We start from the raw sequence: 69088 nt of genomic DNA, 5'->3' as shown, positions 1-69088 counted from the left end.
CCACTCTGTTTCCATGGTGTTCTTCATTTCTTTAGCCCTTTCCCCTCTCCTGGATCCTCCTCCCAGCTCCTGCCCTGGGTCCCATCAGGGTGTAGTCTCAGGCCATTCAAGAGCTGGAAATGGACCAACACAGAGGAAGTTTTTTAAAAGTCACTGAGTCGAAATCAGTAGGGATGTCAAGGCAGCCGTGCTGTGGAGAGTTCCGGAAATGCAGTGTGCTGTTCCTGGCACGCTGCTCCATGAATCAGGCCACAGCTCTGGACTCAGGAGAGCCTGGGGCATCTCCCTGTCCTGGGTCCCTTTCCAGGCTTGATGGGGGAGGCTGAGGCAAGTCGCCATCTCCCTGTGCCAATCCTTGTGGCCTCCTGTGGCCACCAGCACTGTGGACTCAAATAAATGAAGATCCAGGTTGGTCACTGCTTCAGCTCCAGGCTCACCTGGCTTCTCCCTGCTCACAGGAGGCCACCCATCCTGGCTTTACCAGCCAGGGCCCATGTACCCTTGGTCAGCCCAGGAAGCAGGACCAACACCTGGGAAGGAAGAGGAAGGAGTGTCATGTGATTTGATTCACCAGCCCGAGCTCTGGGGTCCAGACGCTCTTCCTTTTCCTCTCCCTGTGGTGCTGTGAGGGCACCCAGAACCTGGAGCCAGCTATCAAGCCCCATGCCAGAGCTGGCCTGGGCTCCTCCCCTCCTCCCCTGTCCTATTCCCTCTCCTCTTTCTCTTCCTCCTGCTCCTATTCCTCCTCCTCCTCCTTTTCTTCCTGCTCTCCTCCTCCTCCTCCTCCTCTCTTCCTCCTTCTCCTCCCTTTCCCTTCTTCCCCTCCTGTTCCTCTTCCTCCTCCTCCTCCTCTTCCTCCTCCTCCTCTACCTCCTCCTCTTCCTCCTCCTTCTCCTCCTCCTCCTTTTCTTCCTGCTCTTCTCCTCCTCCTCCTCTTCCTCCTCCTGCTCCTCTTCCTCCTCCTCCTCCTTTTCTTCCTGCTCTCTTTCTCCTCTTCCTCTTCCTCCTCCTCCCTCTCCTCTTCCTGCTCCTCCTCCTCTTCCTCCTCCTCCTCCTCTTCCTCCTCTTCTTCCTCCTCCTTCTCCTTTTCTTCCTCTTCTTCTTCTTCCTCCTCCTCCTTTTCTTCCTCCTCTTCTTCCTCCTCCTACTCCTTTTCTTCCTCCTCCTCCTCTTCGACCTCCTCCTCTTCTTCCTCCTCTGCCTTCTTTCTCCTCCTCCTTTTCTTCCTGCTCTTTTCTCCTCCTCCTCGTCCTCCTCCTCCTCCTCTTCCTCTTCCTCCTCCTCCTCCTCTTCCTCTTCCTCCTCTTCCTCCTCCTTCCTCCTCCTCTCTTCCTCCTCCTCTTCTTCCTCCTCCTCCCTTCTCCTCCTCCTCCTTTCCTCCTCCTCCTTCATCTCTTTTCCTCCTCCTCCTATTCTTCCTGCTCTTCTTCTCTTCTTCCTCTTCCCTCTCTTCCTCCTCCCTTTTCCTGCTCTCCTTTTCTCCTCCTCCTCTTCCTTCCTCCTCTTCCTCCTCCTCCTCCTTCCTCTCTCCTTTCCTCCTTCCTTCCTCCTCCTTCTCCTCTTCTTCCTCCTCCTCCTCCTCCTCTTCCTACTCCTCCTTCTCCTCCTCCTTTCTTCCTGCTCTTCTCCTCCTCCTTCCTCCCCTCTTCCTCCTTCTCATCTTTTTTCTTTTTGCCCTTTTTCTCCTCCTCCTCTCTCCTCCTCTCTTCTTTTCTCCTCCTCCTCCCTTCCTCTCCTCCTCTCTCCTTTTCTTCCTGTTCTTCTTCCTCCTCCCTTCCTTCCTCTTCTCCCCTTCTCCCTCCTCCTTCCTCTCTCCTCTCCCTCCTCCTTCTCCTCCTCCTTCCTACTTTCTTCTGTTCTCCTCCTCCCTCCTCCTTTTCTTTCTTCTCTCTTCCTCCTCCTCCTTCTTTCTTCTTCTCCCTCCTCCTCTTCTTCCTCCTCCTCCTTTTTTTTCTTCTTTCCCTCCTCCTCCTCCTCCTCCTTTCTTCTTCCTTCTCTTCTTTTTCTTCCTCCTCCTTTCCTTCCTGTTTTACTCCTCCTCTTCCTCTTCCTCCTCCTCCTTCTCCTCCTTTCTTACTCCTCCTCCTCCTTCTCTTCTTCCTTTTTTTCCTCCTCACCTTCCTCCTCCTCTTCTTTCTCCTCCTTCTCCTCCTCCTCCCCCTCCTCCCCCTCCTCCTCACCTTCTCCTCCCCCTCCTCCCCCCCTCCCCTCCTCCCCGTCCTCCTCCTTCTCTTCCTTCTCCTCCCCTTCCTCCTCCCTTCTTCTTTCTTCCCCCTCCTCCCCTTCTCCCCTCCCCCTCCCCCTCCTCCTTCTCCCCCTTTTCCTTCTCCCCCCTCCTTTGCCTCTTCTTCCTTCTTCCCCTCCTCCCCCTCCTTCTCCTCGTCACCCTCCTCCTTCTCCCCCCCTCCTCCATGGTGCTGGGATAGTACCCAGAGCCTCCCTTACACTAGGCAAGCACTCTATACTGTGCCATTCTCTGCCCAACATGTAATTTCTTGCTGTATACATCATGTTTGTATACCTGCTGTAATGGTTTACTAAAAATTGGGTGAAATTTTAAATAAGAGAAATTTATTCTCTCAAACTTGGGTTGCCAGAATCTAAACCCCAGGTGCAGGTGACTCTCTTTGGCGGCTCCAGGCAGGGTGGGTGGGGAGTTGGTGGTGTACCCTTTCCTCCTCCCCCTCCTGAGGTCAGTGCCCTGGCTGGGACTGCGCCACTCCATCTAAGCCTCCCCGGCCATGTCACCCCTCCTGCGATGCCCACTCTGCCTCTGGTAGACACTGGTGGGCTCGGGCCACTCAGTCCAGGTGAGCTCGTCTCAAACCCCACAACTTGATGAAACCTGCAGAGATTCCTTTTCAAAGTGAGTTCACGTCCACTGTTTTGATGAATAGTGTTTGCAGATCCAGGGGCTGGGACGGGCCTTGAGTTGTGGGACTCATCCTTCTTTGTCCTCTGTTCTGCAAGGAAGCACACCCACCCCCTCCCAGTGCCTTTCAAAGCACCAACTCTGAATACAAAACCTCATCTGAACACCAGATGCTAAGAAAGTCCAGTCTCACCATCTGGCTCTCCCCAAGGGCCACTGGCGAGACTCTGGACACCACCCCACTTCTGCTCAACTAAAGCAGAAGTGTCATTGCTTCCCAGGAGTTTGTGGCACAGACAGTCCAAGCAGGAGGGGCCACCGTCCTTCCGCATGTGTGTATGTGCCACGTGGCTGTGCTTGTGTCACAGCAGGCTCCAAACCCAGGTGCCAAGTTGGCGTGGTTGCCATGTAGTGAATGGTTTGAGCCGTTGGAAACTCCTCCTCTGCATCTGGAGACAGAACCCAGGTTGGGGTGTCTCGGGGCCTCTCCTTTGGAGCCTCTGGGGGGAAGTCTGCTCCTGGCTTCAGCATTTTATTGTGGAGTATGCTTGTAGCCAAGTGGTGCAGTCTCTGCCTGCCTGGCCATATGGCCATCTCCTGTCTCCATGCCCCTCTTTCCTCTCTCTTGCGCATGGGTGGGACCCATCCAGATGACCAGTGCCATGTCCCCATCTCCAGATCCTTAGCTTACATCAACAATGACTGGTGGAGGCGATCCCCCACTCACTGTCTTGACAGGGTCACAGTGAGAAAAAGTGTTGGCAAAGCCGCTCTCCCACTGTCTTGACAGGGTCACAGTGAGGATGAATGCTGGCAAAGCCACGCTGGTTGGTGGGTAACCGAAACCATGAGACCCTTTTTTATGTAATTGGGACTTTGCATTTTCATGCTTATGTTTCTCACAGGAGGCATGAGTATGTTAAATGCCAAACAAATTAAATTTCAGATGGCTAGAACAGAACAGGTAGTTCATGCCTTGGAGGCCGTTCTACCCACCCCTCAGCATATCAAGGACAAAGTAAAAGGCTATTCTTCTATCTTAGTACACTGTGGACAAACCTAATAATGGACAACAATCATCCTCTGAAAAACAAATTCTTTGAGAACTAGTGCACCTTGACTGAGAAACAAACTCTTTGAGAACTAGTGTACCTTGACTAAGAAACAAAGAAACTCTTCGAGAAAGCAGCTCAACCAGTTTTATGAGAATAAATTTAGGAATCAATTAAAATAGGTTTATAAGACACAGTTTTAGAATAATGTTAAAAATATTATTTTATTTAGATTCTTAAGTTTAGAAATTCTTAAGTCTTTAGTTGTATAGGTTTCTGATATGTTTTAAGGATGATTCATAAACTTTAAGATATTTTAAATATAAGATTTAAAGGGACTTTCTTAGATGGGAATTTTAGATTAAAAATAAAGTACAAGTGTACTTTAGGTTAATGATTGGCTAGGAGACTTAGAGTCTGGTTACGTAGTTTGGCATTAGTTAATAAGGAAATAACATATCTTGGGAAAAATAGTAAATCTTGGGAAAATCTGAAGGATGTAAATTGGTGACATGTTTTATTGATGATTCTGTACTTTGATGATTGTATGGCTGGGGGTCATATCCTGGAAAAATGTAGATGTGTGTAGATGTGTGCTCTCAATCATGGTTAAGGAAATGTCATGTCTTGGCAAAGTTTTAAATTATATAACCAATGACGTATTCTAAATCTATAATGATGAGAAAAATTGTAATAAAAAGGGGACCCAGAGAAAGCAGTTTTAGCTCTCTCTCTGGAGATTGCTCAAACGGAACAACTCCTGTCACATCATTTCGCCGACGCCACTCCTCCTTCAGGACTCCCTGGACCCCGCTGGGGCTGGACCCCGGCAAATGACCCTTTTCCAAATAAGGTAGTACCCCTCTGCAGATAAGGTGACATTCACAGCTTTGGGTGATGAGGATGTGGACAGAACTTTTTTGGATCACTAGCAGCTTGGTTCCATGCACCAAAGCAGAAGGGACCAACTGTCATTCACGGAGACCATTCTGCTAGTCTGTATCACATCACCCAGAGCCTCCTATCTCCCGAGTCTCACTGGAGGGTACCAGGAGGCATACCAGGAGGGTACCTGGAGGAGGCAGGGCAACAGTGGGTGCTGCAGGGGATGCAGCAGCCCCAGCAGCACACACCGTTACTGATGCACTGACCCACCTCTGCTGGTTTCAAACAGCAGCTGCAGGCTGGCCAGCTCTCCTCGCCGGGGCCAGGTGTGTGCATTCGGCTCATTCAGGAGGGCCCTGGCTTCTGCAGGACACCCTGGCCACCAAGGTTAGAGGCAACAGAAGTGGACACAGGCCCCAGCCATCCTCGGGCTCGGCCTCATGCTGGCACCTCCTGTGACCTCCTCCACTTGACCTGTCTGTGGACTTCAAGGTCCAGCAGCAGATAAGGAGTCAGCCTCAGAGGAACTGCTCAACCAATTCTCAAGTCTGTGTAGGTTGATTCTCTGCACCAACAGCTATGACTCTATGAGTGAGTTTGTGTGTATTGTGCATCTCTCTCTCCATGTGTAGTGAGCACATACAATGTGTTCATGTGTGTATACATACATGTGTGTATATAACAGGTTTATACATAGCATTCATACATACCTAGCATGTGCACAAACAGTGTCTGTGTGTGTGGCACATATGCAACATGTATAGAGTACTTTGTGTATGGGGTGCGTGCATATGTATAAATGTATACATGGTGTGTGTGTACCTATGTGTGTGTGTATATGTATCTGTGTGTACAGACACGGAATGTGTGACGTAGGTATGCTTATATGCATGTGTGAGTCTCCTGCTCGCTGTGCTCCTGCTAACCCTGTACTCCCTCTCTCAGTTCCTGCTTACCTGTGCTCAGCTCCTGCCCACCCCTCTGGGTCCTTCTACCTACTGGGTACTGCGGTTTGGGTCTGCACCATCCCAAAGCCTCCCATGTGCAGAGGTGGGGTTGGGGGAAGTGGCTGGATCATGAGGGTTCTGTCTTCACCAGTGGGTTGTCATTGGTGGCTAAATGGACAGCTGGGAGTGGACCAAGCTGGAGGAAGTACATCACTGGGATGTGCCTGGAGGGTCATCTTCTCTCTGACTCCTCCCCCCACCTCTCTCTCCGTTTCCTGGCTGCCATGACTTTTCTGTCTTGACGCCAGCCCACGAGGGACTGACTCCTCTAAAACCATGAGCCCCAAACAAAACCTTTTTTTCTCTAAGTTGTTTGTGTTGGGTATTTGGTCACAGCACTGAAAGCTGACTAACACAGAAACTTGATAGCAGGAATGGAGTCGTTCTGCCCACATGGTTCAGAAGTCTTTGGGACTATTTCACATGAGGAGTTTGGAAAAGTTTGGAAATATAGGCTAGACAAGCCCTAGAATGTTGTAGGCAGAGCTTAAGCGACAACCTTGGCATTGTTTGGAAGAATGCCAATAGAATGTAGACGTAAAGACTATCCTCATGAGGGGAATGAGAAATCTATTGGGAACTGAACGAGAGGCTCATGTATTAGATTTTGGCAAAAACTTGTCTACATTTTGCCCGTGTTCTCAGACATTGTGTGATACTGGATTTGAAGGTAATGAGCTAATTAATCTAGCAGAGGAAATCTCAGGCAGTGGTATGGATATTCCTGGCTGCTTTAAGCCAGGTTTACTGTGATGATCATGAGCAAAAAACAGAGCAGAAAGAATTTTAAACATTAGTTTGGTCTGAAAAGCATATGTAAAATTGGAGCTAAGGAAGTTGTGGTTGCTGAAGAGATCAGTGCTGTTAGAAATCAAGTTCTTTTCAGGGGGACAAGAGTAAAGGTGACTTAGGGCATCTTGAGGGTCAGCAAGACCCTTCCCATCTAGGCTCAAGAGTGCCCAATGGAAAACTCACTTGAAAGGCTGTGTTCAGAAGACAGCTCTGGGGTCACCTGCTCCCACAGGGTCACCTAGAACCTTGTTTCCCCAGGATTCGTTTCACCATGCTCAGCCATCCAGGCACACAAATGTCACCGCAGCCACGGCCCAAGTGGGCCTGCTTACCAGTCCTGGTGACAACAGGCCTTGGCATGGCTCACTGGGTGCTGACTCTGCAGGCATGGAGAATGCAGCAGCTGGGGTCATGGAGGCTTCCACCAAGATCACCAAGGAGACCTCGGAGGCCAGGAAATGTGTGCCAGGGTCGGAATCCCTCAGGCAAAACGGGAATCTGTGATGCTGTGTGTTGAGAGCCACAGCCGAAGGGGCCCCAGCAAACTTCCAGCTGCCAGCTGATGATTGGCTCACAGCGGCCCCAGCAACTTCTAGCTGCCAAATGATTGGCTCCTCTGCAGTGATGCTCATTGGGCTGTTTCCCCGCCCTTTCAGACCACGGAGATGCTCATTGGGGGACTTTTTTGGCTTCGCCCATGAGACCCAGCCAAACGGCCTCAAGAGCGGGAGGAGTGGGGGGGTTGAGAGGCTTGTGGGAAGCCGGTGGTGGCAGTTGGGCTCTGAGGGAATTCCTGAAGAGCTGTGTGGTGTGGTGCGTCCTGTGTGTTCTAAAAATAAAGTTCGTTCCTGCTTGATAAGTGGCTCCTGAATTGTGCCCAGCCAGACTGCGGCATTTGGTGGGCCACACGGGGAGCGACTGAGGGTAAGTGATAAGGTAAACTGCCCGCCCCTGAGGGCAGGGCGAGAGGATGGGGAGCCATTTTAGGATTCCTCTTTTGTTTTGCTTCACTTTTGTTTTAAGTTGCCTGTCCCTGGAGATGAGTGAGACGGAAGAAAAACCGCTCACATCTGAGGAACAGATAGGGAGAAAGGACGGATGCACATGTCAGGAGGATAGAAAGGCTGATATAATGATTTTTTTGTTGTTCCATTTTTGTTTCATTCTGTCTCGGTTTTGTTTGGCGTCATCTTGTTGGGTTGTATTATAGTAGAAATATGGGATCAGAAATTAGTAAAAAACAAACCGAAAGAGTGTTAAGTAAATTGTTAGAGGAAGAAGGCGTCTCAGTAAAATCAAGAGCAGTCAGGGCATACGTTGATACAATACAAAAATGTAGCCCATGGCTTTTTAAGGAGGAGTTATTAAATATATCACAATGGAACCATCATGGTGAAGATTTAAAAAGAATAGAAAAGAAAAGCCCAGGGACTCTGCCAGTTGGCACATTGCCATTGTGCACGTTCGTATCTTGTTTGCTTATTCCAAAGCCTTCAGTTCAGACAATGGTAGAGGAAGGAGAAGACATACTGATTCAAGTAAAAGAGAAGGTCTCTCAAGTCAGTCAGACAGAGGAAAAGATTCAAGTAAAACAGGAGGCCTCTCGAGATAGTCAGACAGAGGAAGAAAGTTTAGGAGAAAAAGCCATCAGGGGAAAAGTTACAACAGGAGACTGCTACTAACACCTTTCTATCACCAGAGGGTGTAATTGTCCAACCAACAGTGCCACCTCCATATGCTGGGAGGCCCCCAACCCTGGTAGTTGATAGATGGAATCCTGAGACAGAACCTCAAATATTAGCATGCCCTGTATTTGAGCAGGCAGGAGGGCAGAAAATTCACCATGCTTTAGATTTCAAAATAGTGAAGCAGCTAAAAGAGGCTGTAACAACCTATGGTCCTCAAGCACCCTTCACTGTAAGCTTGGTCGAATCCATTACCAACTTGGACATGACGCCAGCAGATTGGGCTAATATGTGTAAAGCTGTGCTAAATGGAGGACAATACCTGTTATGGAAGGTTGCCAATGAGGAATTTTGCAAGGAGACGGCTAGGCAAAATGCAGCATCTGGTTATCCTCAGAGAAATCTAGATATGTTGTTAGGAAAGGGACCTTATGAGGATCAGCAGCAACAAATTGCATATGATCCTGCTATATACTCACAAATTGCTGCAGATGCAGTTAGGGCATGGAAGACTTTACAAGGACATGGAGGTTTACAAGGTCAGTTATCTAAGGTAATACAAGGAGCTAATGAACCTTATGCTGAATTTGTAGATAGGCTTATTCAAACAGCTACCAGAGTTTTTGGGAATACAGAATAAGCAATGCCATTAATTAAATAGCTAGCCTTTGAACAAACAAATCATTGGTGCAGAGAAGTCATTAGACCATGGAAACATGAAGATTTAAACACATATATTAAATTATGTAGAGACATAATGAATGAACAAGGGCAAGTCTTGGCAGCTGCAGTACAACAGGCTTTAGATGCCAGGCCAAAAACATGCTACAATTGTGAACAAACAGGACATTTTAAAAGGAATTGCCCCATAGGAAGAGGGTTTAACAAAACTAGGTATCAAAGGAGTGGAATACCGGGTATTTGCCCACGATAACATAGAGGGAGACATTGGGCTAATGAATGCCATTCTCAAACCACCATAGAGGGTGCTCCATTATCAAAAAACAAACAAGGACCAGGTGTCTATCCACTATATCATGGAAAAAGGCATCGGGCTCCATTGTCAAAAAATGGATAGTGGGGCCCAATGCTCTGGGGCCCACAACCACAAATATACAGAGCACTGGAGGAACCCAGCAACCCCATCAGGGTAGTGCCCAGGACACATTGTCCATTAGATCCCTCATCAGACAAACCAGAGGAAGCGCAGGATTGGACATCTGCACCTCCGCCAGAACAGTACTAACTCCAGAGAAGGGAGTTCAAATCATTCCCACAGGGGTAAAAGGACCTCTCCCCAAGGAACAGACTCTTTTTTTTTAAAGAGAGGGAGAAAGAGAATTTTTTTAATTTTTTTTTTTTTTTTTTAGTTTTCGGCAGACATAACATCTTTGTATGTGGTGTTGAGGATCGAACCCAGGCCGCACACATGCCAGGCAAGCACGCTACTGCTTGAGCCACATCCCCAGCCCTTCCCCAAGGAACAGTAGGCTTATTATTGCGACGCAGCTCTTCTACTCTAAAAGGACTTATGATCAGTCCTGGGGTAATTGATCCCAATTACGAAGGTGAAATAAAAATTATAGCCAGTTCTCCAAAGGGTATATCAGTAATTTCACTGAGATAGAATAGCACAGTTACTAATAATACCCAGCCTACATGATAAATTTTCCAGTCATACTGTAGAAAGAGGCTCCAGGGCATTAGGCTCCACAGGTGTAGATTGGGCTATGCTTTCTTTAAATTTAGATTCTCGCCCCATGCTAAAACTAAATATTTAAGGACATGAATTTAATGGGCTACTGGACACAGGTGCAGACCTTAGCATCATCTCTCATCAAGAATGGCCAAAACATTGGCCATTATAACAAGTCACTCAAATGCTTCGAGGCCTAGGAGTGGCGACTAATCCCCACAGAAGTGCAATGGTATTAGATTGGAAGGATCCTGAAGGATGTGAAGGAACTATACAGCCATATGTATTGGATCATCTTCATATAAATTTATGGGGACGAGATGTCCTAGATCAAATAGGTTTGACATTAACAAATAACATCAATCCAAATGTGCCCACTATTATGGCTAGACAAGGTTTTAGGAAAGAAAAAAGATTAGGAGAACAAGAACAAGGTGTAGCAGCACCAATTCAAATAGATCAAGGAATAAATAGACATGGATTGGGTTTTCAGGAGGGGTCACTGAGACAATAAAAATTATTTGGAAATCAGAAAGACCAGTATGGGTTCCTCAGAAAAGATACAAGTAGCCCATGACCTGGTCAAACAACAATTAGCAGAGGGACATATATAACTTTCCATATCTCCCTATAATACTCCCACTTTTGTCATCAAAAAGAAATCTAGTAAATGGAGATTATTGCAAGATTTAAGAGCCATTAATAATGAGATGGTTATTATGGGACCTGCTCAATTGGGGATTCCTCAATTGTTGCTTTGCCAAAAATCTGGTATGTTTTAGTTATAGATATTAAAGATTGTTTTTTTCAATTCCAATTCATCCTGAGGATAGTCCACGTTTTGCATTTACTATCCCTGCACTGAATCATGAAGGTCCCGATCAGAGATATGAATGGAAAGTACTCCCTCAAGGGATGGCTAACAGCCCAACTATGTGGTCAAATTTATGTTAACAAAGTAATCCAGCCACTTAGAAATCAAAATCCTGAACTACAAATATTTCACTATATGGATGTTGTATTATTAGCACATAAAGATAAAAACACATTGCTAGAATGTTATGTCACACTTACAAATTTATTAAAAAATTATAATCTAGAGATAGCAATAGATTAAGTACAATTAAATTTTCCAATTAATTATTTAGGAGTTCTATTATAATCAACCATGGTCCATCCACCAAAAATTCAAATACGAGTAGATCAACTCAAATCACTTAATGACTTTCAACAGTTATTAGGAGACATAAATTGGATAAGGCCTTATCTACGTATAAGGAGACATAAATTGGATAAGGCCTTATCTAGGAGAGTTGGGGCCTTTATTTGATATACTCAAAGGTCCATCAGATCCAAATTCACCCCACCCCAAATGTTAATGCCTGAAGCAAGAAAGGCATTAAAAATCATTGAAACATATATGGAAAATATGCATTTGGATAGAATTGATATGTTTGCCTTTATTAATCATTGTACTACCAACAAAAAAATATTCCTACAGAAGTATTTTGGCAAGAAGGTCCATTATTATGGATACATTTATCTTATTCTCCTAACACAATTCTTACTAGGTATCCTGAGGCTGTAGGACAATTAATACTCAAAGGAATAAAAGCAGCAAAGGGAATGTTTGGAATTTCTCCCAATAAAATTATTACTCCATGTACTATGGATCAAATTGATGAGTTAGCTAATGAGTTAAACACTTGGGCAATAATCATGAGCAAATCTATTGTTTCATTTGATAACCACTTACCATCTAACCCTTTGTTGTCTTTTTGGTCATTGCATCCTGTAATTTTTTCAAAAATGACAAGAAAAACACCTATCATGAATGCTCCAAATATATTCACTGATGGGTCAAATAATGGTACAGCAGCAATAGTTACCCCTGATCAAACTTTTATATTTTTATTTATTTTTTCTTTTTTTTATTATTGGTTGTTTAAAACATTACGGAGCTCTTGACATATCATATTTCATACATTAGATTCAATACATTCTTAGTACCCAAACAATCAGCTCAAAAGGTAAAGCTTAATGCAGTATTACAAGCTTTTGTGATGTTTAAAGATTCTATATTTAATTTATTTTCCCATAGTCAGTATATAGTTAATGCTATTATCCCTTGAAGATTCTGGTAGGATTTCCCCTTCCTCTACTGTTTTCTCTTTGCTTTCCACTATACAAAGTCTAATCTGGGACACAAAAGATCCATTCTTTATAGGACATATCAGGGCACATACAGGATTGCCTGGAGACCTTAGGTTGGGCAATAATTTAGCAGATAAAACTACACATGACATACATATTTTCTCTACAATAGAAGAAGCTACAAATTTTCATAAAAAGTTCCATGTCAATGCTAATACTTTACAAAAGCATTTTAAAATAACTAAGGAACAAACTAGACAAATAATAAAACAATGTCAAAATTGTGTGACGTTTTTACCACAAGTTAATCTTGGAGTCAATCCTAGAGGACTGATACCTAACCATATTTGGCAGATGGACATCACACACTTGCCAGAATTTGGAAAATTAAAATATTTGCATGTTACAGTTGATACTTCTTCTGGATTTTTGATGGGCTCCCTTTATGCTGGAGAAAAAACTAAAGATATTATAGCTCATTGCTTACAAAATTTTGCCACTGTGGGTGTTCCAAAACAGTTAAAAACAGATAATGCCCCTGGTTATACTTCTACCTCTTTTAAACAATTTTGCTCATCATTTGGCATTACTCATATAACAGGAATCCCATACAATCCACAGGGACAAGGCATAGTTGAAAGAGCTCATCAAACTATTAAAATGTACTTATTAAAGCAAAAAGAAGAAATTAGGAAGGGGTATATATTCCCCAAAGATAAACTTAAAATAACCCTTTTTACTCTAAACTTTTTAAATTTGGATTCATCAGGGCTTAGTGCTGTGGAAAGGCATATGTGTCCAAAAAATGTACATAAGCCTAAGGTACTCTGGAAGGATATTCTAACAGGACAATGGAAAGGTCCTGACCCAGTAATTGTCTGGAGTCGGGGGTCTGTTTGTGTGTTTCCACAGGGAGAACAGCAGCCGATTTGGATTCCAGAGAGACTAACTAAAGCAATTTCTACAGACCAAAAAGAAGATGATTTGGGTCAAATCCATAACAGCTGATATCCAGAACTCCAGTTTGGCTATCCTTACATCTGCGACAGAACCAGGATGCTTTTTTCAATATCTATTTTATTATTGCCCTTTCCCACATCATGAAGTTCTATTTTGTTTTTTGAGCTCATGCAGAGGTTAATGTTTTGCTGATCAGTTCTATTTTTTGACTATAGAGTTTTTAAACATTGCAATGGAGATTTCACCTTTAAAAGTTATAAGGCCTTTACTATTATGTTATGTGTTGTATGTATTATATTATGTGTGCATATTTGTGTTTTGTGTTGTATGTTTGTATGTACGTATGTCCATATATCATATATGATGAGCGCTCATGAATAAATGGATCCAAATATGTTTAATTAAAATTGGGTAAACAACTGTTGAGGATTGTTTTAATATGTGAACAAAAAAGGAGGTTAACATATCTTTTTGTTTACTTTCACCTTTCCTTTTCATTATATTTAATAATCTGTTCAAGATAATGTAAATTTTTCAGAAAATTGTTTTCTTTTAGTGCCTCTGGAATGTTGCCGCAGTCCGGCTGCAGCAAAATAGCCGGGGGGTGATGAGCAACTTGTGTACATTGATACAGCAGGAGTGGGAGCCGTTTATTGTAGGACAACAGAGGTATTTATACATTACACACAGCTTATCTTAATTAGCATAAACTAGATACAGCAGTCAACCAATAAGGAATCTCCACACTTAATGGCTCTCTGGCATTACTTCACAAACCACTCCCTCTGGCAAAATGCCAGGAGCCATCCTGACTTGTTACAGACTCTAACAGAATGTTACATAATTTTTTCTTTAGCCATTATTTCCAGAATTCCTATCTTCATCCCAGTGCCAGTGAAGACAAAGACAAAACCAATCTATAGCTTCTGAAATAGCTATCGCTGAACTGCTTGCAGAACTTGCCTGGACTATGTATCACTTGTATGCATTGTGAACTCACTCGTATGCATTGTGAATTATCTGTTGGTGCAGCAACTTGTAGTGCCAGGGTGTTTTTGCTGATGGTGGTACAATTTTTCCAAAAGGAGCCGTCAATTGGTTTGGTGTATCTTCCTCCCTTCTGCTTGTGATGGTCGTTCAGCTAAAATTTGGAGGCCAACAGAGGTGAGGCAAAGAACCTCACCTCCCTCCGCTGGTACAAAGACCTATCTACAGGTGTGGCTGTATGCTGGACCGGTAGTCAATGACGGGTAAGATCCAATTGCAATGGTACCAATCTAAGACAGGAGGCTGATGCCTTGAGGTCAGCTCATCTGATGAAGGGTAAGAACCATATGTACTATTGGACAACCTAAGGCAGGCACGTTCCCTAAGCCACCTGCTTGTTGTTTAAACAGAGGGGGGAGATGTTGAGAGCCACAGCCGAAGGGGCCCCAGCAAACTTCTAGCTGCCAGCTGATTGGCTCCTCTGTGGTGATGCTCATTGGGCTGTTTCCCCCACCCTTTCAGACCACAGAGCTGCTCATTGGGGGACTTTTTTGGCTCCACCCACACAACCCAGCCAATCGGCCTCAAGAGCAGGAGGAGTGTGGGGGGTTGAGAGGGTGGCCGGGAGAGCCGGTGGTGGCATTTGGGCTCTGAGGGAATTCCTGAAGAGCTCGTGTGGTGTGGCGTGTGTTCTAAAAATAAAGTTTGTTTCTGCTTGATAAATGGTTCGTGAATTGTGCCCAGCCAGACTGCGGCAGCTGTGAGAGCAAAGCTGGAACCTCAATGGACATCCCGGGAACTTTCAGATGCCCGAACGTGGACTGTTGGCCGAGGGAGCTGCAGGCAGTGAGCCATACTGGCCCAGGAGAAGGCCGTGTGGGTGGCAGACAGCAGTCACGGGGCTGGGGCTGCCCGAGCCCTTCTTCTCCACACGTCACCACCACGGGCCGGTTGTGCAACTGCAGACCTGGTGGCCTCCCTGAGTTTCAGCCTGGCTTTGGCCCCAGCCCTTTTGGAAAAGGAGTGTTTGGGCTGTCATTTCCTGTTGAAAGCATGTCACTTGCTTTGAGATTTTTAAGTGGGCTTACAGCTAAGAGTTGCCTTGAGTCTTGGAGGAGACTTTGCTCTGGAACTTGAGCAACCCGGGGACTGCAAAGACTAGGGGACTCTTGGAGAGGGACTGAGTGAATCTTTCGTTGTGGGATGGGTGTGGGCCTTTGGGGCAGGGGTGGAAAGTTAGGCTCTGAATCTGGGATGTCCTGCAGGGTTTCATGGGTCCAGAGGTGGGACCTCTGGGAAGTCCTTAGATCCTAAGGGCTCTGGCCTCCTCGGTGGATTCATCCCTTCAGGTTGGTGGACTACTGGGGTCAGGACTAGCTGGAGGAAGTGCCGCTGGGGGGTGCTGGAAGGGCTCCTCCTCCCTGTGGCCCTTCCTCTCTCTTCTGCCCTAAGCCAGCAGCTGAGACTCGGAAGCCACGAGTCAAAATGATCCTCTCCTCCTCTCAGTCGTCCCTGTCAGGAATCTTGGTCACATCAGTGAAAAGCTGAAGGACACACCCGCTGGCTCTTCCCAGGCCGAGCCCCGGGTCCCCTTCTGACTCTCAGCAGGGTTCCTCCAGGTCTGTCCCTCCTTCCCCACGTCTCTGGCCCTCCAGGACCTGGGTTCTCAGCACACGTCAGTGTGATAGCCACAGCTCCTGGGTCAAGTGAGCAGAAATGTCTCCGACTCACTTCCTGGACCTCACCACGGTTGAGCTTTTGTCCCCAGATGTCCCAGCTGTGCAACCTCCGCCCCGGGCTGTCCCTACACCTGGTCTCCTCGCCCTGGTGAGATCATTTGAATTGGGTGCCCTGATGACCCAGGTCCTTTGCAGAGCTGCTCAGTGGCACCAGTATCCCACGCCCCCTGCTGCCTTGGTTTCCAGATCACAGAAGGCCCAAGACCTGGAAGCAGGTGCTATGTGGCCCTTGCCTGGCTGACCCTGGCCCTGACATGCCCCATGGTGGGCATGGTCTAGTTGGCTCCAGGAGCCAATGGACACAAAGGGGAATGGTGATAGGAACTAGCAGAAGAACTTGGAGGAGGATCGAGGTGTGGGGATAGGGGCTTTCATTGATTAGTTAATAAAGTGAAGAACACCATGGAAACAGAGTGGGTGACAGACTTTATTTCAGGACATCAAGGGTACAGTTCACGGCTCCACAGAGGAATCAGAGAAGGTGCCAGAGAGGGCTCAGAAGAGCCAGCCTGAGCTGGGCCACTGTCAGTGGACAAGGTGCTCACAGCTTGGGGGTGCCCAGGCTGCGGAGACTCCACTGTGTGCTGCACTTCCAGATGAAGCCGGAGGCCATGAGGGTCAGTGACTCAGAGGCTGGAGAATGTGGGTGAGGGAGGAGAGGCATGATTCCCTGGGCATTGGAAGAGGGACCTACCCCACCAGTTAGTGGTGTCCTTCTTCCCTGGAGACCTGGGTCCTCCTTGGTCTGCAGATGCAGCTTCCAACAACTGGAAGATAAGAGCCAGGGGTGAGCCCCAGGGGCCTGGGGTGCAGCTCCTGCCCCTGTCTGGAGACTGAGTGTGCACAGGGGCCACTGGAGTTCTGTGTCCAGAACCTCAGATCTTGCACTGACAGCAAATAGGGGCACAGCAGCTGGACTGGCAGCAGGAGGACCCACAGCCTGAGGAGCAGCAGGGCTTGCAGCAGCTGGACTGGCAGCAGCAGGGTTTGCAGCAGCTGGACTTGCAGCAACTGTCCTGGCAGCAGCAGGGTTTGCAGCAGCTGGACTTGCAGCAACTGTCCTGGCAGCAGCAGGGCTTGCAGCAGCTGGACTTGCAGCAGCTGTCCTGGCAGCAGCAGGGCTTGCAGCAGCTGTCTTGGCAGCAGCAGGGCTTGCAGCAGCTGGACTGGCAGCAGCAGGGTTTGCAGCAGCTGGACTTGCAGCAACTGTCCTGGCAGCAGCAGGGCTTGCAGCAGCTGGACTTGCAGCAGCTGTCCTGGCAGCAGCAGGGCTTGCAGCAGCTGGACTGGCAGCAGGAGGACCCACAGCCTGAGGAGCAGCAGGGTTTGCAGCAGCTGGATTGACAGCAGCTGGACTTGCAGCCCCCACAGGAGCCACAGCCCCCCTTGCAGCCCCCACAGGAGCCACAGCTGGAGCAGGAACAGGCTGGCACACAGCAGCACACAGGCTTGCAGCAGCACACGGGCTTGCAGCAGCTGGAGCCACAGCCCCCACAGCTGGAGCCACAGCCCCCTGAGCAGCCACAGCAGGTCATGGTTCTGGAGGTGGAGGGTGGAGGAGGTGAGAGGAGCAGGTGGAGAGGGAGGAGTGAGGTGTGGGGCCTCCTGAGCCAGGGCTTTATGTACCTGCCGGGGGTCAGGTGAGGCTGGGCACATGGCTGCTTCCCCGTGGCTGTTTGTGCTGTCTGCAGTGGATGAGCCTTGCCTGTCCCCCTTGGCTCTGTTGATGTTCTCTGCAGGGATAAGCGGATTTCCCCCATGCCATCATTTCCTTGTGGAATTCACAAGGGAAGGAAAAATAGCTTCCCTGCCTCACTGCAGGGGCATGTGACCAGCCTGGCTCTTCCTCTTCCTTTATCTTTGGGATACCCCCAGGCCCCACACCTCCGCCGCCCCCTCTGCAGATGGCGCCAGAGCACCAGCCTGCGAGGGTGGCCTGAGTTTGCTTGAGACCCTTTGCACAGGTTGTCTGTCAAGTCTTCTCCGGAGTCCCCCTGCAGGTCTGTATGCAGGGTCAGATGTGAGACTTCCTTTCCCTAAGGGCCTCTGGCTTCCCAGAGCAGTGCCACCCGTGCCTGTCACCTGCCGCTCCCCAGGGGAGCGCAGTCTTCCTGCAGTGGGGTCTGCAACCAGGCGGGAGGCTCAGCTCTGGGGCTGGGGAGTCTACTTCCTCCTCCCCACCCCTGGGAGTTCATGCCGCAGGAGCCCTGGGGCATGCGAAGACATCTGCTAGAGGGTTGGGGTCTTCTGAGAAACTGAGGCAGTGTGAAGCCCCCTCCAAGCCCTGATGCTTGCAATCAGTTCAGAAGGATTTCAGGCATGTCGCTCAGAGTAACAGGAAGGAGTTGTTGAAGGACAGGAAAAGGGGGAGGGGACACTCTCAGGGCAGGGAGTGGGCCCTCTGAGGGAGGACCGGACAGCATGCCTCTCCTGCTCTTCAGTTTTATTGAGGTCCCAGAGAAGTTTCCAAGAACCCTGCCTATGTCCACCCTTGACTTTTGACTGACAGTGGGATGACACTACACTTTTTTGCTGACTGGTTCTCATTGAATTCTTGACCATAAATTCTTAGTCTATGGTTGGGAGAAACCGTCCTCATCTCCCCGCGCTCCAGGATGTGCTCTGTGCGAGGTTCGCAGACTTCTCCCCGTTCAGGGTGACTTGGGTTCCTCTGACGGGCGGGCGTTTTTAGGGGCTGATTTCTCCTGCAGATGGCAGTTTGCTGGCGACATATCCTGCTGATTTAAGCCAGGCAGGGCTGCAGGTCACTTGCTTTTTAAAGGAGAAGAGAGTGGGTCAGCAGGACGGCCCGGTCTCCAGAGTCCTTCCCTGGGCCTCTGGTTCCCACTGCTCACGCCTGCCTTCCCCAAGACGTCCTTCTCCCACCAGAGGCCATGGCCCATCTCTCGGAGGAAAGCCAAGCTTGGCGCAGACCTGGGAGGCTGGTGGGACCCACAGGTGCTGGGAAGGGACAGGAACCCGGCCAGGAGGCAGGGTGGGAGAGGGGTGCAGGCTGGAGACCCGCCACTCCTCGTCCCTGCTCAGGCCACCAGCCTGGACCACCCTGCACTGGAAGCCCGTGTCCTCCCTGCTGGCGCCAACCCTTCCTGCAGCGGTCACTGTGCCCAGGGAAAGGTCCAGAAGGCCCATACCCAGGGCTCCCAACGCCCTGGGGACTGTCCCAGTGCAGGGTCTTTGTCCCTCCCAGCAAGCCCTCTGTCACACTAAGAGCAACCTGGGGAGGGTGGTGTGGGGTGACCCAGAAGGACCAGGGCACGGGGGCGTCTCAGCCCCACCCACCAAAGCCGGAGACTGGAGATTGAAACTCTGTGAAAACCCTGGTGTCAGGGGACTCGGGGAGCCTGGTGTTGGTGAACACATCCTCGGCCAGCAGGGGCTCACGCCCAACTCCACAGGATAGCCCTGGGCTGGGGACCCCTCCGGATCCCCCCTGTGCGCCTCTTCATCTGCGTCCATCTGTGCCCCTTGTGACAACCTTTATGGTAAGTTCCAGGGCCTTCCAAACGTTACTGAACCCCAGTGGGAGTCCCTGTCCCCAGCCCGTCTGTCAGGAGTAGGGGGTGGCAGCTGGCATCTCAGTGGGACTGTCACCCATGGTCGGCTACCTCAGGTGGACTAATGAGTGGCAGGGCGGCGCTGGCTGCGAGGGAGAGCCGCCTGCTCTGGTGTCAGAAGTGCTGTGTGAGGTGCAGAGAGAGTCCCCTCAGTTCCTGACCATAGCAGGCCACACAGTGGTCCACCTGGGGGCAGCCCCAGGGGCCTGGCCACAGAGGAGGGGCCTCACCTGCAGGGCACAGGCCTCAAGGGTGCGGTCACCTTGCCTCTCAGGGACACTGAGCCTGAGTTCCCAGGGGTCTTCAGTGCCCACGGTGGCCTCGGAGCCAGGCGCACACCCGGGCCCTCCTGGAGTGGCCCTCCACACAGCACCTTTCCCCAGGGCTGGGCCTGGACTCTGAGCCGCGGCCCCTGAAGGATGAAGTGAGCCAGGTGCCTGCATTTGCCGGCAGGCTCCTGCCCTCTCCTTTGCTGCAGCAGACCCTGCTCTCCCCCGCCCGGAGCCCTCTCTCTCCCTGTCCCGCGTCCTGGGACCGACCCCCTTTCCCTTTGTCTTCAGTCCCCTGGTTGGTTGGTGGAGAAGGGTCTGGCTCTGTTGCCTCTTGGGCTCCGACTCCTAGGCTCCAGCCTCCTGCCTCAGCCTCCAGGAGTAGCGGGGTCTGCAGCCGCCACCCCTAGCCTCACGTGACATCCCAGGCTCTGAAGTTCCCTCCAAGACGTCTGCTTCCCACACGACTCTCTGGTTCTGATACAGAATCTGTTCTAAACATGGTCCGACTGCCACTATTCCCATCTCGTATCCGTGTGCTCCCGACTCTCCATGAACGTGGGGCCTTCCAGTTATGTCTGCGTCACTGGTTTTCAAAGATCATGGCACATCTGGAGAAGAGAAGCGAGTGATATTTTTTCTGTGAATTCATTGAGACTAGTTTTATAAGTGGGTATGATACAGTCGTCCCACGTGGGCTCTGAAAGGTCCACTCTCCACTCACTGGGTGCCAATCTGTCCAGCCCAGAGCAGGTGACCTCTGTGTGGTGGAACCTCCCGTGACCTCCTGCTATCTAGTAGCCAAGAGAGGTGTGGGGCACACCCCGCCCCCCGCTCCTGGCTCCCGCTTCCCCTCCCCGGGTCAGCCTCCCCGTGAAGCCCAGCCAGCAGCCCTTCCCCCCCTTCCTCCCCCTTCCCCCCTTCCCGAGGGGCTTCCTCTCCTCAGAGGACTCTGTGATCTCATGACCCACATTGCCTGCCGTCTGTCACCCTGTGGATGTGGCCCTGTGACGCTCTGCTGGTTTCCCTCACTGCCGAGTCTGGGTGCACGGCTCGGTGGTCAGCACCAGGGAGGACGGATCCTCATGGTCATCACCCTGAGCCAGGGTGGGCTTTTGGATGTACCTGGCCGAGGGCTCATTGATCAGAGTGCTGGCGCCTTCCCTGAAGGGATGTCTTCCGCGTGTGCCTGGCCACCCCCAGCACCCCCTGGGAGGGCGATGAGGTGCCCGGGCCTGCTCTGCATCAGCTTCGGCAGCTCCTCACGCCAGTCGGGTCCCAGGGTCTGTTTGAATACTGAATCATCGGTGATTTACCCACAGCTATTTATTAACATCCATCAGTTCTCTTTTCACCTGGCCTGAACATGTCCGTTACTTTTCAGGGGGAGAAAGTCTGCATTTCTCCTTCATATGCTTGGTGGTCTGTGTCCTGCTCCGTTCCTTCCCATCTCAAGAGGCACGTTTGCCTTCTGGGCCTGATGATCCCAGTACCGGAGCCTTTGTCTGGTTCTCCTGTCTGTGACCATCTGTGTGTGTGTGTGTGCGCGCGCGTGTGTGTGTGTGTGTGTGTGTGTGTGTGTGTGCGTGTTGTGATTTGGACTCACGGCCTTGGAGTTTCATCCTGTCACAGAGCAGGTTTCTCGAGAGGGGACGTGGTTCCTCTTTGTGCACCAGGACCTCACCAAGCCCCGCTGGCTTTACTGAACTTTCAATGCAAGCTTCTCGGGCCACCAAGGGAGCGGCACTCAGCCAGGCCCGGTGACTTCCCACCACCCCACCCAGGCTGATTCCAGGGTTCCCTGTGTCCCAGGCGTAGGCTGCTTCCCACCCACGTGTGTTCTGTGCTTCCTGGGCTGGGGGCTCTGGGACTCCCTCCCTCTGACTGCTCAGGGACTTTGGGACGATCACTTTAATTCAGCACTGTAGGTGTTCCTGGCAGGAGAGTCGCGCATGGAGTCTCATCAGTCTCACCTGCCAACACGCAGGCCCAGAGAAGGCCTTCCAACCCCACGTGTGGGTTCTCACTGCTTTGCACTGTCCTGTCCCGACAGCCCTGCTCTGCGGTGGCCGACGGGGGCTGCGTCCAGGCCTGCAGCCCACCTCCTCTGCAGGCCTTCCCCTGAGCCACAGTGTTTGAGGGGCTGTCCCACAGGAGCTGCTCTGAGACCCTGCTCCTCCTGGGCTGCCCTGCCCCAACCAGCGCAAGGCCATGAAAGCTCTGGCCCTCTGATCTCTCTGGCTGTGGTGGCCCCGACTCCTCCAGACTGCAGACCTTGTTCTAGGCTCCGTTGCTGGTTGTTTGCAGGGCGCAGCTGCTGTGGACTCAAGGCCCTGAGGCTGCATCTGGCCCTGAAGCCGCTGACACTCTGTGGCGGTCAGCGATGGCTCCTGAGAAGGGCTGTGTGGGCTGGACCTGGGGGAGGGTGCGAGAGGCCCGAGGAGAGAGGCTGGGGCAGGAGCCACACGCAGGACAGAGGCACAAGGCGGGCGTGAGAGGAGGACAGGTCAGTGATCCAGGCGTTGTGTGCCCCTGAAAGTTCACGTTGAAGCCTTAACCTCGAGCCGGGGACTCAAAGGTGAGGAAAGTCAGTGGGGACTCAAGGCAGGGCCCAGTCCCATGGGACTGCTGTCCCCGTCGGAGCAAAGACACAGGGGCACCTGAGGACCTGGTGCGGCATGCCCCGGAGAGGCCCACCTGGAGACCAGCCCATCAGCCCCCACGTGCGGCTTCCAGCCTCCAGAACCCAGGAGATCTGCCTGTGGCCTAGCCCTGGTCAGTGGCGCTGGGCACTGGGCGCTGCCAGACGGAGAGAATAAGCCAACGGGGAGGGTCAGGGAGGAGGCTGGGAGCAGGCAGGCCGGACACCGCTGCTGGCTGGTCTGCAGGGAGCTCTGTGGGTTTGGTGAAAGTGAGACCAGGGAAGAGGCCACTCCCCAGCCACGTGAAGTCGAGGTCCTACCGCACCTGAGTGTGGGTTTCTTTGGAGAAGAGTCTTCACAGGTAAGATGTGGGTGCCAGGGAGCAGGGTGGGCCCCAAGAGTGGGCCCCAGTCTCAAGGGCTGATGCCCCGTAAGAGGAAACAGGACCTGGAGATGCATGGAGGGCGGACGCCTGAGGACACGGGAGGCTCCAAGCAGACGCCCAGGAGCTGCCTGGACTTGAGGCTTCCATTTCTTCCCTAGCCTCGGGGTCTGCGGCACTTTGTTGTGGAGGCCGAGCCCCCACACTGCTGCGGGAGAAGGCATGGGGTGTTACTAGGTAGACACCATTTGTTTTTCTAATAATACAGAGAAACAAAAGAATCACAATGTGAACTCCCGGGAGGGCAACTGTTTATCTAGAAGATGCAGGTTGACATTTAACAGAGGGAGAATGAGCAATGACAGGTCTGGGAAGGGAACTGGGGTCTCCAATGCCAGTGTCCTCTAGACACACTCCAAAAGCAATCCCAACCCAGGCAGCTCAGAGGAGGACGGAGGAGCCAGTGGAGGTGTGCAGTGGGTGGCCAGGACCTCTGGGCAGAGGGGACCCAGTCTTAGGATGCTCCCAGCCAGTGGCATGGGGTCTCAGAGCCCTGGGAGGTTGGGAGTGAGGTTAGGGAGGAGGAGGATCCAGGATGAAGGATGGGCAGAAAACAGGCACGGGAGGATGCCCTGTCCTGAGGCCGGGACACCAGGAACACCGGGGACATGAGGCTGCCACAACCCTGACAGCAAGGACTCAGAGTTGCGCCTCCGTTGGTCAGAACACAACTCTGGTCATTCCTGAAGAGCCAGACTTGCAGGGCCCAGCAAGGTCTGCAATCAGAGCCTCAGGTCTTGCACTAGCAGCAACTGGGTCACAGCAGCTGGACTGGCAGCAGCAGGGCTTGCAGCAGCTGGACGGACAGCAGCTGGACTTGCAGCCCCCACAGGAGCCACAGCCCCCCTTGCAGCCCCCACAGGAGCCAGAGCTGGAGCAGGAACAGGCTGGCACACAGCAGCACACGGGCTTGCAGCAGCTGGAGCCACAGCCCCTACAGCTGGAGCCACAGCCCCCGGAGCAGCCACAGCAGGTCATGGTTCTGGAGGTGGAGGGTGGAGGAGGTGAGAGCAGCAGGTGGAGGGAGGAGGGAGGTGTGGAATGTGGGAGCCTCCTGGGGCCTGTATACACCTGCTGGTGTTTATTCTCAGCACAATTACTTCCTTTTTGGCTCATGCTCTTTCTTGTTGGGCAAATGGTGGTCAATTGGCCAAATTCCCCTTCTGGTCTCTGCACCTGGCCTCTCCCTCATAGGTGCCCTCTTCAGAGGGGGCTGGCTGGACCTGGTCCTGGCTCTTGTGTTCCTCCAGGCCACCCAGGTGTCATGTCCTGAGCACCAGTGTTCAGGGTCCCTTCTCACAGCCTCCCTGGGACCACGTTGGTAACAGAAGCACCAAGCTGAGCATTAAGGCCACGTCCTGTTCCAGTGTCCCAAACCGCTAGTGTCACATGTTGTTAAAGTTGTGAATGTTGTTGCCACCTGGGTCTGGTGCCTGCTCAGCCACTCTCCTCCTTGTCACCTGCCCCTCCTTGGGTCCCTCACTCTCCATCCCCACCAGGAGGTAGACCCGCGTGCTGTCAGGTAGCTCATGACCCACACTATGCTTCCAGTGATCCCAAAATCCCCTTCAAATCCTCCCTTCTAAAAGTCCGGAAGTGAGCTGAGGTACTTAGGTGCCTGCTCTTCGGAGGCACCTGAAGTTGATGACTCTTTTCTAGTGGACTTGGCTCTTCTGAAAGAATCATCTTCATGTTTTTATTGAGGTGAAATCACACCCAGTGAGATGCCCGTCTGTCTCCAGTTGCTGTTCGGCTGGTTGTGGCCCGTGGCATGCCACCCCCTCCCCCAGGAAGCCACCGGGCCACCGTCCCTTTGCAGCTGCTTCTGCCTCATTGTGCCTCTGCCCAGTGTCCCGCGGATGAACCGGTAGAGCATCACTGACTTCTTCACAGGGTCTGCGTCCCCGTGCCCATGACTTGATCCTTCACAGACCACCGAGTCGTGTTCCGTGTGGAGCCCGGGTGCCGGGGCCGTTCCGGGCTCCTCAGTTTCCACGTCTCTGACAGCCACTTTCTGCCCCGTGTCTTTCAGCGTCAGTCTCCTGGGTGCCCTTCTCTCTCTGTGGTTCTGGGCAGTTTCTGAGGCCTCCTGCGAGTCCACTTATTTCTCCATGACCCACGTCCAGTCCACCATCGGTTCCATCCAGAGTGTTTCTGATTTCGTGCGCGTCTCCTTGACCTGCAGAAGCTCTTCTTGGTCTTCCTCATCTTCCTGGGGCTCAGGCTAAGGTGCTGTGCGGCTGTGGGGAAAGTAAGAGAGTCACAGAAAGAGTCTCAGGGCCTGGGAAGGGCCAAGAAACCGCCTCAGGTGAAGACCCCGGAGCAAAACCCACCTGCCAGGACCACGTGTGGGTTCTAGACAGCAGCTGGCATCCAGGGGCCCTGGGCAGGCTCCGCTCCCTGGGCTGGGGGACCACAAGGACAGAGTGCCTCCCGCCCCCTCAGCTGCAAGCTGCAGCCACCTGTGACTGGATGGAGGGCCAGGGCAGGGTCCCCCAGGCAGGCAGCATGCGAGACCCAGGGACCCCCGCACCAGGACCCCTGCACCGGGACCCCAGCCCTGGGACCCGGCCTCTCCTCTGAGCCTCCTGCCTGGATCTGCCGGCTGGTCCTCGTGTGTAGCTGCTTCTACACCTGTTTGTGTGCTCCTCCCGGTCCCTAGAGCTGAGGTGTCTCTGGCTCTTTATGCCACAAGTGTCCCAAGTTTGAGTTGCCTTCAAATTCTTTTTTTTTTTTTTTAATATATTTTTAGTTGTAGGTGGACACAATACCTTTATTTTTATTTTCTTCTTTGTGGTGCTGAGGATTGAGCCCAGGGCCTCCCACGTGCCAGGCGAGTGCTCTACCGCTGAGCCCCCCCCCAACCCCCATCTTCATATTCTTAGAGGTTTCCTTTGTTGAACAAAAGTTCTTGAATTTTTTGTTTTGATTTATCAATTCATCAATCTTTCCCTTTATAATCAGAATATCTGGAAATAGGAAATACTTCCCAGGGCCCATAAAAGTTTTGTTATCCGTTTTAAATCCTTAATCCAGTGATATACGTCAACGTGACTGGACCTGCTACCTACCCACCTCTCTATCCTCTGTCGTCCACCCATCGTCTATCTCTAGCTCTCTAGCTATCTGTCATCCATTTGTCTCTGTTACTTATGACACGTGCATCATCCACGCCCCCTATTTTCCGTCTGCCTCTCTCCCCGCCTGGCTACCTGCAGCTCTCTCTATCATCCCTGCCTTCCAGCTCTCCTCGCTCACCATCCTCCAAGCCACCGACTTTCTCTCTTCACTTGCTCTCTGTCTGTAGCTCTCCTACTGGTTCTGGGCCCTGGAGGCCCCTGGAGAACCTTCTCCTCCCCCATGTGGAGATGCCAGCCTGTCAACGCTCGGTGTGACAGGACGGCCTGGGCGTCACTGCAGAAACAAATCACCCCACAATCCCCAAGTGGCCAAAGCCATCTATGCTGCGTGGGCGTCAGGAGCAGCCCGGCTCTCTCAGGGTCTGGCTGTCACTCAGGTTCAAGGCCGAGGAGAAGAGAAGCTTCTATAGAGCGGATCCGTGATGCTGTGAAAGAACCTGCCCGTGACCAGCATGTGCAGAGATGGCACTGGTGACGACGGGCTAGTGTCTGGAATACAGAAAGGCCTCAGGAACTCATTAGCAAGAGGCAGGAACAATCCCATCAGAACACGGCCAAGCCTTGGAGGGGCCCACCCTGGAGAGGACACAGCGGCCAGGAGCACAGACGGCAGGAGACGCACGTCGGACCACTGGCACCAGGGCACCTGCTGGAAACACAGCGGCAGCCTGCCTGGGTGCCCGGAAGAGCCAGGGGCCTCGCTAGTGTGTTGTGCATGGGAAAGAACTTGGCAATGGGAAGGAAGGAAGGAAGGAAGGAAGGAAGGAAGGAAGGAAGGAGGGAGGGAGGGAGGGAGGGAGGGAGGGAGGGGGGCAAGCAATCTCGCACAAGCCAGCCGTCTCTGTCCCTCACATTTATCCCAACGAACAAGAGCTCTTACTCACACAAAAACCTGTCCATGAACGTTCATGCCAGCCAGACCTGGGCACCACCCGTGTCCTTCAAAAGGTGACTAAACAAACTGTGGTCCCCGGAGCCCTCCTCAGCAAGGAGATAACTTGGGATGCCCTGGGGGGGGGGTCCCAGGCAGTGAACCCACCCCCAGGGGGGGCACAGCATTCCCCAGTGAGCCTGAAGTGAGCAAGGGGCCGGGGGAGGACAGGTGTGGGACTGCCGGGGCGGGGCAGGCGGGGGGGGGGTGCCTGGGAACGGAGCAGCCTTCTCAGGCTGCCTGAGGCTCCTTGGGTGGAGGTGTCCCATGTCCCCCTGTGCAATGTCAGCGTCTGGGCTGTGACATGGCCTTACTGACCTTGGGATGCTACTGTGGGAAAACCTGGGAAGGGCTCATGGGGTCTCCTGGGTGCTTTATCACAGCCACATGTGGGTCTGCCACCACCCAAGGCAAAAAGTTGACTCAGAGACAGGGTGGGAGAGGGAGCGGGAAGAGAAGCGGCACAGCCCGTGGGTTCAAGGCTGCCAAGGTGTTCACACTTAGGAGCTCATGGACGAGTAAGTGCAGGGCCGAGCCCTGGAGGTCAGGCCTAGCAGAGACGGTGGTAACTGGGAAAATCACCAGTTAGGCAGTTGGAAAATCAGGTCCTACGCCATTCCAGGGGAGCCTGGGGGTTTGCCTCTGGACTGGACGCAGAGGGCGACAGAGCCGGGTGAGGGGGCAATAGCACTGGGCCTGAGCACCTGGGAGCAAGGAGCTCTGTGAAGCCCTGAGTGAGGCGGGAGGGCAGGTTCCAGGGACAGGGCAGGGAGGCCAGCAGGGGTGGGTTCACCCGGGCCTTGAGCAGGAAGTCCAGAGCCGTTGGACTGGAGCGAGACCCACAGGTGGGGCTGTGGGGGAGAGGGGAGGCTGACCCGGTGCTCCCCAGTGCTTGGAGCCTGGGATGGGAGAATCCAGCAAAGGGGCAGAGTCGGGGCCATGGGCAGCACAGGAAGGACGCCAGGGGCCGGAGCTGGAATCCACTGCTGGTTTTGGGAGGATGTCTGTCCTGCCCTGGAGCAGAGACGGCAAGATTCTCCCCCAGGACCTGCTCCTCCACGAGCTGGGCTCCTCCAGACACAGAGGATCTGGTCATCCATGCTCATGACCCAAGTCTCCTGAGGGGGAGACCAGCCTGGGGGAGACCAGTCCAGGGGGAGAAGAGCCATTTTCTTGTAAACCTTCACAAACAAGCTGGCCACTTCTAAAATAGTGCCCCAGCTGTCAGCCTGTCCGCTGGACAGCAAGATCCATTCACAGAGACCCCCCCCACCTCCGTGTCCTGAGGGTCCCACTCTCCTAGATGAATATGCCGCCCTGGTCCTGCTGCAGTGCAAACTAAATCCACCTCACACCCATGTGCACTGCTTCAAAGACCCACAGGGTGCTGAGCACAATGGCCAGGAGCTGGAGAGCCACGGCCAGCACCTCTGGGGTTTGGCCTGGAGAACGGCCACGGAGATGAGACAAGGGCCCCCAGGGTGAGCAAAGAGAGGGGACAAGGAGGGTGAGTGGCCCCTGCCATCGCACAGGCGGACTTTATGCAGTGAGATGGTCCGGGAGGGCAGTGGTGGGGCAGAGGACATGAGGGCAGCTCTGGACGGAGGACATGGGGGCGCTGTGGATGGAGGGCGTGAGAGTGGCCGTGAGGCAGTCATGAGTGTTTCAGAGAAACTGGCACTTGATTTTCTGTGTTGATTTCACATAAAGTAACATATATCCTAAATCTTGCTAATAACAGGATGGGATTCAACTTGCTTTCAAGATTTTGGCTTGCTTTGTTAGCTGCCTGTCCCCTGCCTGCCCTGCAGTCTTGGCTGGACAGGCCTTGCCCTCTGGACAGGTGGCATCTGGTCTCTCTGGTGCTGGTGGCTCTGCTCATGGGCTGTCCCTCATCTGCAGGTCTCTGGGCCCTGCCCGTCTTCCCTGGAGAAATCTCCCCCTCATGCAGCGTGACTTACCAACCAGAGAGAGCGCCAAGCAGACCTGGGGGTGGGTCCCAGGCCAGGCCCTGGGTCCCTGGCAGTCCCTTCTGCCCTATGCCAGGAGGGAGGCGATACCAGGTGTCACTTGGTCTGCAGGTGTGGGTGGTCCCTGTGCAGCCTCATCCAAATGGATGCTTAAGTGAGTCCATTCTAAAGTGGGTTTGGGTTGTCTTTTGCTGTCCCTAAAGTCTGGTGAGTGCTGTTGGTTTCCAGCCGGGAATCTGCAGCTCTCCAACTTCCAGTGCTTTGTGTGCCTTTTCCTCCTGCGCACAAGGCAGCCCGTCCTTGTCAGGAACCTCTTACACCACTAACTGGTCACAGCAGCCAACACACAAGTAGCATCGTGTTTTCTGAGCTCTTGCCCCAGAGATTCACGCCCCAGGATGTCTCACCTTGTTGCTCCCTCCCACCCACCACCTGGCCACTGAAGTGCAGGACTCTCTTGGTAATGGCGGGTTCCCCGAGTCACTTCTGCTGTGCAAACCAGCCACCCCTGCACTTCAGGGACCTCGTACTGCTCGGGCCTGGTTCTTGTCCACACATCTGCCTCTGCGGGTCAGTCGGTGGCTCTGCTCTGTTTTCTCAGGCTGAGGAGCAGCCACGCGTGGAAATGAGAGGTCACCATGGAGAAGGGACAGTGGGTGTGGAAAACGGCCACAGGCCTGTCACCCCTCTGCCCTCTGGCCCACCAGACTTATGTGGCCACGTTGGACCTAGAGGGGGCTCAGGGAGGGGCCTCCCTAACACCTGCTGTCCAGCCAGAGGAGACCCAGGATGCCTGTCACTAGCCCTGATCAGCTGTGCCGGTGCCAACTCTCTGTGTGAGTTTTTAAGCTCAGTAATCTTAAGCCTCTCTCTTTTACACTAGTAGATGTGTTTAAGGCCATAAAATTTCCCCTAAGCACTGATTTGGCTCCATTCAGTAAATCTGTTAGACTCGATATTACATTAAAGGTTCAAAATGGTGAGTTCCTGATTTCATGACTTCTTCTTCCTCTATAAACAAACACTTCCTCTCATTTTTGGTTATCACGAAATAGAGTTGGTATATCAAAGATCAGATAAATGCTAATTCTTTTCTTGTACTGATTCTTGTTCAAAATAACAAATGGACTCCCAGCACCCTCTAACAGCAAAGTGGTAAAGTTTGGGTTTTGCACATTATCGATATTACTACTTGTGTATTATTATGTCCTTACCGGTTTAAAAATATTGGATGTGTGTTAGATCATTTTAAAAATCGACGCACGCCCTGGCCCACGTCTGTCTGGGAGGGTCCAAGTTTGACACGTGTACTCTGCCAACGTGACCTCGCTGGTCTGTGAGCTTCCTCGCTCCCTGGAGTACGGAGGTGGCCCAGACGTATTGTGTGCACTTCCAGCCCATTTCTCCAGAGAACCCCGATTGGTTTGATACAAGTAATCAACTTAAAGACAGTGTCTTGGTGCTTGGAGTGAACATTGCTGCTAGGTAGGCCATTATTTCTAAATCTTTCATGGGAGTTAAGAAAAAAAACTCTCTAAAGAAAATACGTGATCACAATAATATGCCTACTTTAAAAATCCAAGTTTTTCTTAACCTCATCAATCCTACACCAAAAACTCTATTTCCCTTTACAAAATTATGCATTTTATTTTCCCATAAAACACTCACATGGTCTCAGAGCAAAAAAATACCAACTCTGCCACCACCAATGTGGTTCCCCAAACAGCTGAGGATTCTCATTTTTGTCTTTTTCCCTGTGCTGAAGACATATGCTGCCAGTAAGTCAACCTGTTTCCAATGACTTGAGATTACCCATCTCCACCACTATGGCCTTAGGATGGCAGGGAGACCTCACAGGTCTTCCCCTGAAGGCTGCCTGGTGGCAGGCTGGGTGCACAGCCACCTCGGGTGAGGAATGCCGGCGTGTAGGTCATTCTCGGCCTCCGCCACGCTAGACTTGTCCCCCAGCGACATCTGGAGGAAGAGATCAGCAGTGAGGTGTTGGTAGGCAAGGGAATGTGCTCACTTACAGGGTGTTTAGATATTGACGAGAAAGTCTTGCAAGTCATTGGCAAAAGCTTCCCGAGGGCAGGTGACAGAGCCTGGACCAGGGAGAGGGGCCCCGTGAACCGTGCGCCCAGCAGCTGACTCTGGGGCCTCTGTTGACCTAACCCCAAGACAGTGCTGTCTCCACTGGGCCCATGGCTCATGGCATGGGCAGAGGGGAGTCCCAGGGAGGGAGGAGTGAGCTTGGAAGGAGACCTGAGGTAGGAGAGACCTCTGGTCCGTCCCAGAGGGGGATCAGCACCTTCAGCTAGCAGCACCTGGGTCCCTTGGAGTCTCATCTCCAACAGGAATTAGGAAGCAACAGCCAGAAGACGGATGGTGAGAAATGACAGAGTCAGTAGGACACGGGCTCTGCTTGTGGCGTGATGTGTTTATTGGTGTGCAATATTCAATTTAATAAAACAGCGGGAGGCGTGCAGAGCTATCCCAGGAAGTCTCTACTCCAGCAGCATTCCACGGGGAACACCAGGGGAAGGCTCCTGGGGCTTCAAGAGACGGAGGCGAAGGGTGCACCAGCTCTGGTCACATGAGTGGGTGAGCAATGGCAAGGTCTGCATGAGTGTGACTCGGGAGCAGAACCCCATAGGAGACAACAGTCATTAGGGCAGCCTCTTCTTAGGAACTGGCAACAAATATAGCTTCATCACGTGGGGATGGGCCCTGATTGTGGCTGGAGCCTCAGCAATGGAGCACCTCCAGGTCACAGCTGGGAAGCCAATGCTGCAGGAACTGCCTGTGTCCAGAACCTCAGATCTTGCACTGGCAGCACACGGGGACACAGCAGCTGGACTGGCAGCAGGAGGACCCACAGCCTGAAGAGCAGCAGGGCTTGCAGCAGCTGGACTGGCAGCAGCAGGGCTTGCAGCAGCTGGACTGACAGCAGCAGGGCTTGCAGCAGCTGGACTTGCAGCAACTGTCCTGGCAGCAACAGGGCTTGCAGCAGCTGGACTGACAGCAGCAGGGCTTGCAGCAGCTGGACTGACAGCAGCAGGGCTTGCAGCAGCTGGATTTGCAGCAACTGTCCTGGCAGCAACAGGGCTTGCAGCAGCTGGACTGGCAGCAGCAGGGCTTGCAGCAGCTGGACTGACAGCAACAGGGCTTGCAGCAGCTGGATTTGCAGCAGCTGGACTGACAGCAGCAGGGCTTGCAGCAGCTGGATTTGCAGCAACTGTCCTGGCAGCAACAGGGCTTGCAGCAGCTGGACTGACAGCAACAGGGCTTGCAGCAGCTGGACTTGCAGCAGCTGGACTGACAGCAACAGGGCTTGCAGCAGCTAGACTTGCAGCAGCTGTCCTGGCAGCAGCAGGGCTTGCAGCAGCTGGACTTGCAGCAACTGTCCTGGCAGCAGCAGGGCTTGCAGCAGGAGGACCCACAGCCTGAGGAGCAACAGGGTTTGCAGCAGCTGGATTGACAGCAGCTGGACTTGCATCCCCCACAGGAGCCACAGCCCCCCTTGCACCCCCCACAGGAGCCACAGCCCCCCTTGCAGCCCCCACAGGAGCCACAGCCCCCCTTGCAGCCCCCACAGGAGCCACAGCCCCCCTTGCAGCCCCCACAGGAGCCACAGCTGGAGCAGGAACAGGCTGGCACACAGCAGCACACGGGCTTGCAGCAGCTGGAGCCACAGCCCCCTGAGCAGCCACAGCAGGTCATGGTTCTGGAGGTGGAGGGTGGAGGAGGTGAGAGCAGCAGGTGGAGAGGGAGGAGTGAGGTGTGGGGCCTCCTGAGCCAGGGCTTTAAGTACCTGCTGGAGTCACTGGGTGCCTTGGTTCAAGCTACTTCCTGAGCACGTGTTTGTTTGTTTGCTGTCTTTCAGGCTCTCTATCAACACTCACCTTCTTGTTTCTAAATCTGGCAGCTTCCTCATTGGAATTGTAACTCACCTGACCACCTGCCTTCTGCGACCCAGGGATGTTGACTTCTCCCTTCCCATCTCAACTTCCTGTGCATGCAGCTCAGTTTCCCTGGAAAACACCATCTTGTGTAAATGAACTTTCTTCACCAGAACTTTCCCCACATCCTCAGGGGGTGTCCTCTAAGTCCACACAGGGACACACTCTGGACACGCCCCTTTTGTCCCCTCAGGGCTGCATGCTGCCACGTTGGTCTGTGGCCACTGCAGTCCAACTGCTGCCCAGTGCTGTTGATTTTACGATCTTCATGAGTTTCCTGTGTGGAAAGGGGTATCCTGTTTGCTGTTTGAATTTCTTTAATTCTCGGGGGGGGGGGGGGTGCTTTTTTTTTCTTGTGTATCAATAGTATTTTCCTTGATTCTACTATATGAAAAGTTCTTTGTGTTGGAGAAAACAAATTCCCTGTCCTGATGCTACTTTTATATCTTTTGGGTGCATCATGGTGACACACACAGTGGGGTTGGCTTTCACATGGGCACTGGTCATGGAATGGCTTCCCTTCAGCCCCACCCCCACCCCACCCCACCCCTGCACTTCCCCTCCCCCTCCCTCTGCTCCTCCCTCCCCTCCCCTTCCTCCCCCTTCTCCCTCTCCCTCTCTGCTCCTCTCTGCTCCTCCCTCCTCCCCCTCTCCCTCTCCCTCTCCCTCTCTGCTCCTCCCTCCCCTCCCCCTCCCCCTCCTCTGCTGGTTCTTCCATCCTCTTATCTTTCCACTGGTGCCTTCTAGGCACACATCAGTGGCCCTCCACTGTGACCACCCATGCCTGCGCTAATATGACCGGCCATTCCAGCCTGCAGCCCCCCACTCCGTCTGTGTCCCCCCTCCCCTGCTGTCCCACTGTCTCCCTCTACTTCTGGCTCATTTCTCTCAGCAGGATGTTCTCCAGCTCTGACCCTTTGCAGTAGAAAAAAAATATCGGTCGTCTTCTTTGTGGTGGATCAAAGTCCCATGGCATAAACACCTTTTCCCGTGACACACAAAGTTCCACTGTGGATGTCACTTTTTTGATCCGTCCATCTGCCGGCAGGCACCTGGGCTGGCTCCATGACTGTTGTACTGTTGTACTTTGTTTTTAACATGTTTGTGAGTTTGGTTTATGACATTTTCATTTTAAACTTTAAAAAATTTACTTCTTCTTTCCTTCTCTTCAGTTTTAGGGATTGAGCCAGGGCTCAGGCTTGCCAGGCAAGCACTCTGCCACTCCGCCTCTGAGCAGCTCCCGTGCCTTTTAAGACATGTTTAAAAAATATTTCATTGTCTGCCTAGTCAGCAATCTAAAATGGTATCAAAATGAATGTTTATAGAGTAAAAAAAAATACTTACCTTATAGGTGAGAGACAGATTTAGGTACCACATATTCTGGGTGCTGATGGGAGTGGGGCAGACAACTAAGAGGCACCTGCAGGGGGCTGAGCCAGCTCAGGAGGCGCCCACCCAGCAGGCACCCAGCAGGCACCCAGCAGGTACCCAGCAGGCACCCAACAGGACACCACCCTGGTTCCTACCCCAAAACCAGTGAGCTCAGCAGCGGCATTTCCTAAGCCCCAGGGAGAGACTATGGGGCCCAGGGGTCTTGGCAGAGCCCCGTCCACCTGCTGTACCCCCAGGCTGCCTCCACCAGAGCCCCCAAATGCCGCACAGAGAGAAAGAGTTTCCCATTTGGTTTTCATGTAAATGAAGGATCTGGACAGGACTGCTCAGACCTGGAAGATTAAAAAGGGGTGCCCTGGCGAAAGAAGGCACGGAGGGAGGACAGCCCGACTGGCCAACTAATGTCCAGGAAACACAAGGGAGTGGCCCATATAGGGCTGAGCCCCAGAGCAATTAAAGTTTGGCATGTGCCAAAGGGCCACAGATGACATGGGAAATTCTAGGTGGGTTTGGAGGGCGAGTAGAAGCCTAGGGACGCATGGGGACATCTGAGCTCCTCACAAGGGAACAAACGGATTAGAGCAGGGAGCAGAACCGAGGTGGCTGGAACTTGAGCGCAGATGGGAAAGAAAGACCACCTCATCCCAGGACGGCCAGCACCAGGAGCCCAGCACCAGCAGGGCCTCAGGGTGACCAGGGCTGGAAGGGGATCTATAAGTCCTCCCAGAAGAGAGCTGTGTGCCACAGGGAGAGGCTGGCGCGGGTGCCAAGACTGAGACTCGGGGGCAAGCCCAAAGGCAGGACATGAAAATGAGCTCCGCTCAAAGCCCAGTCCTCCGCCATACGGGGGCGCTGGTGTCCCCTGCCGGGTCTCCCACCCTCCGTTTCCTTAGGGACCCTGACCATGCACCAGGCCGCGTGCAGAGGCTGCTGGGCAGTTTCTGGCCCCAGACTTCTTCCCGAAGTGGGTGGGTGAGGCTTGCCTGGGAGATGGCTTCGCTGTCCTCCAGCATAGGGTGACCCAGCCTTGAACTCAACTGAGGCCTTCCCGGACCTCTGAAGGTGGCCTTCTGTGTATGGTGCTGGACAAAAGGTGGCTGCTTAATTGCCATTTAGTGGTGGGCAGGATGGGGCAGGGACCCAGGCAGAGGCAAGGTGCCACACTGGCCCGGGAGGCAGAGCATCTGGGTACCCACTGCCCTCGCAGAGGCCTTCTCTTCTCTGGAAGATGCTGGGTCCTCTCCTGGGCCCTCGCCGGTTCCCAGGAGGTCTCCTACTAAGCACCCCTTCCCTCCCGGCCCACTGCCACCCCCTTCTTCCTACAAAGGAACCTGCAGTAATATTCTAGATACGTCCATGGTACCTGTGTGTCTTAAAGCTGTGAGGATTTCTTTGTGTGGTTGTTATTTTAAGTGGAAGTTCACGGGCTTAGTTCCTTCTTCTCTCCTTTCTCACGCTGACCGCTGTATTTATGAGAGTCATTTCTTTATAAAACCAAGAGCACTCTCCTCTCCCTGCAGTATGTGCTGCACCGCAGCTGACCTCCTGCCCTGGTGACAGGCACTGCGGCAGCCACACCTCCCACCCCAGGAAGCAGCCGCAGAGCCTGGGGCCTCCAGGTCAGTGTCTCGGGCACACGTGCCCGCAGGCTGCCCCCATCCGTCGGTCTGTAAAGGGGCTTCGTGATGGCGTCTCTCTCTCGGGAGTGGTGTTAAGAGAGAAGCAGGCCAGCACAGGTGCCCGTGGAAGCCCTCCGCGACGGCAAAGCCAGGTGCAAGTACAGAACTGCGCGTGGCCCACCTGCCACGCCCACCTGTGGTGCGCCGGCTGCAGGGGAGGAGCCGGCTGCAGGGGAGGAGCCGGCTGCAGGGGAGGAGCCGGCTGCAGGGGAGGAGCCGGCTGCAGGGGAGGAGCCGGCTGCAGGGGAGGAGCCGGCTGCAGGGGAGGAGCCGGCTGCAGGGGAGGAGCCGGCTGCAGGGGAGGAGCCGGCTGCAGGGGAGGAGCCGGCTGCAGGGGAGGAGCCGGCTGCAGGGGAGGAGCCGGCTGCAGGGGAGGAGCCGGCTGCAGGGGAGGCGCCTACTCATGGCGCTGGCCACGGAGTAGTTTCCGCAGGTGTGGCGGATGGGAGAGCCCTGGCTGCGGACTCTGTTTTCCCGATGTCGAATACCACGGATTCTTGGATACCCAGCGGACGTTCTAGAGCATTCCTGAATTCTCTCCTGGTTTCCCTCTGCCAATCCCATTTTTGTGCACGTGTGCAGCCCTGCGGAGTGAACCCGGAGCTCTACCCCTGAGCTACCTCCCCAGCCCTATTCACTCTATTTTGAGGCGGGGTCTGGCCAAGTTGAGGGGCTGGCCTGGGGCTTGCTGTCCTGGGATCACAGGTGCGGCCACCCAGCGACTCCTTCCGCCAGTTATGATTGCTCCTCTTCCCACCTGCACGAGGGAAAACGGCTGCCTTGCCTTGTCCCACAGCCTGATGCAGAGAATCTGGGTCTTTTCTGTCATTTAAAGAGATGCATCTAAATTTTCTTAAACAGATATTTGCTTCTGGGATTTGATAATCTCACGAATCAGAGAATCTGCCCCGCGGCTTCTGGGCAGACCCACCATAGCTAATTTCATCGAAGCTCTCTGCTGCACCTGCTGAGGTGGCAGTGTGGACTCCCCTCCGAGCCACTGTGGCAAGTCACAATGGCATATTTTCTTGTGTGGATCCTCCTCACGTTCTTAGAATAAACCCTGCTGGACTGTGACTTGTTACTACTTAACAACCACGCCAGATTCTTCTTGCTTTTTAGACGTTGTGCATTGGCTTCTTAAGGAAATGCCTCTGCAGTCTTGTTTGGCAGCCTCCCGGGCGTTGAAGCCACAGTTACTCAGCTAGCATCTCGCAGGAATCTGCCCGACTGTCCCTCTGTACCCCCCCCCCCCCAATTCAGATCAGAGGACCACTGGGAGAAGCCACGTGAAAGCCCACGTGGGGCTGGGGGCTTCAGATTCTGGAGATGGTTTCCATGTCTTCAGGATGACTAGTCTGTTCCCTTTCAAGACCATGTGGTAGGGATGTGCCTCTTCTGCTTTTCCCTGAAATGTATCCATTCCTTCTAGAGTGGCTTGGATGCTCAGCTGCTGGGTCCAGATGGCCGGAGCCCCCTCGGTCGGCCTCTGTTCAGTGCCCTGCTTCCTTTCTGCAGTAGCGCTTCAGAGACTCCCCTCTTTTTTGGTTGGGTTGCATTTGGCCATCTGTCCATGTGCTTGTCCTTCTGTCCTTTCTGTCTGCTTTTCTGACCAGTACTTAGTTTGAGTACTCACCCTGTTCTCCACCTTTCCTGTCAAGCCTGACATTCTCCTGGGTGGCCCTGGCTCAGGGTATTTCTGTGACTTGAGGCTGAGTCACCACTGGGACTGGGGGGGCCGCCCCCTCCCTCCCCTGGCTGCGGCAGTAGTCCCCAAGGTGGAGCGCTGAGAGTAGTAAGACATACCTGTGTGTTTTAAGCTAAAAAAAAATTAACTGTGGAGCTTAACTAATATGTAGCATGTTCCAGAGAGGAGTGGACCCGCAGGGGGCTCCTTGTGTGGACACAGTTGCATGGCCACGCCCAGAGCCTGTCTGTGGGTGGAGCCCTCTGGACGGGAGACCTCTAGAAGGGACCCCTGCTTTGAGAGAGTGCACCAGGAATGTCTGCAGCCCTCCCTTCCCTCTTTAGTTCTAGGACTGAAAAGCTGGCCATCAGTGGCCATCAATGGACCAAGAAGAACCAAGGCCCCCTCTCTGCTGGGAGTAGCCATCCAAGGGCAGTCACCTGCAGGAGTCAGCGCAGAATTGGGTGATTTATTTCAGCACTGGGATCCGAATGCATTCTGACATGACCCAGTTCTAAGGGAGCCCTGGTGACACCCAGCAGCCCGCTGCTAGGGCGAAGGGGCTGCCAGGGAGAGAGTGCCCAGGGACAGCCAGGTCCAGACACGCCCTGACGACTGTGGACAGGCTCACGAAGCCACAAGCACAGGTGGAAGCCCAGCGGACCAGTGAACCGGGACACCGCGGGCAGAAGGACCCGCTCTTACAGCGCCACCACGCGGCCGAGGGAAGGACTGCAGCCACCGAGTCCGTGCCGCAGCACAGGTGTTACCCCAGAAAGGTTCCCAGCTACTTATGCAGAAAAAGCCTGCTGCTTACGCGGACTTCAGGTGGCCCTGGACTTGCTGCAGTATTTCATCTATACCACGCACCACTGGTGATGGTCTGAAGAGCCTAGAGCGGGTGTCAGAGAGAAGGGGCTTGGTCCAGTGGCTCTCAGCAGAGCGCTGATGTGCACCTCACCTGGGTCATCTCAGTCCCCAAGTCTCCCAACACGCTCAGGACAGCAAGGAAACCGCAGAACTGAGAGCTGGATCCAGGCCCCAGGACCCTCAGAAACGTACCCTGGCCAGGGCTCCTGGGCACCATGGAGGCTCAGGGTGAAAGAGAGGCTTCTGAGAGCTGATGGGGCCATGTCCAGGAGAGGCCCAGGTCAGCCAGCCAGGCAGCAGCTGGGGCCCTGCTTCCTCTTGCTCCCGGGGAGAAGTGGGGCCACCTGCTGACAGCGTCAAGGATTGCAGAGGAGACCTGCCTGCACCTTCAGGAAAAGCTCAGTGAAAACAGTCATTAGAAAACACAGGGCCAGGAGGTTCTCTGGACCACTGCACAAACAGGAACCAGGAAGTGACCACATGTCCAGCTTCACACCTGACCCAGGCAGGTACTTAAAGCCCTGGCTCAGGAGGCCCCACACCTCACTCCTCCTTCTCCACCTGCTGCTCTCACCTCCTCCACCCTCCACCTCCAGAACCAGGACCTGCTGTGGCTGCTCAGGGGGCTGTGGCTCCAGCTGTGGGGGCTGTGGCTCCAGCTGCTGCAAGCCCGTGTGCTGCTGCAAGCCCGTGTGCTGCTGTGTGCCAGCCTGTTCCTGCTCCAGCTGTGGCTCCTGTGGGGGCTGCAAGGGGGGCTGTGGCTCCTGTGGGGGCTGCAAGGGGGGCTGTGGCTCCTGTGGGGGCTGCAAGGGGGGCTGTGGCTCCTGTGGGGGTTGCAAGGGGGGCTGTGGCTCCTGTGGGGGATGCAAGGGGGAAGTGGCTCCTGTGGAGGCTGCAAGTCCAGCTGCTGTCAATCCAGCTGCTGCAAACCCTGTTGCTCCTCAGGCTGTGGGTCCTCCTGTTGCCAGTCCAGCTGCTGCAAGTCCAGCTGCTGCAAGCCCTGCTGCTGCCAGTCCAGCTGCTGCAAGTCCAGCTGCTGCAAGCCCTGCTGCTGCCAGGACAGCTGCTGCAAGTCCAGCTGCTGCAAGCCCTGTTGCTGTCAGGATAGCTGCTGCAAGTCCAGCTGCTGCAAGTCCAGCTGCTGCAAACCCTGTTGCTGTCAGGATAGCTGCTGCAAGTCCAGCTGCTGCAAGCCCTGCTGCTGCCAGGACAGCTGCTGCAAGTCCAGCTGCTGCAAGCCCTGTTGCTGTCAGGACAGCTGCTGCAAGTCCAGCTGCTGCAAGCCCTGCTGCTGCCAGTCCAGCTGCTGCAAACCCTGCTGCTCCTCAGGCTGTGGGTCCTCTTGCTGTCAATCCAGCTGCTGCAAGCCCTGCTGCTGCCAGTCCAGCTGCTGTGTCCCTGTGTGTTGCCAGTGTAAGATCTGAGGCTCTGACCACAAATCTTTGGTGGCCTGAGCTGCCAGGTCCCTGGGCTGTCCAGCTGCCTTTCCCCATGGGTCCTGGGTGCCCCACTGTTCATTGACTCCTTGCTCTTCACCCTGTGTCCTCTGAAGCATGTCACCAGGGTGCTTCTTACCCACTGGGCCCCCTCCTGCCTTCCTGCTTGCCTCTTTCCAGGACAACCCCTCCCTGTTGCCCTTCCTTTAAGATCCACAGTGGCCTGAGGTGGTCTGAGAGCTGCCCCTTCTCCCAGCCCTCTGACCAATCCTCCATCTCTGTCTCTATGACAAGTCTATCCTAATAAACACAGCCCACGACCACAAAGCTCTCTTTCCAGCCCTTCTCTATGCGCCTGGATGGGCCCCGGCCCCGCCTGCTCCATCCCCTGGGCCCTACGGGGCTGTGCTCTTGTCCTCACCCTCACAACCCACATCCGCGCTGGGGCCCGGCTCCGAGCCTCTGCTGTTGGGCCCTGCTGTGAAGCACAGGTTGAAGCTCAGCTGTCTGTTAGGGGTGGGACACTGGTGGAGGGACAGTGCAGTAACTAATGTGGGGGTGGGGGTGGCTGCGGTGGCACATGGGCCACCCTGAGGGAAGGGAACGAGCTGGAGGCCCCTGCTCTCCCTGGAGGCAGGAGGGGGCATCTGAGGGCCCCAGGGGGAGTCCGATGCGGAGTGCCCAGGACTAGTGCTTTGTCCTGGGTGGCACAGGAGGTTTGGGAGGGTCATGGCAGGGCTGAGTTGTGTCCCCAAGCCCCGTGTGGGAGCTGTGACCCCAGTGGGGACCTCATTTGGAGATTGGGTCCTTACAGAGACAAGCAACTCAGACGTGTCATTAGGTAGGCCTAGTGAGGTCCTATGAAAGAGGGCACAGGGGGCCCAGGTGGTGATGAAGGCAGAGACTGAGGGGATGTGTCCAGAAGCCACGGGACACCAGGACCACCGGGGACCAGCAGCTGTGCTGGCACAGAGGCTGTGGTGCCTGTCACAACAGCCCTGGGGACAGAGCCCGGCAGCTTCCCTGGTGGGCAGGAGAGCTGGGTGCAGGCCTGGGACCCCACTGCCTGGTGGCCGAGCCCAGGCAGCAGCTCACAGCTCACGGTGAGCGAGCAGTTGCCGCCTGGTGCACGGGACACAGATGGGCAACCTCCCCGCTCTGCTGTGCCCTAATGAAAAGCCATCCTCCCCGTGGTGCGTGGCGACGGCTGCCCCTGTTGGCAACTCCTATCCTGCCCAGGTGGCACACTGACTGTGGGAGCCTGCAGGTGCTGAGGACCCCGTCAAGCTGGGTACGTCAGGAGCACGTCTTTCCCGGTTCTGACAACCAGAAAGTCTCCAGAGGTTTCCAGATGTCCTGTGGAGGCAAAATCACTCCCAGCTGAGAAGCAAGTGTGAAATCACCTCACCACCCACTACTCCACTAGGAGTAAACGTATCTCCTTTCCGTCAATCGACATCGAACTAGATGCGGAATATTGAAATTACACCCTAAAATGAGCAGGGCCTGGGTGCACCTGGTCACTGTCAATCACACCCTGGGTTGGAAAGTCCAGTCAGTTCAACAAGGGTAGAAAAGCATGCCCGGTGAGAGTGGGATACTCGGCTAAAATTCATGACCACGAGACCAAGGTGTTCGAGGTCCAAGCAGATCTGTCAGAATTCACAGGTTAATAGAGAAGATACTGCGGGCGAGGTCCGTTTGAAGTCCAGTGTCCTGGGCTGGGCTGGGCTCCGGGCAGAGCACTTCTGGCCTACAGGAGCTCCCAGCACCAAAATTGCCACCCTCATCCTCTGGGGGATTTGATGCTGGGGAAGATGGCTAAGTGACCCCCCGCAGTGTCAAAGGGCAGCATTTGCCCTTCCTCCTGAAGGCTGACGCTGTCTCTGAGGCGCTCTTCAGCACGGTGTGTGGACGGTGCCCATGACAGCGTCTCCCTCGTACAAGGAGTCCAGGTGTCTCGGTTTTCCCGCAGGTGGGAGTGGATGCCTGGCCTAGTGGCCTTCACCATCTCCTGCAGCATTTCCCGGGTGCTGTCAGAGCCACAACGGACTGCTCACCAGAACTGGTCACTACTCCCTGAGCAACAGGGTCACCACTGTCTGCAGGGCGCATCTGCTGACCAGGCACTGTGAGTCAGCTGCAGAGGGCTCCGCTGAGGCCCAGGGAGGGCAGGTCCCTGCAGGGTGGCTTCCTGTCATGCCAGGCACCTGGGCACCAGAGGGTTCTGGTATCTGTGGGGGCCCTGGACCAGTCCCCTGAGGGTACTGAAGAACGACCGCTTTTCCAATGACCTTCCCCAGAGTCTCCTCTTGATGGGAAACTCACTCCCCATGCTCTCCCTCTCCCCCTCCCTCCCTCCCTCCCTCCCTCTCCCTCCCTCTCCCCTTCTCTCTCTTCCTCTCCCCTTCTCTCTCTCCCTCTCCCTCTCTCTCCCTCCCTCCTCTCTCCCTTTCTCTCTCCCTCCCTCTCTCCCTCCCTCCCTCTCTCTCCCTCCCTCTCTCTCCCTCCCTCTCTCCCTCCCTCTCCCTCCCTCTCTCCCTTTCTTTCCCTCCCTCCCTCTCCCTCCCTCCCTCTCTCCCTCCCTCTCTCTCCCTCCCTCTCCCTCTCTCTCCCTCCCTCTCTCTCTCTCCCTCCCTCTTCCTCTCTCTCCCTCTCTCTCTCCCTCCCTCCCTTCCTCCCTCTCCCTCCCTCCCTTTCTCCCTCTCTCTCCCTCCCTCTCCCTCTCTCTCCCTCTCTCTCCCTCTCCCCTTCTCTCTCCCTTCCTCCCTCTCTCCCTCCCTCTCTCTATCTCCCTCCCTCACTCTACCTCCCTCCCTCTCTCTATCTCCCTCCCTCTCTACCTCCCTCCCTCTCTACCTCTCTCCCTCTCTCTCCCTCTCTCCCTCTCCCTCTCTCCCTCTCCCTCTCTCCCTCTCCCTCCCTCCCTCTCTCTCCCTCCCTCTCCCTTCCTCTCCCTCTCTCTCTCCCTCTCTCCCCCTCCCTCCCTTTCTCCCTCTCTCCCCCTCCCTCCCTTTCTCCCTCTCTCCCCCTCCCTCTCTCCCTCCCTCTCTTTCTCCCTCTCTTTCTTTCTCTCTCCCCCTCCCTCCCTTTCTCCCTCTCTCCCCTCCCTCTCTCCCTCCCTCTCTTTCTCCCTCTATTTCTCCATCCCTCCCCCTCCCTCTCTCCCTCCCTCTCTTTCTCCCTCTCTTTCTCCCTCCCTCCCTCTCCCTCCCTTTCTCCCTCTCCCTCCCTCTCTTCCTCCCCCTCCCTCCCTCTCTTCCTCCCCCTCCCTCCCTCCCTTCCTCCCCCTCCCACCCTCCCTCCCTCTCTCTTTCTCTCTTTTATTTTCTTTCTTTGGTACAGAGGATTGAACTCAAGAGAGCTTAACCACTGAGCCACATCCCCAGCCCTTTTTTATGTTTTATTTTGAGACAGGGTCTCCCTGGGTTGCTTAGGGCCTTGCTAAATTGCTGAGGCTGGCCTTGAACTTTTGATCCTCCTGCCTCAGCCTGCTGAGCTGCTGGGATCACAGATGTGCCATCCCACCTGGCTGACGGGAAACATTTCTTGTGCCTAAAAGCAAGTCGACCAGCTTCTGTGATGAAAACAGGCTTTTAAAACATTGGTTGATTGATATCAGGGATTGAACCCAGGGGTGCTTCACCACTAAGCTACATCCCCAGCCCTTTTAAAAAATATTTTATTTTGAGACAGAATCTCGCTAAATTGCTTAGGGTCTTGCTTAGTTGCCAAGGCTGGCTTTGAACTTGTGATCCTCCTGCTGTAGCCTCCAGAGCCTCTGGGGTTACAGGGCGTCCACCACCACACCTGGCCAAACGGGCTATTTTTGATGACATCTTTTCTCTGGGGAAATCGTGCTTTTACAATGGAAAAGACACAGGCCTGGGCTCTTTCCTCCTCCTCCAGGGTGGTGGGCAGGCTGTGCCCAGGAGCAACGCAGGGGCGCCAGGCACCAGGCTGCCTCACGCCTCTGGCACAGGTGACTGAATCCTCACATTTATGGATTTCTAAATCCTAAGAGTAACACGTGCTGCTGGTTGAACAGAAAGAGGAGCGCAGAGAAAGTGGAGCGGAACCCGCCTCACCCAGCCGCCACCTCTGCCTCCAGTGGCCGTTCCAGGAAGGAGGCCAGGGGAGGCTGCAGGGACGAGTCCCGGAACCATGCCCTCTGCAGAAAGCCTGGCACGGGGTCGGGCTGGACTGTGGGGGACACCAGGGGGGTGGCATGGTGCAGCCCCAGGGTAACACAGGAGCTCCGGAGAGGACACGAGCAACCGCCAGGGGGCGCAGCGGCCACCAGCCAGCCCTCACTGATCCCCACAGACAGGGCGCGGAGCCCAGGAAGGCACAGGTGCCTGGCCTGCTGACGCCGCCCCAATTCCTGACCAGTCAGCCTGGCCAACAGCCCCCTGCCTCTCCTCATGTGGAGGAGGAGCCATGGCGGCCTCCGTGGGCAGCTGCAGCCGCAGGGCTGGGCAGTGGGGATGGGCTGTTTGCCTGTGAAAGAAGGACGTGACCCCTGCTGCCCACTGCCTGATGCCCACGGCTCCCATCCCCAGGATAGAGGGGCCCTGTGCTGCCCCTTGCCCTTAGTGTCTGTCTGTGCTGGTCCCTGAACTGTGGCACTGACCAGAAACGCAAGGGAGCCTGGGTTCTCCCTGGAGGGACGCTCCCGCCTGCTGTCCCGGGCACAGGTGGCCCTGGGCCCCAGCACCCTGGGGGAGCACCCCGAGGGCTGCAGCTGGGACACCCACAACAACATGCCTCCTGCCTTTCTGCCCCTTCCACACAGGGACAGAGGACCCTCACAGCAGGAGGTGCTGAGCCAGTGGCTGCAGCCACCTGCTCCTTCACGTCAAGGTCACCGGAGCAGGGACAGACTCAGATCTGGGTCTCAGCCGCTGGTGGCAGTTGAGGAATCACCAGCTGCAGGGCCAGAAGGAAGCGCCAGGCCTTCAGAGCTGTGTTGGTGACAGGAACAGAACTCCTGGGGAGGAGTGGCCGTGTCCGCTGTGGCTCAGGCTCCGAGGCTGCCCTGCACCAGCGTCTCCTCACTCGGAGGTCACGCGGAGGGACCTGGGTGTAAACACTGCCACTACAAGAAGGTGCCATCTTTTCTGTTTTGTGAGCAGAGTGCCCACGGCTCAGGGAAACCACCCAGGGCACAACATAAGAGACCCCAGAGCCTCTCTGGGCCCTGGATTTCCTGCACGGGGCCAGGTGGAGGCATTTAGTGGCACTCAATAGATGCATGCTGACCCTGACTGACCCCTGAGGCCCGGCTGGCTGGACAAGGCCTTGGGTTGCCTCCTGAGCCTCATCCCACTCCCATGGTGCCTGCCGGGCTCCCAAGGGACTCAGGTCCTTTCTGTTCTCCAAAGAAAGGGGGTGTGTGAGCTCCTGTGCGTCCTTCTGTCTGTGTGGGTGCAGATGTGGACGGACACGTGAGCAGCGTGAGGACCCCGTCTCTCAGCCGCCTCTGCAGCTGGATTCTGGGTCCACACAGTACAGCACACAGAAGGACAGAGGCAGAGACAGAGGGTGGGCTCTGAGGACTTGGCCCGAGCAGCTGCAGGCTGCGGGCTGAAGACCACGTCCCTTCCCTCCTGAGGAACCACAGAATTTCTTTTCTTTTTTTTTAAAGTAAGACTCATTTATTTTTTTTTTAAGAGAGAGAGGGAGAGAGAGAGAATTTTAATATTTATTTTTTAGTTTTCGGCGGACACAACATCTTTGTTTGTATGTGGTGCTGAGGATCGAACCCGGGCCACACGCATGCCAGGCGAGCGCACTACCGCTTGAGTCACATCCCCAGCCCCCAGAATTTCTATTAAGGCCATCAACTGATTGGATGAGGCCCACCCACATCATGGCAGTTCAGCTCAGAGTCTCTCAATCTACACACTGATCCCAACTGAAGATACCTTCACAGCAATATCCAGGCAACCAGGCACCATGGCCTGGCCAGTCGGCCCTGCCATGGCCACTGCCGCATGCCATGGGGTGCTGCCAGAGCTGTCAGTGCTCCAGTGACCTTTGCGTCTCAACTTTGCAGGTGGCTGCAGCCACTGGCTCAGCACCTGTGAGGGTCCTCTGTCCCTGTGTGGAAGGGGTAGAAAGGCAGGAGGCATGTTGTTGTGGGTGTCCCAGCTGCGGCCCTGGGGGTGCTCCCCAAGGGCCAGCACTGGCCCAGGGCCTCCCAGCAGAGCACCAGCTTCCAGAGGCTCGCTGCAGTGAGCTCCCCACGCCAGGGCCACCTCTGAGAAGCGGGTCTGGGACTGGCTCTCCCCGCCCCCCAGCAGAGCTCCTGGTCCTCGCGGCCCTGCCTCGGTCTCCGTGCGCTGCTGTAACAGGGTGCCCGAGGCTGGACGATGCATAAAGGAGGGCAATCGGTCCCCCGTCCTGGAGGCGGGAAGCCCATGATCCAGGCGGCAGCTGGCTGAGGCTAGGGAGGGAGTGCTGCTCCCTGCCCCCCAGGGGCCCGCTGCTGTCCCCAGGGGCAAACCTCCCCGCAGGGTAGACATGGCGCTGTGAGAGCCACCAGGAGGGGAGCTGCCGGAGCCGACACCCCACACCAGGAAGTGGTGGGCACTGGGTCAAGGGGGGAGGCCGGGCAGCTGGGGGTGTCCTGGGAAAGGCCAGGCTGCCATCCACAGAGCCTGGGACTCTGAGGAAGAGAGGACTCTGGGCAGCCTCCATGTCCCTGGGCACCCGAGGCCTGTGGTCAGAATGCTGACTGATGGGGTGGCCATGCGGAGCCCGGGGACCAGGACGCAGTTACTGCAGCCTGGGAGAGGCCGTCCGTCACAGGTGGCTGGCCACCGGAGCCTCCAGGCCGGGGTTTGGGGGCGCACGGCCCATGCCCCCCCGCTGGCCCTGGATCTGCCGCCACCTGCCCTAGGGCCTCCCAGAAAGCCTGGGAGCGTGGGACGCTCTGCCCGGTGCAGCTGACCCTTGTCACCCTCCTACTCCGCCAGAGACCCCCCCTGAGGAAGGAACTTTGTCACCACCGCTGCTCAGGAGCTGGGGGTCCCGGGAGCCCAGACACTGGGCCCTTTACACCCTGCACCCGCCTGGCGAGCCCCAGAGCGGCAGTGAGATGGCTTCTGTCCAGTGACCTGGGTCTCCGCAGGTGCCCGCTGTGCCTCCTTCTGGACCCTGCCAGGGCCCGCCTGGTGTCCCTTCCCGGCTGGTTCTGGGTTTGCACGGGGTGGTCCTGTGCGGCTGAGCTGAGCACTGTGAAGAGGTGGCCTTAGGGACTCCAGCACCTTCCTGCTGAGTTCAAGCAGACACCTCTGTCAGGCTCCAGGACGGAGACACAGCAAACCCAGGAGGAAAACACTTTGTTCAGGTTCCCAAGGCTCCTTCCAGACCGGGGACCCTGGGTGGGCTGGCTGCTGTGGTGCTGAGCCGCCACCAGGTGGCACTGTTGACTGGCAAAAGGCAGGTGGCGCCTTGGGCCAGCGCACAGCAGGGGCCGCCTTGCTGCTGCCCAAGCAGGGAGAAGGTGCCCGGGTCCTGCAGGCCTCTGCCTGGTGTCCCCTGTACAGCCACGGAGACAGGAGACCCAACTCGGGGTTCAGCACTTGCAGGACGTGGCTGCCGGTCTCAGCAGCAGCCCCCTGGCCTCCCTGGCCGCCGAGGGTCATGTGTGCGGATGTGGGTCCCCCTGCACTCCATAGCCACCCTCTCCACTTGTGCTGCACACCTGCCCCTGGGCCTGAGGACTGGACACCTGTCATGGACCTGGCCTCTGACCACCGGGCTGGGTGACCGGGCATTCTGTAGGACAAGCCTGCAGCCCACGGGCAGGGTCCACTCCCCCACACTCCCAGACACAGGCCAAAGTGGGGGTTTTGTCTGTTCTTGTTTCCATGCCGGGAATGAAGCAGGGCCTTGTGCACGCCAGGCAAGTGCTGACCACAGGCCATGCCCCAGCCCAGGGTTAGGATGCCCTCAGGGGCTGAGGGAGGCAAGGCTCGGCTTTGTGACCCTGGGCCTGGTGCGGCCACATCCTCCCGGGGCATAGAAGTCCCAGCCTGCCTGGCACAGGGGGCACTTGGCCCGGAGGGCAGAGCTGGGAGTACAGACTGGCCCCTGCAGCTGCCCCACCTAGGCCTCACTTGGGCTGATGGCCTCCTGGCCTCCTGGTAGTTGGGACAGCTACTGGGTAAAATGTCACTGAGGACTCTCCTGACCTAAGGCAGCGGGTGCTGGTCCCACAGAGGTGTGCAGGGGTGGACGACCCAGGGTGGCGTGCTCCAGAGGGCACCCAGGGGGTGGACGACCCAGGGTGGCGAGCTCCAGAGTGCACCCAGGGGGTGGACGACCCAGGGTGGCGTGCCCCAGAGGGCACCCAGGGGGTGGACGACCCAGGGTGGCGAGCCCCAGAGTGCACCCAGGGGGTGGACGACCCAGGGTGGCGTGCCCCAGAGGGCACCCAGGGGGTGGACGACCCAGGGTGACGAGCCCCAGAGTGCACCCAGGGGGTGGACGACCCAGGGTGGCGTGCCCCAGAGGGCACCCAGGGGGTGGACGACCCAGGGTGGCGAGCCCCAGAGTGCACCCAGGGGGTGGACGACCCAGGGTGGCGTGCCCCAGAGGGCACCCAGGGGGTGGACGACCCAGGGTGGCGTGCCCCAGAGGGCACCCAGGGGGTGGACGACCCAGGGTGGCGTGCCCCAGAGGGCACCCAGGGGGTGGACGACCCAGGGTGGCGTGCCCCAGAGGGCACCCAGGGGTGGACGACCCAGGGTGGCGTGCCCCAGAGGGCACCCAGGGGGTGGACGACCCAGGGTGGCGTGCCCCAGAGGGCACCCAGGGGTGGACGACCCAGGGTGGCGAGCTCCAGAGTGCACCCAGGGGGTGGACGACCCAGGGTGGCGTGCTCCAGAGGGCACCCAGGGGGTGGACGTCCCAGGGTGGCGTGCCCCAGAGGGCACCCAGGGGGTGACCTGGATCCGGGAGGCACTTGGTGGAGCAGCATCTCTGTGGTGCTACCAGCAGGACACCACTGGTGCTAGTCTCCTTAGGGTGGATCGAGGGAAGGGGTGGCCTCTCCCCAATGTCAGTGACTCCAGGAAGGGTTTTAGCGGATTCTAGCCTCTGTCCCTGGATTGAGACTAGTGCTGCCCGGTCTCGGCTCCCTGTGGAGGAGGGCACCTTGCTGCCATCGGGAGACACTTGAGCAGTGGCTGCCCTTGGAGTCCAGCCTGATCGTGCTCCTCAGCAAACGCAATGGGAATGGCCAGCCTGCTGCTAGCTGGCTGGCCACTGATGGACACGCAGTGACCACTGACACTGGGTTGCTTGGTGTGGCTGGGTGTGGGGTTCCCAGGATGCAGGGCTTTCAGGGCTTAGAGAGGGGAACTCTGGGTCTGGCTGGGTGGAGGGTGGCCCTGCCCGGCAGGCCGTGGCCACAGGGCCCCCTGTACCCGCTGGACAGCTGCTGGCTCTGTCTTCCTTGTGAGCGCTGGCCTGCAGTCCCTCCTCTCCCCTGGGAACTTCCTGTGCACGTCATGTGCTCACAGTTCTGCCAGCTTTTCTGTCCTGCCTTTTAGGTTTGAGATGGGACCATCCTCTGGCCCTCCACCCTGCTCTGGATCTCAGTCCCGACAGGGACATGTCAGCACAGTCATCCTGAGCGGGCTGTCGACAGCTGGGCCACGTCGTGGGAACACAGCGAAGCCAAACAGAGGGTGCGGGCCTGGGGTGGCCTGGGGTGCAGTGACCACATGGCCCCTGCAGAGGCTTCCTCTTTATAGGTGAAACAGGAGCAGCTCTGCCGCCCGCCGGTCAGCACAGGGACCCTGCGGTGTGCGGGGACAGGACGGTGCCTTGAGTGTCCCCACCGTGGTTCAGCGGCCTCCCAGGCAGCCAGGGGCTCCTCCTGTGACTACAGTGGGCCCAGGGGACGTGGGTCAGGACTCCCAGGCAGGAGCCCGTGGGCCCTCGGCTAAGCAGAACCCGCCGTGAGGCACGGAAGAGATGAACCCCTGGAAACAGAAGTTGGGGGGCGTGGGGAAGCCGAGGCTGTGGACAGGGAGGAGGCAGAGCCGGGCCGGCCGTGTCTGGAGAGGGTGGCGTGGTCACACGGAGAGGGGGGTGGACAGACAGCCCTGCGACTAGAAGAGATCCCACTGGCCCCACAGGGCGGCCGGGACAGGAGAACACACACCCACCACCTGCTCCGGGCCACCAAGGACGCACCTGGCCAAAGACAGGAGGCTCAGAAGCAAATTAAACAAAAAGGGCTTAGAGCCACAGGCGAGATCCACAGCTGAATTAACCAGGTTTATTTAATAACGAACGTGCAGGGGCGGGGCCCACCCTGTCTGGGAGACCACCCGGAGGCCCCGCGGCCTGCACCTGCAGGCCCTGCTCCGCCCCATGGAAGGGCCTCTCCTCACCTGGGGAACCCGGCAGCGGCCTCCTTGCAGGCGGGGTCTCTGGGGATGAAGCTGCTGCCCTGGGAGGGTGGGGCCCGAGGGGAGAGCAGGGTGGCCGGCTGAGTGCCGGGGCGTGGGCAGGATGGCCATCAGAACATGATGAGAGGCACGAAGCAGAGGCACAGTCAACAGGCCCTGGTGTGGCTGGGCACAGGTCTGGGCTGAGGGGCGGGCACAGTGTCACATACAGGTGGAGTGGACAGAGAGAAGGGGGACCGGGAGGCTGAGAGATACGCTGGACTTTCAACCCCAAGGTGAATGTCCAGCCTCCTCCTGTCCACCCTCAGCGGTCACTGGGGCTCACGGTCCTCTCCACCCACACTCTGGGGAGATATTCAGGTCCACTTCTGAGTCGAGGCGCTCTGGCCTCGGCCACCCTGAGCACCACCCCTGGGAACTTGAGACAGCTGTTTAGACGTCCATGAGACGCCTGGCCAGAGTCCGACCGTGGAACACCCCTGCCGCAGGGGAGGACGGCCGCGGTCACTAGCACCCCACCGCAGAATCACTTCCACCCAACCCAGCAGGGCCCACACAATGGTGCCCACGAGGGAAGGCTGCCGAACTGGACGGCCACTGCCGACCCGAGAGAGCAGTGGCCAGCAGACAGAAGGAGGGGCAGGGCGCAGGGAGGCGCAGGTACTGGGGGCTGCCCGGCGCCCTCTCCCCTGACCCAGCAGCCCCGGCCTGTCCCACGGTCCTGCTGCAGGCCCAGGGCTCAGCAGGCTGATCGGGAAAGAGGTGCTGGACGTCCCTGGAGGCAGCTGGCAAAGCCTCCAGGAGCCTGCAGCAGCGATGGCGCCACTGCCCGTTATCTGCAGGGGCATTAGCAGAGCGATTTATGGGCCATGAGCTGGAAGATTCCCATGTGCAGTAACAGGCTCAGACCACGGGGGAGTATTAGTGAGCCCTGACATCCTGATCCCAGGCAGATCTGGCGCGTGGGAAACCCAGATATGCCCTCTGTCTGGTCACGGGTTTGTGGGGAACGGGCCAGGCTCCGTGTGGGAAAGGAGGGCTTCCAGGCGCTCCTGGGTGGGGAGATGACAGCCAAGTGACCCCGGGCTCCTCTGTGCCTGCAACAGGAATGTGTCATTCCCGTCATCCTCAAGCTCATGATCATCTTGAAACAGGCCATACACAGCAGGGAACTCACAATAACAACGTCTTGAACAAAATGGAGGGTTAGTTCTCTCTCCCCGTTACAAAGCCCCACTGCCCAGGGTCGGAGAGGCCGTTTTAGGGTGCCCGTGACAGGTACCCAGGCTCCAAGCTCCTTCGGCCTTTCTGCTCCCTGATCCTGACATGAGCACTCCATGCTTCCTGGTTCAAGGTGGCTGCTGGAGCAGCCACCATTTCATCTGCACTCTAGAAAGCACAGGAGAGGCCAGGGTGCTCTAGCCAGCAACCTCTGCTCCCTGAAGAAGGGTTAGGCACAGAATGAAGGTGACCCAGCCATGCCACCTGAGGCAGCCCGGGGTGGCGGGTCTGGGGTCCCGTGGGAGAGGCACAGGAGGAGACTGGTGGGGTGAGAGGGGCCTGAGGGGCAATGACCCACCGTGGGCTGTGACAGAGGCACCCTCACGGCCCCCAGGGCTGCTGGTCAGCCAGGAGCTCAGGGGCGGCCGTGGCCGGGGCAGGCCCAGGCGCTCGGGCCCAGCAGACCTGGCTCACCAGCCCAGACAGGAGAGGAGGGGAGGGCTGGGAGGCCTGGGGGACGCAGGAAGGCCAGGCCAGGCCCCGAGGGAGGACACAGGCTGTCCCGAGGAGAGCTGGGGGCAGGACCCCTGAGGACGTCTCCCAGGACCCCAGGGAGCAGGCAGGGTCCCTGGAGAAGGAAGCCCAGGCCTGAGTCCTCAGAGGCCAGGGCAGCCGGTCAAGGCCTGCGGGCTGAGAGCGGACAAGGCCCACCTGGGAAGAGGCCGCGTGTCCCCCTGTGAGTGGCGGGCCTGAGCACATAGCTGGAGCCGCGGTGGCCCGTGGCCCTGGTGGTCCAGGCTGGGCCCAGAGGGGCAGGAGAGGGGAGAGGGCCGCGTGGGCCCCGCGAGCTGCCCCACCCTGCCCAGGCTCGGTCGCCCTGCACCCCGTCCCCCGCCCCATGCCTTCCCCTGACCCCAGGCCCCGCTGTGCACAGGGGCCTCTCAGGGTCCAGGCACAATCACAGAGCCCCTTGCCCGCTCTCGGCCTCTGCTTCCAGAAGGGTCTGCTTCCAGAAGGTTCTGGGGTCTGGTGGACCCTGGCCCTGCAGGGAGCTGGGGGTGTAGGGGCCCCACCCTCCCCTGAGGCCTGCGCCCACCCAGGCCACGGTGCCCCGACCCTCCCCGTCTCCACGCACACCCCGAGCAGGCCCCCCTCATCCCGGGCCAAGCCCGGAACTGCCGAGTCCCCACGCGGGGCCGGCCTGGCATGGCGTGATCCGCGTGACGCCGCTGACCCTCCCGCAGGGACCTGAGGCAGACCTGCAGAACATTACAGAGAAATGAAAGGGAAGGAGAGGAAGACACAGATGTGGTCTCCTGTAAACAGTCTGATTTCCCAATGTAAACCAGATCCCGGCCCAAGACATCAGGTAAACATCTGCGTCAGCGCCCCCGGCCCCCCACCGCCCGGGAGGCCCAGGGGTCTGCATCGCCTACTCTGGGACGTGTCAGAGTCGCGCCGAGACATTTCGTAATTAGGCAAAATTAGGCCTTGCATTCCTCCACTAAATCCCAAAGATCTCTGCAATTTCAGGTCTTCTCAAAAACGAAAACACTTGGTGATTAAATGGCACGGGCGAAAACGGTATAGAATGCTCTCTCAACTGGAAAATGCCAATTAAGGAAGTGGCCCTGGCTTCCCACCCACCTTGGCTGGGTGGGGGCTTATCTCTGCACAGAGGAATCTGCCTGAGAGCAGATTAGCTGTGGCCTTGCTCTCAGGCTGGGCTGGGCGGCCAGGGGCCCGGGGGAGGAGCGGGCAGGGCTGACCCTGGCCCCTGATACTGGGATTTGGGGCTGGGCGGCCCCACGTGGCATGCAGCTGCGGGGGCAGCACCAAGGACAGTGACCTTGGCAGGGCCCCCTGGGGATGAGTCCTTTGAAGCTGCCTGGGTCCCCACCCTGGTCCCTGAGTCCTGCCTGAACCCCGGGGCCTCTCGGGGGGCAGCAGGCCGGCTGCTCTCACAGAGTCCCTTCCTGTGAAGTCCCTCTCGGCCCTGGTTTTCCCTTCTTAGTCTTCCCCGCAGTTGGATTTTATGATTTGTCCCCTCCTGCCTGTCCAGGGGTGACGAGACACACGGCGTTTCCCCTTCCCTCACCCAGCGTGGGACCCCTCAGTGCTCCGTCCCCGGGCCGGGCTGCAAGCTGGGGACCTCAGGAGCCCTGGAGTCCCGCAGTGTGCTCCGGCCCTGGTCCGCGTCTCCCAGCTCTTCCCCCCCTGGACCGCGCTGGGTCACACTGGTGAGGGCACAGCTCTGGCCACACCTGTGTGTGCTGCAGTTCCCGTGAGCAGCCGATGGAGGAGACAGCCCTGCCCTCACCCCTTTCTGGCCCTCTGACCCCTTCAGCTGGCCACTTGAGCTGGCCCCTGACCCCTTCAGCTGGCCACTTGAGCTGGTGGCGAGGAGCGGTGGTCTCTTGGCCCCTTCCACCCCGGGAGGCCTAGAGCCAGTCTCTCCTCGGCTGGGTGGTAAGTGGCACCGCAGTACAGGGCCCAGCTGGTTTCTCCCTTCGCCCCCTGGACAGGGCTCAGCCCCGTCCCCTCTGGGCTGTTATATAAGACCCTCCGCACACCTCGCCCAGGTTCCCCCCGAGCTCCCTGCGGCCGGAGGAGGGCGGGGAGGGTGACTGCCGCGGATGGCCATGCAGGTCCAGAGCTTTAAGCAACTGTCCGGCTGTGCCCCGCAGTGCTGAGCGGCTCCGTGGCTCCCCGTCTCTGGTCCCTCAGCTGCTGGGTCCGGCAGTTCAGCGGGTGTGAGGTGGCCCCTGCTGCCTCCCTAGTGGCCGAGGGTGAGGTCTTCTCCCTGGTCATGAGCCCCAGGTCCTCTTCCCCAGTGTGACAGCACGTCCTCCTCTGGCCGGGTGGACTCGGCGCTCTCGGTGCCGTGAACCCCAGGCCCGTCAGCCACGCGGTTTGCGCCCTTTTCTCCCGTCGGAACCTTTACGTCGGTCGCCATCTTAACAAAAAAGAGAAGCAACGTCATGGCTCATGCTTCTGGTGCCACAGCGCGGAGTCGGTGGCCAAGTCGAGGCCCTGCCCCGGGCCCCCTCTCCCTCCCTTCCTTCCTTCAGGTGCTGGACGGAAGCCAGGGCCTTGTGCTGGGCAACTGGTCCACCTTGAGCTGCGGCCCAAGTGTTGGACTGAGCCCTGCCCAAGGCAGAGGCTTAGGCCACGGCCATCTTTCCATCCGCCCAGCACCGTCCGCCCCAGATGCACGTGCGTCGAGCCCCCTCTGAGCCCCGGTGGACCCCAGGCTGCTGCCCCTGGGTGGCCGCTGTGCTCCCCTGTGGCGCGCTGCTCTGGAGTGAGTCTGAGAACCCAGAAGAGAGTTCCTCCAACTGCGCTTTCCTTAGGGAAAGACAATAGCTGGGTATTCGAGTTTGTTTATCCTCCCTGGAAATTTAAAAATCAAGGGATTTTTTTCCATCAAAAAAGTCTGCCCAGATTTTGATAAGAATCGTGTTGAACCTGAGGAGATGAGCTCAGGGGAAATCAGAGCAGACAGGCCGTCTCCAGGCCTCGCATGACGAGGCTGAGCAGGCCACCGCGGCCGCGGCTCCCCGCCCCCGGAGCCGGCCCAGCCTCCCCGCTTCCCCCCGCGGCCTTCTGAGGCCCTGGGCTGCGGCCAGCTGGGTGGGCACCGATGCCCCTTAGCTCGTCAGGAGAGCTGTCTTCCGGGCAGCGTCTGCTGTGGTCTTGGCAGGGAGGGCCCCTTCTGAGGTGGCCATGCTCCTGCCACACCTCAGGGTGCGCCGCCTCCTCGTGTCCTTCACACGTGTCCTTCATGAACGCGGTGCTTCTGGCTTCCAGTCTGGACGTGGATGCAGCGTTCTGTGGACATTGAAGAGATGAGAGGGAGCGTCACGGGCAACGTGTGGACGCCCTGGATGACCTGGGTGTGACGGCGGGGGACACAGGAGATGACGGCCCAGCTCACACCAGAAAACCAGGCAGGACAGCCCCGACCCGCTAAGGGGCACCCGTGTAGCGGGGACCTTCCAGCCACGGTGCCCTGCCACCCCAGGCACCCAGGCCCCAGGCCGAGCCCTCCTGAGTGTGAGGGGGACAACTCAGCAAGTTGGGCCCAATGATATGTCCACAGGCCACATCATGGCCACAGGGTCCACACCAGTGACGCAGGCTCCAGGGACTCCCCAGGACTCAGCGTGACACTGAATCAACCGGAAAACACGACCATCTCAGTGGAGCAGAGAAAGCAAAAGAGAAAAAGCACCCGACAGAACCTGCGTCCACTCAGGGCCCTCCGCCAGCCAGGTCGAAGGCATCTGTGACAGGTGTGCCCTGACTTCCCTGGGGGGCACCTGCACTTCCCTCCACCCCACCAGGGAGGTGGCACCACGGAGCCTGGAACCTGAAGGGCCAAGTGCTCACACAGGAAGAAGTCAGAAGAGCTGACCGTCCACGTGGAGAGCCTGGAAGGCTCCTTCTAAAAGCCAGGACAACTGGTGGTGACTTGGGCCACACTGCAGGCCCAGGACCGGCACAGAACCGTCGTCGGACGGGGAGTCAACCGGCTCAGTGAGAAAGCAGCCCCAGCCCCCGGGCAGACATTTCCCTGAGGAGGACATTCCAAGGGCCAGACACTCAGCAGCACTGGGCCCCAGGGACAGCAGGCACCGCACAGCCGGGACCTCTGGGGCCCGTCTGCACTCCCTAGAACAGCTGTCACTGACAAGACGGATGGACAGACGCCAAGGTCAAGGACAGGGAGGTGTGGGAGTGTCCTGGGGGGTTAAGACAAAGGAGCCACTGAAGAAATGGCCTGCAGGTCCTCCGAGGGCTAAGCATGGGATGACCACGGCCCGGCAATTCCATCCTAGGGCCATGAACTGTGCCCACAACCCTGGCTCCCGAGTGCCCGGGGCAGCACATTCATGGCAGCCCAGAGGGGATCAGCACAGATGTTGTCATGGTCAAAACCTGTCTGTCCACACCATGGAATATCATGCAGCTCTGAACAGGAGTGACCACTGGCACATGCACCGCCACCTGGTGGGCCTTGAACACACCACCCTAACCCGGCAGCCAGCCACTGGTCAGCAGGGCATGCAGCAGCAGCCAGGGCGGGTGGAGTGGACACAGTGGGCAGAGGAGAGAGAAGGCTCTTAGTGATGGAGCAGACGTGTCCACCAGCCTCTCCAGTGCTGGCCCTGCAGCCTCCCCCGGGCTGCCCTGCCCAGGCCACTGCCAGCAGACTCCCACACCCGGCCGGCTGCCCTCTCCCACCTGGGCTCCCTCCAGGAGTGGCCAGGGTGCCCTCCTGTCCTGAGGGCTGGGTCTGGGTCCCCCGCTGGCCCAGGGCCTGCCACCCAGAGGGCCCTGTGAGCCAGGTGTGGTCCTTGTTGGGACAAGGGTCCTGGTGAAGTGCGTGTCCTGCGGAGGAAAGAGGGGGACGTCGGGTGAGGCAGATGTCCCTGTGACGTGGCTTCCTCCCCTCCCTCACGGCTGAAGTGAACCCTTGTCCTGGGCGCGCTGGCCCCTAGGCCCCAGCCCGCTGCCCACACTGCAACGTGGGGCCCGTGGTCGGTCACTCCTTCACTGGACCTCATGCCCTGCTGGTTCTGCTTCTCAGGAAGACCTGCTGGGACAGCTGCCAGCTCAGCTGGGCGTCCAGGGGACCTCGGGGGTGCGAGTGGGACCTGTGTGGCTTTCCCCAGGGTGACCTGCTGGGCACCTGGGACAGGACCCTGGGAGAGACGGCCCCTGAAGGCCAGAGGCACGGGTAGAGCTCTCAGCCCCCCCTCCGTGGTGTGGTGGAGACAGGTTTCCTGCAAAGCCAGCAAGAGGCCCCGCTGTGGAGGCCAGGCTCCAGATGAGGACAGAGGCTGGCCGTGCCGGTGTGACCCTGACCCTATGTACTTTTCCTGTTCCTGGAAGAAAATGTTACTGGCTCGAAGGAAGATTCCACCGGCCAGAATCTGCTGATGTCCACACACAGCATCCAGCGCAATCAAGATTCCTCAGGGAGCTGGCCTGGCTCTGCTCCGTGTCCAGCTGAGCTCCCCCACCCCCTGTTCCCTCACGTGTGACGGGCAGGGAAGGCTCCGTGCTGAGCAGAGGGGCCTCTAGATAGGGGAAATGGTCACTTCCTCCTGGCCAGCGTGGAGGCCAACGAAGGCCACGTCCCAGCACACTGTGTCAAGGACAGAGCGAGGCAGCACACCCCTAAGGCCAGCTTGTCCTGCTCCTTGGTTAGTCACCCCTCTCCACACCCAGGGCACCGGGGGTCTTCTCGGGAAGGCAGCCGAGGACCCGCTTTCTTTAAAACACAATCACCCGAGCAGACCCCCACTGCTGTCGAAGCTCAGTGCCGCTGGGTCCTGGGAAAGCCTCGCGTGGCCTCGCTGGACACTCTCTGGGCTCTGGGTGGTCACTGTGGGTCAGCCAGCGGCTCCCTCCAGGCTTTCACTGAGGTCCCGGGGGTCCTTATCCTGGTGCCACCCCACGGCACTGCCACAGCAGCCCCGCCTGGAGTGACAGACTCGTCACGCCCTCGGTGTGCGGGAGTGTGGGCTCGGGCCGTCCCCAGAGTGCCCCCCACGCAGGGCCACACCACTGACATGGCTGCCGTCGCGGCTTCAGGCAGACGCCTGTGTGGAGTCACGTGTCCGGCAGGAGCAGCTGCCCCGGGAAGGAGGAGGGGACGCCTGACACGTGGCCGCCTGGGAGGACGACAAGCGCAGGGGCGAGGAGGGTCCCCCGCTGCCCAGAGGGTGGCCCAGTCCCTCTCCAATGCCCAGTGCAGCACCCAAGCTTCCGTGCAGGCCGCCAGGGTCTTGTGGGTCGGGTTTCCTGAGGACTGGACCTCGGCTCAGTCGCCCGGGCCTCCCTGAGTGTAGCCCTGTAGAGAAGGTTCTGGAAAAGTGTGTGGAGGAGTTTCCGGGACCAGAGGGTGACGAGAAGCCTTCCACACCCTCAGGGTGAAGCCAAGGCCCCGAGAGGCGGCCGACCCCACTCACCCGGAGACACAGCTGCCAGGAGAGGCCGCCTCTTCCGGGTCCAAGGCCGGGCTCAGCGAGCGTCTCTGCAAAGGGAGGGTGGTCAGTACCATGGCTCCGTGGGCCATGTCTGGGCCACGCCCTGGACTTGCCTCTGCCCGGTAGCGTGACAGCAGCCTGGGGGTGTGCCGGGAGGGCTGGCCCTGGGCCACCACGCAGGGTTCAAGGACCTGAGTGTCCTGACACATTCGTGGGCCACAAGGCACTCTTCCTCCTGAACTATTTTTTTAAATATTTTTTTACTTATCGATGGACCTTTTATCTATTTATCTGAAGTGCTGAGCATCAAACTCGGTGTCCCCTGCGAGCTCCGCCAGCGCCCCAGCTGACCCAGCCCCAGCCCCCCTTTAACTTTAATGCAGAAATGAGTGTAAAAGCCACTCAAGCAGAGACTGTGGACGCGGTGGGCGCGCGGAGGTGTCGCGGGTCACAGAGGAGAGCAGCAGCGGAGAGCCCCAGGCAGGCCCTCAGGAGAAGGCAGTCACCAGAGGACAGGAGCTCTAGGCCACAGCTTTCAGCCACAGGAATGGGGGACAACCTGTGTCGGAGGCCAAGATGCCCCACACCAGGTCACCCATGCACCCCAGGAGACAGCCCTGGGGTTCAGGCAGGACTCAGGGACCAGGGTGGGGACCCAGGCAGCTTCAAAGGACTCATCCCCAGGGGGCCCTGCCAAGGTCACTGTCCTTGGTGCTGCCCCCGCAGCTGCATGCCACGTGGGGCCGCCCAGCCCCAAATCCCAGTATCAGGGGCCAGGGTCAGCCCTGCCCGCTCCTCCCCCGGGCCCCTGGCCGCCCAGCCCAGCCTGAGAGCAAGGCCACAGCTAATCTGCTCTCAGGCAGATTCCTCTGTGCAGAGATAAGCCCCCACCCAGCCAAGGTGGGTGGGAAGCCAGGGCCACTTCCTTAATTGGCATTTTCCAGTTGAGAGAGCATTCTATACCGTTTTCGCCCGTGCCATTTAATCACCAAGTGTTTTCGTTTTTGAGAAGACCTGAAATTGCAGAGATCTTTGGGATTTAGTGGAGGAATGCAAGGCCTAATTTTGCCTAATTACGAAATGTCTCGGCGGCGACTCTGACACGTCCCAGAGTAGGCGATGCAGACCCCTGGGCCTCCCGGGCGGTGGGGGGCCGGGGGCGCTGACGCAGATGTTTACCTGATGTCTTGGGCCGGGATCTGGTTTACATTGGGAAATCAGACTGTTTACGGAGACCACATCTGTGTCTTCCTCTCCTTCCCTTTCATTTCTCTGTAATGTTCTGCAGGTCTGCCTCAGGTCCCTGCGGGAGGGTCAGCGGCGTCACGCGGATCACGCCATGCCAGGCCGGCCCCGCGTGGGGACTCGGCAGTTCCGGGCTTGGCCCGGGATGCGGGGGGCCTGCTCGGGATGTGCGTGGAGACGGGGAGGGTCGGGGCACCGTGGCCCGGGTGGGCGCAGGCCCCAGGGGAGGGTGGGGCCCCTCCACCCCCAGCTCCCTGCAGGGCCAGGGTCCACCAGACCCCAGAACCTTCTGGAAGCAGACCCTTCTGGAAGCAGAGGCCGAGAGCGGGCAAGGGGCTCTGTGATTGTGCCTGGACCCTGAGAGGCCCCTGTGCACAGCGGGGCCTGGGGTCAGGGGAAGGCATGGGGCGGGGGACGGGGTGCAGGGCGACCGAGCCTGGGCAGGGTGGGGCAGCTCGCGGGGCCCACGCGGCCCTCTCCCCTCTCCTGCCCCTCTGGGCCCAGCCTGGACCACCAGGGCCACGGGCCACCGCGGCTCCAGCTATGTGCTCAGGCCCGCCACTCACAGGGGGACACGCGGCCTCTTCCCAGGTGGGCCTTGTCCGCTCTCAGCCCGCAGGCCTTGACCGGCTGCCCTGGCCTCTGAGGACTCAGGCCTGGGCTTCCTTCTCCAGGGACCCTGCCTGCTCCCTGGGGTCCTGGGAGACGTCCTCAGGGGTCCTGCCCCCAGCTCTCCTCGGGACAGCCTGTGTCCTCCCTCGGGGCCTGGCCTGGCCTTCCTGCGTCCCCCAGGCCTCCCAGCCCTCCCCTCCTCTCCTGTCTGGGCTGGTGAGCCAGGTCTGCTGGGCCCGAGCGCCTGGGCCTGCCCCGGCCACGGCCGCCCCTGAGCTCCTGGCTGACCAGCAGCCCTGGGGGCCGTGAGGGTGCCTCTGTCACAGCCCACGGTGGGTCATTGCCCCTCAGGCCCCTCTCACCCCACCAGTCTCCTCCTGTGCCTCTCCCACGGGACCCCAGACCCGCCACCCTGGGCTGCCTCAGGTGGCATGGCTGGGTCACCTTCATTCTGTGCCTAACCCTTCTTCAGGGAGCAGAGGTTGCTGGCTAGAGCACCCTGGCCTCTCCTGTGCTTTCTAGAGTGCAGATGAAATGGTGGCTGCTCCAGCAGCCACCTTGAACCAGGAAGCATGGAGTGCTCATGTCAGGATCAGGGAGCAGAAAGGCCGAAGGAGCTTGGAGCCTGGGTACCTGTCACGGGCACCCTAAAACGGCCTCTCCAACCCTGGGCAGTGGGGCTTTGTAACGGGGAGAGAGAACTAACCCTCCAGCTTGTTCAAGACGTTGTTATTGTGAGTTCCCTGCTGTGTATGGCCTGTTTCAAGATGATCATGAGCTTGAGGATGACGGGAATGACACATTCCTGTTGCAGGCACAGAGGAGCCCGGGGTCACTTGGCTGTCATCTCCCCACCCAGGAGCGCCTGGAAGCCCTCCTTTCCCACACGGAGCCTGGCCCGTTCCCCACAAACCCGTGACCAGTCAGAGGGCATATCTGGGTTTCCCACGCGCCAGATCTGCCTGGGATCAGGATGTCAGGGCTCACCAATACTCCCCCGTGGTCTGAGCCTGTTACTGCACGTGGGAATCTTCCAGCTCATGGCCCATAAATCGCTCTGCTAATGCCCCTGCAGATAACGGGCAGTGGCGCCATCGCTGCTGCAGGCTCCTGGAGGCTTTGCCAGCTGCCTCCAGGGACGTCCAGCACCCCTTTCCCGATCAGCCTGCTGAGCCCTGGGCCTGCAGCAGGACCGTGGGACAGGCCGGGGCTGCTGGGTCAGGGGAGAGGGCGCCGGGCAGCCCCCAGTACCTGCGCCTCCCTGCGCCCTGCCCCTCCTTCTGTCTGCTGGCCACTGCTCTCTCGGGTCGGCAGTGGCCGTCCAGTTCGGCAGCCTTCCCTCGTGGGCACCATTGTGTGGGCCCTGCTGGGTTGGGTGGAAGTGATTCTGCGGTGGGGTGCTAGTGACCGCGGCCGTCCTCCCCTGCGGCAGGGGTGTTCCACGGTCGGACTCTGGCCAGGCGTCTCATGGACGTCTAAACAGCTGTCTCAAGTTCCCAGGGGTGGTGCTCAGGGTGGCCGAGGCCAGAGCGCCTCGACTGAGAAGTGGACCTGAATATCTCCCCAGAGTGTGGGTGGAGAGGACCGTGAGCCCCAGTGACCGCTGAGGGTGGACAGGAGGAGGCTGGACATTCACCTTGGGGTTGAATGTCCCAGGGTGGGGAAGGGCCTGTCCTTCATTGAGGAACCTGTTTGCATCCATCATCCTGGGCCACTTGTGTTCCCTCAGAGTCCTCCTGGGCCCTGGTTGATGTCCATGAGAGCAATGAGGTGTGAGCTAGTGTCCTGCTTCAATGCCCACTGATGGCCCAGAGACCACTGTCTCTCAGAGAGGACCATGTCCAGGGCAGAGGGAGGGCCTCGGAATGCAGAGACACGTCTGTCCTGGACTCTGCAGGGAACGACAGCCCGCCCTGCAGAAGCCCTGTCCTGCTCCTTGGCCACAGATAGGAGCAGTGTGAGGGGCAGACGCTCAGAGTCCCCATCAACCTCTGCCATTCAGGGCCGGCCTGCGGCAGGGAAGGACGGGATGGGCACCCATCTTCCTGGCCCGTGTCACAGCCGCGGTGAGTGCTGGGAGGCCGTGGCCCTGGCCAGTGCCCTGCTCTTCTTCCTGTGGGTGCAGACCCTGGGGTCCCTCTGTCCCTCGGCTCGGGTGTTTCTGGGGCTGACGCTGAGTGCCCTGCCTGTGCCCTGGGCGGCTGGCAATCTGCCTCTGCAGGTGCCTGGTGCCCTCCGTGGGCACGGTCTGCAGTGTCCGCCGTTGGCCACCGTGTTGCCACTCGCTCTCACATCGCTGGCTTTGCCAGTGTCACCTGAGTCCTGGTGCCCTGTGTTCTCTACCTTTGCATAGGGGTGGGGAATGCCACCAGCATGGGACTTCCTGCTCCTGCCTGGCCGTGAGCACTGAGGGCCTCATGGCTGACCAGGAGCCCCAGGGCCTTGCAAGTTCTCAGGTGACAGTGCAGGTCAGGCCCCACCTGCAGCTGGGGACGCTGTGAGGTTGATGGACAGGCCAGCACTCCGTGGGTTCCTGGACCATGTCCCTAGCTGTGGTTGAGGGCCCCCTGCTGGGGCTCCGGGGGGGGTACTGGTCTCAGCCTGGAGGGAGACCCACCTCTGCAGTGGCCTTGCACTGGTCCTTGGAGAGTTTCCCTGAAGCTGCTCTAAAGCCAGTGGTGACCGCCTGGGCCTGCGCTGGCCCCATCCTCCTGACTGTGCGGCCCTTCCTCGGCAGGAATCCCGGCTCCGTCCTGTCCTCCAGACTCGCCCTCCCAGGACCCTGTGGATGCCCGTCTTCTCTGGAACACCCCCAGGTCCACTTCCCATCTGGCCTGGCCTTTCCCACATCCTCCAGAGTGACCCCTGGAGACTGAAGGGCTGCTGGATGTGAGGAGGACCGAGGGACCCGGACGGCATGTGTATGCACATGATTGAAGGGGACGGGTTGAAGGGCCATTCTGCCATGAGAGTAGGCGACATGAAGTCATTCTCTTCCACTCCTAGGACTGTCCACCTCCACCAGCCCCTCCTGGGCCGTCCTGCTGGGCCCCACAGAGCTCACGCCACTGTACCCGGCCTGGCCCATGCCAGCCCAGGCCCCTCATTGCACTCGGTGGCCCCCTCTCCAGGTTCTGCATACAGCTGGTGCTACACGTGTGGTTACTGAGCCCCATGGAGAGACGCAGGAAAGGAGGAGACGGTCACTGTGGCTGAGGCCCAGGCCCAGGTCTGCTCTCAAGGCTGGACAAAGGCCCCCAGTCAAAGCCTAGGTCAGTGTGGCTCAGAAGCCCCATCCCAGGGAGAGTGGCCTGGAGCCCGTGCAGGACAGAGGTCAGGGCACGGGCGGCAGCTGGCGCCTGCTGAGGACGGCACTGTCCCCAGGAACCTGGCTGAGCCGGAGCTGGGACTCTGCTGCCACCCTGGCGGGCACAGGCAGGCTGCCACCTGTGCCCAGAGGGCAGAGCCCAGACGAAGGACCCACCGCGTTGACGGGTACCGCTCCCCTCTGCCCACGCGGCCGAGGAGGGGCTGCCGCAAGGTCCTTGGAGTTCCCAAGGATTTCAGTGGCTCTCCAGCACTGGACAGCTGGAGTCACGGCCCCAGAGGGCCTGGTGTCTCCTGCGGACCCCAGGCGGGCGCTGGGGGCCGGCTGGCCATCCGGCCTGGAGGGACTTGCTGGCCTTTTCTGCTCACCCAGGGTCCTCTGCCATAGCACTGCCTGCCACCAGGTGGCGCTCTCCCCTGCCCGCGGCGCCTGCCCTCGCTGCTCCAGAGCCAGCCCTGGCTGAGCTGGGCCTTCCCGTGTCCCTCCCTCATGGGGACGGCCCTGTCATCACAGCCGGGAAAGCGGGGGGACAGGGTGCACAAGCCCCTTGACCGAGGTGGTGAGGAGGTCGGTGTCTGCCCAGGACCCAGAACCCTGAGCGATGCCGACGGGTCTCAGGAGCTGGGCCCTGGAAGAGCAGGATGCCCACGAGGGAACATGGACAGGGGGCCACAGGGGCCAGCAGGGGTAGGAGCCACCTCCTGGGGGCCTGACTGGGCGTCCCAGCAGGGCCCTGAGCCTCCTGGCACAGGGGAGAAGCTGAACCGTGGACTCTCAGGGCATCGCTCTCACCCTGGACACTGCTACCCCTGCCCTGCAGGACCTGCGTGGGTCCCAGAGGGCTGGGAAGAGGGTCCGAGGACGGGCGTGGCGGGCTGACCTGGCCTGCCCACCGGGGCAGGAAGGGTGGGGTCCTGCGGGGGCCTGGCGGGCGCCTCCCTGTGCCAGCCTGAATCGAGGCCCCTTGCCCACTGCTGGGCCTGCAGTCCCTGCCCGCCCTTGCCCACAGACTCAGCGCTCTCCGCCACCAGGGGGTGCCGTGGACTTCTCAGCCACCTTGGTTCACCAAGTCCCCTGCAGGGCCTGGCCCTCCTGCAGGACCAGCTCTCCTCAATCCGTAGGGGACGTCACCACAGGGGGGTGGACTGTGCCCGGGAAGGAAGAGGCAGCAGATGGGAGAGACCCAGGCCCAGAAGCTGAGGTGCCAAGTCAGTGACCACTGGGCTTTTGTGGAGAGCCGGTTCTGATCTCCATGACCTCTGACCTTCTAGTGACACAGCTGAGCCCATTCTGTAGGAGAGACCGAGGGCCAGAAGGTCCTGGGGTGGTGTCACACGGCAGGGGACGGCGGGTCTGCCTGGCCATGCTCTCAGCGGGGCCTGCTCCCATCCCGGGCGGGGGCAGGACTGTCCACAGCCCTGCCCTGGTGGCAGGGTTGGGGCGCAGTGGCTGTTCCTGGCGCGGCAGTGTGGAGGCCGAGGCTGCGTCCACTGCCCAGCAGCGGGGAGGGCGGGCCAGACCAGGCAGGAGGCTGCCCAGGCCGAGGGAGGCTGTGCGTCTTGCCATCTGCAGGGCTGACCGCTCGAGAAACCACGCAGGAACGCCCAGGAGGATGGGCACCAGGGTGAAGGTCAGGGACACTGGGCCCTTGCCTGCTGTTCCCAGGGGCTCCTGGACCAGGCCCTGCGTCTTCGTGTGGCCTGCCCTGGCTGCCCGGCCTTCAGCATGTGCCCAGGCTGAGCTCCATGGAGGTGGCATTGGGTCCCTTGGCCCCACCCCCATTCACTTGGGTGACTATGATGCTCTCCTGCTCCGAGGGCCACTGGCCTGGCTTCAGGAGCAGTGCCCTCCTATGGTCAGCCCTAGGGCAGCAGCGGGGCCTCCCTCCCGCTGTGGTGAGCTGCACGCGCCTCCTTGTTCCTCCAGCTCCGCCAGCCAGGCGGACGGTGCCCTCCCGAGGGCCAACTGGTATACCTCCTCAGAGCCCCAAGTGAGGCCTGCGTCCTCCAGTCCTGGGGGAATGACCCTCCAGGGCCACTTCCCAACCAAGACACCCAGGATCCCAGGTCTCCTGTCCTCCCCCTGGGCACAGCCCTAGAGGCAGATCCTGGGTGTGAGTCTGAGTCTGAGTCCCAGCCTCGTCCTCAGTCCACTTCTGCCCATGGGGGACGGCTCAGCATGGGATACCTGTTCCAGTGTCCCCTGGGCCTGTGTCCCTGGCGCTTCAGGCCCAGGCTAGGTTCCGAGTCCGGTCAGCACCACGAGCAGGCAGAGCACTGGGCTGAACAGTGCCCACCCCAGGTCCTGTCCACCGGGACATCAGAACGTGCCCTTCTTTAGAAGTAGACGTAGCGGGGTAGCAGGGTGGTGCTGGAGAGGGTGGTGTTTACGGGGAAAGGTGGGGGGATCGGAGACACCGACAGAGGAGGGGTCAGGGGTGCATGGACACCGGCGGACACCAGCCGAGGAGTCCTGACACACCAGAGCTAGAGGACACAAGGACCCCTTTGAGAGGGTGTGTCCTCTGCTGATACCTCCATCTTGGACCCCTCCCCAGGACTGTGAGCACAGAAGTCTGCTGTGTGGAGCTGGGTCCACGCTCTCTGATGCAGCAGCACAGGGGAGGAACGCAGGGCAAAGGCCCAGGGCCCTCCTGCTGCAGCCCTGCCCCCGAGCCGCAGCGCAGAGAAAGAGCAGGTGCAGCTCTTTTCCAGAGAACATGTGAGGAAAATTACAAGCTAAAGAAAAAGAGAAAAACTATGACACCAGTGTCATTATTTCAAGATTAAACAAACAAAAGTTCCTGGGGAAATGGCACAGACAGGAACCGGGAAGTGAGCACATGTCCAGCCTCACACCTGATCCTGGGCAGGATAGAAAGGCCCTGGCTCCGGAGGCCCACACCTCCCTCCTCCCTCCACCTGCTGCTCTCACCTCCTCCACCCTCCACCTCCAGAACCATGACCTGCTGTGGCTGCTCCGGGGGCTGTGGCTCCAGCTGTGGGGGCTGTGGCTCCAGCTGCTGCAAGCCCGTGTGCTGCTGTGTGCCAGCCTGTTCCTGCTCCAGCTGTGGCTCCTGTGGGGGCTGCAAGTCCAGCTGCTGTCCGTCCAGCTGCTGCCAGTCCAGCTGCTCCTCAGGCGGTGGGTCCTCCTGCTGCCAGTCCAGCTGCCCCCGTCTGCTGCCAGTGCAAGATCTGAGGCTCTCATCTCAGATCTGGGGTGAGTCCTGCATGTCCCCTTCCCCAGGAAGTGACCCATCTCCATCTCAGTTCTGGCCGAGCCACAGACCCCGGCCTGGTGCTCCTGAGTTCTGATGAGGCAAGGCGCAGCTCCAGGCCTTAGCCTGTCCTGCACCCCCTTTGCGGTCACTCCCCCACGGTCTCTCCTCACCCCAGGACCCCCCACCTTCCCCACCGGGACCTCCTCTTGCAAGCCCCTGGCCAGGCCCAGCTGAGAACGGTCTCTCCCTCCTGTTCACCTTGCTGTCTGGCCCCTGACGCTGGCTTCTGCAGCTGGGATCATTCTGGAGCAGCTCAGGGAGTAGAGGGGAGCCCGGCCCCAAGGTCCCCACGGCCCCTGGCTTCCAGGAGGCTGCCTGCAGCCCCTGAGGCTCTCCCCAGCTAGGGTCCAGCAAGAGCTGAAAGGCTCTCAGTAAAGGCCCCCTCCAGGAGCCTGGTGTCTCTGTGCTGCCCTCCCTGTGGCCTTCCTCTAACGCTGTCCGCAGGGCCAGCCACCCCCACCTGCTTCCCCAGGGAAGAGCCTCGGGGTCTGCAGAGCCCTGGAGACGCAGCCTTAAGAGAAACGGAGGCCCTCGGCAGGGGCGGTGGCCATGCCTGCTATGCAGGCCCCGGAAGCTGAGGAGGAGGAGCACAGGTTTGAGGCGATTCTGGGCAACTTAGTGAGACCCTGTCTCAAAATAAGACATAAAAAGGTTGTAGCTCAGGGTGGGGCACCCCCGGGACCCATCACCAATACTGAGGGAGAGCGAGCCAGTGAGCGCCTTGCAGTGGGACTCCCAGGTGCGTCACCTCTGGGCGCTCGGGCCTGCAAGAGGCGGCCTCTGGAGAGGCTCTGGCTGGCATTCGACCCGGGCACACATCCTGCCACCTGCCACCAACGCCGGGTCCTGGGGGGAAGGAGCCTCTCTGTGCATCTTGGAGAAGCAGGTCACCAAGCCTGCAGGCAAGGTAACAGGGGACCACAGAGCCATGGCCGGTGACCTCACAGCAAAGGCACGGGACTGTGTGGGTGGGGGCCTGGAGACCTGCCGGCCTCCAACCTGCCACCCTCAAAGACACGAACCCCAGACCCAAGAGAAAAGAGCCAGATAGGACTTCGTCCACTGCAGAATGGGGTTGGTAGTCCCACAAAGAAACCCCCAGGTCTGGATGGCTTTCCTGGTGAATTCCAGGAATGAATCACCAGAAAAGCAGGGAAAGGGTGTGTGTGGGCACGTGTGGGCACGTGTGTGCACGTGTGAGAGAGAGAGAGAGGAAGAGGGAGGGAGGGGGAGGGGGAGGGAGGGGGAGGGGGAGGGAGTCTCAGTGTCTTCAGTGTAACAGAAAACAGGAGAAGTTTGACGAAATGAACTGTGGCTCTCTGGAAAGGTCGCTGAGGCTGACCGAGGCCTAGCAGGTGGACAGGAAGAGCAGACACCCGGGCCAGCAGCAGAGATGGAGAACAGGAAGAACCGAGCCCGTTTCTCAAACGACGTGACCCCCAAAGTCCGTCAGGAACAAGAGCCTGGTACCTCATTCCTACTAGAGAGACTTGAACCACAGTGAAGGGGAACTTCACAGAAGAAGCCACCCCACCCCGCCAGCCACGTGTCTGCACTGGCCAATTAAATAAAACCCGGGGAAGAAATGAATCATACGAATTTCATGAATCTTTTCCCAAGAATGGAAGAAGAAGGAGCACTTCCAACTCTTAGAGGAATTTAGGGGTGGGGGAACATGCCCCTGACCCCCAAACCTGACACAGACACTTCTGGAAGGCCAGAGCCTCCCTGTGTCCCCTGCAGTGCAGGACAGACACCCAGCTCCAGCCGGCCACTGAGATGAGAGGCCCCAGCCAGGGGACACCTCAGCCATGAGGGCCAGAGAGTCAACCCGAGTGACCACCTGAGAAGACCTGGAGGACGATGCGTGCTGTAGAACCCCGCGGGAGCCCCCACAGCCGGGCAGCGCGGTGGCCGGCGCCCCTCCCACAGGAGACAGGCCACGTGGCCGCTCCCCGGGGCAGGAGCAGGATGGGCAGGTGCCTACCATCACCCTCCCTGGCACCGGAGGGTGCAGCCCGTCCCCGGGGAGGATCCGGAGGAAGACGGGGCTCATCTGACTCTCGCCAATGTGCCGTCTGCACAGAAGACGCAGCGCACCCCCACCTCCTGAGCCCTGAGCCACACCCTGGGGTCACAGGTGAAGGGAGCTG

The 69088-nt window shown here is 57.6% G+C and overlaps 2 protein-coding genes and 1 long non-coding RNA gene across 3 annotated transcripts; 1 reads left to right on the top strand and 2 right to left on the bottom strand.

Annotated features, from left to right (window-relative positions):
- Nucleotides 1–31612: 31612 nt before the first annotated feature.
- Nucleotides 31613–32518, bottom strand: LOC143390590 (uncharacterized). Its single transcript, XM_076842959.2, has one exon. It carries the CDS (start codon nt 32516–32518, stop codon nt 31613–31615), a length of 906 nt encoding a protein of 301 aa, XP_076699074.2.
- LOC143392032 (uncharacterized) lies at nt 32517–39809 on the top strand. Its single transcript, XM_077108615.1, has 3 exons — nt 32517–32544; nt 35983–36261; nt 39331–39809. The coding sequence occupies exons 1-3, from the start codon at nt 32517–32519 to the stop codon at nt 39807–39809; spliced, it is 786 nt and encodes a 261-aa protein (XP_076964730.1).
- Nucleotides 39810–53842: 14033 nt separating this feature from the next.
- LOC143392031 (uncharacterized) lies at nt 53843–55967 on the bottom strand. The gene is made up of 3 exons (XR_013090311.2): nt 55865–55967; nt 55214–55303; nt 53843–54428 (listed from the first exon to the last, which is right to left on the bottom strand). It is a non-coding gene; the product is annotated as an uncharacterized LOC143392031 (long non-coding RNA).
- Nucleotides 55968–69088: the final 13121 nt, after the last annotated feature.

This window comes from Callospermophilus lateralis, chromosome 2, assembly GCF_048772815.1.
Source record: "Callospermophilus lateralis isolate mCalLat2 chromosome 2, mCalLat2.hap1, whole genome shotgun sequence".
NCBI classification, from domain to species: domain Eukaryota; kingdom Metazoa; phylum Chordata; class Mammalia; order Rodentia; family Sciuridae; genus Callospermophilus; species Callospermophilus lateralis.
Note: the sequence above shows the minus strand (reverse complement) of the source record. Positions and strands in the feature narration are given on the sequence as shown.

What these genes read in the sequence shown, in the direction of transcription:
- LOC143390590 (XM_076842959.2), bottom strand. Translation starts at nt 32,518, where the DNA reads ATGACCTGCTGTGGCTGCTCAGGGGGCTGTGGCTCCAGCTGCTGCAAG.
- LOC143392032 (XM_077108615.1), top strand. Translation starts at nt 32,517, where the DNA reads ATGGTTCTGGAGGTGGAGGGTGGAGGAG. An exon ending in GGAGGTGGAGGGTGGAGGAG is followed by an intron (nt 32,545 to 35,982) that starts GTGAGAGCAGCA and finishes CGCCGGCTGCAG; the next exon opens with GGGAGGAGCCGGCTGCAGGG. An exon ending in CCACGGAGTAGTTTCCGCAG is followed by an intron (nt 36,262 to 39,330) that starts GTGTGGCGGATG and finishes GTTGCTCCTCAG; the next exon opens with GCTGTGGGTCCTCCTGTTGC.